The sequence below is a fragment of the Canis lupus genome, chromosome 1, assembly GCF_048164855.1.
Source record: "Canis lupus baileyi chromosome 1, mCanLup2.hap1, whole genome shotgun sequence".
Lineage (NCBI taxonomy): Eukaryota > Metazoa > Chordata > Mammalia > Carnivora > Canidae > Canis > Canis lupus.
In genome coordinates this window covers 57,062,054-57,134,142 of record NC_132838.1, presented here as the reverse complement: position 1 = coordinate 57,134,142, position 72,089 = coordinate 57,062,054, and the positions used below count along the sequence as shown (strand labels likewise).

Genomic DNA, 72,089 nt, shown 5'->3' with positions numbered 1-72,089 from the left:
CTGCCCTGACACTGTGGGCTACTTGACTCTGGGCAATCTGCTTTCACAGCCTCTGTTTACTCATTTATTTTTTTAATATATATATATATATGTTTATTTTTTATTGGTGTTCAATTTGCCAACATATAGAATAACACCCAGTGCTCATCCTGTCAAATGCCCACCTCAGTGCCCATTACCCAGTCACCCCCACCCCCCTTCCACCTCCCCTTCCACCACCCCTAGTTCGTTTCCCAGAGTTAGGAGTCTTTCATGTTCTGTCTCCCTTTCTGATATTTCCCACTCATTTTTCTAAAGGGAAATAAACATAGTGTCTCCCTCATAGGAATGGCATGCATATTTATAGAAATAATGTATCACAAACATCTGGGTATGGTGCTTTCGAGTCAGAAGTCTTAATAGACTTAGCTTTCTTGCAGGTTATTGCAGTGTCAGGAATAGCTGGCTACATCACTCTTAAGTTGTAGTTTTATGCAGTACAAGCCAGGATACAGGGACTCAGGAGCATTGGGGTGAGAAGTGGATATTGCCACTTTAAATACAATGATTAAAACTTGGGAATGAAGGTGTCTCTGATGTTTGGTTGTGTTTGGAAAGCCCAAGGAGTGGTCTATGCAGATGCTGGCTAGTCCAGGGAGAGAGGGCAGCTATGTGAGAAGGTGTGGAGGCAAGAGCATACTGGTGTTAAATAGGAAAGAGGACTACTTGGCCAGAGCCAAGATGACAAGGGGCACAATAGCAAACACAGGGCCCCAGCAAACTAAGTAACAAAGATGGCATATACAAAAAGGGATATGAAGATGTGGTCAGATTCAAGGTAAATCTATGCCAAGATCTGAAGGAGAAAGGACAGACACAGTTACTGAGCCCAGTGAGACCCACGGCTTCTGGTGAGTCATGGGGCATCGGGAGGTCCTGCCAAATCCTGACCAAGAGTAAGGACAACAGCCCACCTGTGCTCGTCTCCGCATCCTTACTTCCCGCTGGTATCACCCATTTAATCAAACCAGAGGAAAGGGACCCTATAAATACAGGTCATAAAGGTCAGCCTCCTGGGCACAAAACACGTGGGCAAAGAGTGGGGAGTTGAACAAGATGGACAAGCAGGAAATATCCAGCATAAGGAACAAGAGAGGTTGTGTGTGGGGGGGGTGAGAGTACACAAAGTCTTGCAGGCACTGTAATGGATTTTCCTCCAGAGAAGGGGAAGTCAGAAGAGCCCTCATCAGGAGAGTGAGTGCATCTGACTTAACTTCCAGGGAGATCATTCTGGCGACTGTGTCAGTGAGGTCAGAGGAAGAGGCAAGGAGAAGAACATTCAGGGTTCATCACACTAATTAAATGGAAGACAGTTGCGACATCCGGAGGTGCCCAGGACAGCTTGGAGTTGGTTGTCAGCACTGAAAATTCAGAGATGTAGTCAGATTCTTGACATGCTTTAGTGACAGCACAGCTAGATTTATGGATGGACTGGATCTGTGTGATGAGGGATGGAGGAACCAGACGGTGGCTCCGGAAGTATGACCTGAGCACCTGGAAGGCAGATGTGGTCACTAACACATGTGAGATGTCCATACAAGGGGTTGGCGTGGTTTGGGGAGAAGATCACAGTTTAGGTTTGGACATATTAAGTTCGAACTATTTTTAGGTCCAAGCAGAAGTTTCAGTGAGGAATTTCCATACAATCCTGGAGTTCAAGAAAAAAAAATCCTGGGTCTTATGATATGAACTTTGGAATAGTCAGTGAGATGGAAACTAAATCCATAAGAGTTGGGAGTGCAGGTGGATTTGTATGTAACAGTGTATGCCTAGTGTAGTCGGCACCCTATAAGTGGTTGATATTGTCCTTAATTCTCTCTTTTCCTTCATTCTTCTGATTTAGGATTTGTCCCTCTATTCTTTTGCTGACTTTTACCTTGAATTTATGTAAGACCATAACTTAAACAGAACTTCTGATCTGGACAAGATGGCATAGACCTGCTTCTTCCTGCTGTCACCATGAAGTACAATGGGAAACTCTGAAGTTATGCAGCAAGGGACCAGAGCAAGATGGGTGATTTGTTACCCTAGCACTGGAGGAACAGCTGAGCAGAGGGCATCTTATTTACCCCCACTAATCTGAAGAATTTCCAGACTCCAAGCCCAACACCAGAAAAAACAAAGTAGGCTGGTTCTTCCCCTGGTTCTGACTGCACCCCTCCCCATGACATCTCCAGTGAGCACGGCTCTGTCACTGGCAAAGGGGATAGACTCAGAACCCTGTAAAAAGCCAGAGGCAGGGATCCCTGGGTGGTGCAGCGGTTTGGCGCCTGCCTTTGGCCCAGGGCACGATCCTGGAGACCCGGGATCGAATCCCACGTCAGGCTCCCGGTGCATGGAGCCTGCTTCTCCCTCTGCCTGTGTCTCTGCCTCTCTCTCTCTGTGACTATCATAAATAAATAAAAATTTAAAAAAAAAAAAAAAGCCAGAGGCACCCTGCCTCCTCACTGCCTGATATTCCCCCTCTCCTACCATGGATACAAGGCAGTCTTGTGACGTGGGCAAGAGAAGCCCCATACCAATTGCTCAGTCCAGGATCCCCTAGGTCTACAGGGTCTGAGGGCTCTCCCCCTCACCAAAGGACAGAGGGGATTCAAGGGATGCCAGGACAGGGATCCTGCCACAACAAGCACCCAGCTGGAAAAGTACCTTTGCCCTAAATGGGCCTAAGAATTCTCACCCTCTCTGACATGGAAATGACAAACATTATCATTCCAGGAACCAGGACAACTCAGCTTGAATAGAAGGCAATCAATGGATGCTGAGACCAAGCTGAGTCAGATTTTGGAATCATCTGACAAAGATTTTAAAGCATTTGCCATTTAAAAAAATTCTTTAGCAAACTATAAAAATTCTCTTAAAACAAATGAAAAAATGATAAAATGTTAGCAGTGGGAGATTTTAGGCCTTTAGTCTTGATGTCTGTTATAAGCTACATCTATAAACTTCATGGGTGTCAAGGTCTATAATTCTCTGAACTCTGGCACAGAACCCTCCACTCTTTATATTTTTAATAGAAAATCTTGCATAGAACTTTAAGACTAAGAAGGGTAAGACTGTGCTCACTTTGTTTGAGAGGATGAGCAGACCTCCTTCTGTCTGTCTTGAGCTCTACCTGGGCACCTGCATAGCTGCTTCTCTGGTACACACAATCCTGTATATAGCGAGAAATGATCTCAACTTATTTTTACTTACATAATGCTGAATTTGTAAAAATTCCAAAAAGATATTTTAGAGTGAAGGTACTCAGAAGCAGGAGGGTTGATCCTATGATTTAACTTTGAGTTAGTGACTGGCTTATTATAACATGAACTCATAGATTTTTTTTAAAGATCTTATTATTTATTCATAGAGATGCAGAGAGAGAGAGAGAGAGAGAGAGAGAGAGAGAGAGGCAGAGACACAGGCAGAGGGAGAAGCAGGCTCCATGCAGAGAGCCTGACGTGGGACTCAATCCAGGGTCTCCAGGATCACGCCCTGGGCTGCAGGCAGCGCTAAACCACTGCACCACCGGGGCTGCCCCATGAACTCATATATAATAGACATTCTGTATGAATGAATAATTGAAGCTGGATATTTAAAAAAAGACAAGACAAAGTCATCTCAGCAAAGACATAGAGGTTATATAACAGATCCAAGTGGAAAGTATAGAGCTGACAAAACATAACAGAAATTTTCAAAAAAATCACTGGATGGGTAATAATTGACTGGAAATGACAGAGGATAGATTCAGAGATCTCAGGACAGAGAAATAGAATTCACCCAAACTGAACAGAGAAAAAATATTGAACAAAAAGTGAATAAATGAGTAGTCTAGAGACCTGTGGGACACTAACAGAAGATCCAACACTCACAGCATTAGAGTCCCAGCGGAGGAAGTGAGCAGAACTGAAGGAGTACCCAAGGAAATAATGAGATCCTGAATTTGGGAAAAAAAAACACCAACTTGCAGATTCAAGAGACTGAGCAAACTCCAAACAAAATAAACCCAGAGAAATCCACACCAAAACAAATAATTAAAATTCTGAAAACTAAAGACAAAATATCTTGAAAGCAGCCAGAGAAAAACAACACATTTCTTATAGGAAAACACCAGTTCAAATGACTGGATTTCTCCTCTGAAATGATGAAGGGCAGAGGGAAGTGGTATAATATTCTTTTTCTTTCTTTCTTTCTTTCTTTCTTTCTTTCTTTCTTTCTTTCTTTCTTTCTTTCTTTCTTTCTTCATAACACTTTAAAGTGATAAAGGAAAAGAACTGTTAACTGTAAATTCTATATCTGAAAAAAATAACTTTGAGAAGTTACATAGAAATAAATACATATTCAGATGAAGGAAAAGTGAAAAGAATTTGTCACCAGAAGTTTATGCTTAAATTCTTGCTACATTAAAGTTATCAATTATAAAGAAAATAATAAAAGAAAACAGTATGGAAGAAGGAACAACAGAAATATGTATATTAAACTCATTTTTTCATGATTTCTTTAAGTTATATTTGTTAAGTATAACACAAATTATAACTCTGTCTGGTAAACAAGACAGTGATATTTAAAAGCAGGGAAGGGAAAGTCACACAATTAAAAGTGAAGTTTCCATATTTACTCAAAGTGGTAAAGTGTTGATACCAGTAGAGTGTGATAAGCCATCTATCTGTACACATTGTAACATCCAGAGCAGCCACTATGAAAATTGTACAAAGAGATTTACTCAAAAATACTATGAATAAATTAAGATGGAATGGAAAATAATGTCCAGGAAACACAGGAGGAAAAAAAAATATTAACAGGAATAAGAAACAAGGAAACCAATAGAAGCCAAATTATAATGTGACAGCTATAAGTTGAAATAATTACATTAAATATAAATGCCCTAAATACACCAATAAAGACAAAGATTGATGGAGTGGATAAATAAGTCACCCAACTATATGCACTTTATAAGAAATTCACTTCAATTTCAGCATAGCTAGCTTGATGTAGAAAGATGGAAAAAGATATCCATACAACCATCAATTTAAAAGAGCTGAAATGGCTATACTAATCATCTGAAAAGGGAGGCTTTAGAGTAAAGAAAATTACTAGAAATAGAGAGAAACATTATAAGATCAAGAAATCCACCCTCCAAGAAACCATAATGATCCGAAATACATATACATCAAATAACAGAACCTCAAAATACACAAGTCAGTAATTATAAGATAAATAATTACAGCTTGGTGATTCAATGTACATCATGGTGACTATAGTTAATAATTATACACTTGAAATTTGCTAAAAGAAGAGATTTTAAACTTTCTTGCTGCAAAAAGTAAAAGGTAACTATATGAGGTAGGTGGTGGATATGTTAATTAACCTGATTGTGCAAATCATTTGACAAAGTAGGTGTATATCAAATCATCACATTGTACATTTTAAAATATATAATTCTGTCCCTTATACTTCATTAAGGCTGGAAAAACAAAGAAAATAATTGATAGAGCTGAAAGGAGAAATGGGCAGGTCCACAGTTATGGTTGGGGATTCTAACATCTCCTCTAAGCAACTAAGAGAACTAATAGAAAAACAGCTAGGATATATAGATTTGAAGAACATAATGGAATCAACAGTATCTAACTAACATGTATAGAACACCCCATCTGACAACAATATATTTTTTACAAATACCGTGAAATATTCATCAGGATAGACTATATCTTGGGCCATAAAAGAAGCCTTAAGAAATCAAAAATAGTTAATAGTTGAAGTCAAACATAGTATGTTCTCTAGTGTAAAGGAAGCAAACTAGGAAAAATAACTAAAAGTTGACAGGAAAATCTCTGAATACAAGAAAATTAAAATAACAGCCATCTAAATATCTCATAGGTCTAAAAGGAAGTCTCAAAAGAAAATTTAAGAATAAATAGATCTGAGTGGAAATGAAAGTACAACATGTAAGACTATGTGGAATACAGCTAGAGTGATGCTGAGAGGAAAATTTTTAATAAATTGTTTATATTAGAAAATAGATCTCAAATCAATAATATAATTTTTCACCTAAAAAACTGGAGGGGGGAGGGGAAAAATACATCAAAATCAAGTGAGTGAAAAGAAATAATAAAGAACAGAAATCAATGAAGTTGAAAATAGAAAATAAAAAAAAATTCATAAAACTAAAAGCTAATTCTTTGGGAAAAAAATCAATGAAATTTATTGTGTAGCATGACTTATGAAAAGAGAGAAGACACCAATTAGCAAAATGAGGAATGAAATAAAGTCCATCATTACAGACCCTACAGCCATTAAAAGGAAAATAAGGAAATTTAACAACCAATTTATGCTCATAAATTTCACAACCTGGAAAACATGAACTAATTCCTTGAAAACCACACAATACATAATCCCAACAAAGATGAAATACAGCATTCAAATAGTATTATAACCATTAAGGGCTTTGAATTTGTAACTAAAAAGCTCTCCAAAAATAAAGGTCTCCAGGCTGATTTCACTGGAGTTCTACCAAACATTAGAGAAGAATTAACATCAATTTTACACAATTTCTTTCAGAAAATAAAAAAGGGAGGGATACTTCCCAACATATTTAAAAGTCTAGAATTATCCTGACACCAAAATCAGAAGAAGACAGCACACACAAAAAAGAAAATAATAGCTTAAGCCTTTACAAGAGGAATAATGAAGCTTAGGAGCATAACATTTTAATATCTCTTACCTGTCCTAATTTATATGCAGTTGTTTTGTGTATTTCAGTTTTTTATTTTATTTTACTGTCTCTAGCCCCAAAGAAACTTCATGGTTTTATTATTATTGTGTTCGCTGACATTTACCCACATAAATTATCATTCTTTTTTCCCCTTTATTCCTTTTTTTTCATTCAGTGATTACTTTTCCTTCTTGAAGTATGCCATTTATCACTATCTTTAATAATACTCTACTTGGAGGAGACTTTTTCTTCATCTAAAGTGTTTTTATTGTCCTTACTCTTGAATTTGATTTTGGTGGGCACACCATTCTCAATTGACAATTCTTTTCTTTTAGCACCTTGAAAATTGTATTCTTCTGTCTTCTAATCTTCGTTGTTTCTATTTAGAAATCTTCTGATAATCAAGTTACTACTTCATTTAGGATTCTCTCTTCTCTCTCTAGCTGCATTTAAAATCTTCTCTGTGTTTGGTGCTCTGAAGCTTTTTTGGAATACAGCTAGGTGATTTTGTTGTTGTCATGCTTGGTATAGATTCAGCTATTAACTCTTCCAAAATACTGTTTCTATTCCAATTTTTCTATTCTTTAATCTTGGATTCATTTGATTTATACATATATTATAACACTTCAGTCTACTTTTCATACCTTTTAACCCCTTTTTCAACTTATCATACCACTCCAGCTCCAGCTACCTCTTGTGTGATTTCTTCAGAGCAGTCCTCCATTTTACTAATCTCTCATCATTCATTTTAACTAATCACCAAGTTTTTAATTGTAGTGATTATATCTTTCACTTACATATGAAAGTTTTATATTTTTAATTATGTCTGGTGATTTTTTTATGCTTTTTATTCTTGTTCTCAGTGTTGTTCTGGTTTCTGTGACTCTCTTTCATGGTGGTAACTTTTTTTTTCAGTAGTTTTATTAAGGTTCAACTCAATAATACACAGGGACACTAAATGGGCTAAGTGAAATGCTCTCCTTTAAAGAATGTTTGCATTTACTCCTATTAGGAGCCAGGGAACACTGTTGGTTTGGGAAACACTTGGAGGTTCAAATTTTAATGTAGAATTTATTCTCTAGAGTCAACCCCTGAGAGCACCATGGGCAAGCCCCAGCTTTATGTATGTGGCTGCTGGTCACCGATCCTTCAGGACCAACTTTACATACTTAAACTTTTCTTAGTACTGATGTTTGGTTTCTAAAAGCTAAATACCATGACTATGAAAGCATGCTTTAAAAAAATGGAAGAGCACTGGGTGTTATTCTGTATGTTGGCAAATTGAACACCAATAAAAAATAAATTTATTATTAAAAAAATAAATAAAAATAAAACTAAAAAAATGGAAGCCATTCTTCTTTGTAAAAGTCAGGAGACTAGAAGGTTAGTGAAATGAGCTATGTTCTACCTTCTGCATTCTGAGGGTACCATGGTGCAGTTTCAGGGGCTTGAGGGAAGAACCGGGTATCTGTTCTACATGTAGTCAGTTGTAAATTTGCATGTGATCAATATTGTCTTACCTCCTTTGTTAGTTAGAGAAATAGTTAATAAGTGGCCTTTGTTAAAACATAACACATTTTCAGGGAATAAAAAATCATTTTTAGAATCCCTGACAAGTTCTGAAGAGCATTACAAAAAGCACATGAAGCGTGCTGTTTCAAGTCTTCATGCTAATGATGTTTGCACGCCTTGGTTCTAAGTAATGACACATGTCGTCTGTGTCCACTTGCAGTTTAAAAAGACTTACTGTAAGCTAAGAAGACTATTAAAAGATGTAGAAAACCAGATGGTTTTATTTATATAACTTTACATGAAAATAAACTAAGAATAGATTTTTTTTTTGTCATTTGGATATTCACTTGTGCCTCTTCCCAATTTTTCCTAATAGTAATTTTATGATCATGAGTCAGTGTTAATGGCAGGTTTTGTGTCTGGGTCTCGTCAAAGCAAAAGAACCTCCCATACCTAACAGCAAGGAATCTGGTTCACCAGTTTCCCTTCCATATAACTTTGAATCTTGGTACTTATTTCCTATCCCCCTCCTCTTTGGCAGGAGCCAATGTGGATATTGATTACAGTTTGGGCTGTATTCCCACTGACCCAGGAACTCTGGAACAAGCCTCTGGTGCTCACATATGCAGTGTAATGGTGGTCCTAATTGAGCATCATCTGGAATTCAGACACAACCAACCATATCTAGAAAATCAATGGGATGAGTCTGTTAAAATCGCTTTTGGAAGAGAGTTTGAGTACCTCTTGGAAGAAAATTGAACCAAAAGAGGTGAAACCAAGCATGATAACCAAGTCCTGGTGAGCAGGTCTAGGTAGCTGGGGCAGGTTATCTCCAGGTATGAAAGCTCTGCCATGATGTGTTTCCCTTGTTTAGCCTACTTGCACTCACGCCTGCCTTTGTGGGAGCAGAAGTGCTGCATGAGATAGTTGGTACAGAGACTGCATGCAAATGTTAGAGCCCTACATTGAACATAACCCTAAATCTAAACTACTGGTCTTCCACCTGGAAATCCAATCACTGCAACAGTTATTGCTCCAAAGCAAAAGGGGCACTTGCATCCTCTCTAGCAAGAAAGCATGCTGTGCAGAGAAGACCCCAGACACCTTCCTGTAGCATAAAGAAAGACATTTCTGTCCCCCACCCCTTAGCATGGTGGTAGAAGTGTGATCTGATGGCTTAGATGGGGGTCAGCAAACTTTCTGTAAAGGGGCAGGAATATGTATTATAGGCTTTGCAAGCCATATGGTTTTGGTTGCATCTACTCAATTCTGCTGCAGTAGCTGGAAAGCAGCCATAGACAACACATAAGGAAGGGGTGGCACACCACAATAAAACTTATTAACAAGAATCCTTGGCCAAAGTGGGCCTCAATGCCCAAGGACTGCAGTGTGCCAACCACTAGTCTCGAGGATGGATTCTGGAGCTACCCATCCCAGCACCATCAGTGAGGGGTGACCATGGGCAGGACTCTGTCTGTAAGCTGTGCTCCACCACTGACCGTGTCTCTATGTCCTCATGAGGTCTGAATGGGGGGCAGAGTGGGGTAGTGACTAGGGGTAGTTACTCCCTAGGTCTAAGATCATAAACAGGCACTGTAATTTCTTAGTATCCTGTTTCCTCAACTGTATAACTGAGAAAATGTAGATAACAGCACTCACTATCTCAGAGTTTGTTGTGAAGAAAAACAAATTGAAGTATTTAATTCCATACCTGGTACAGAGATCCTGTGGTTGCTGTCATGAAAGATGGTGAATAGAAGAGAGGGAACATGGCAGGGAAGGTCATGTGTGTTCAGGTCTCTTCTGATGTGGAGAGGACATATGTGAGTGCTAGTTTAGGGAAACAATCAGAATAGGGTGGGGAAGTAGATGATTTATGACCCACCAGGGGCTTTGAGAGCCATTCTAGCCCAGTTAAAAGGCAGTGTGTCCTGCTCAACAGGAGGACACTTAGCTTGGCACTCACAAGTCTCTCTGATGCCATGTGGCTGTGACACTATAGTCAAGAGATATAACCTCTCCTGCCAATAACCGTGTGTCCCCACAAGATGAGCTGGCCCCATGGCGTCTCTGGTAGATTCTTGCTGAGCCAAGGTGTTGGGTGGAGACCACAGGCAGAAAGGCAGAAGGATATATGACCAGTAGGAGCTGAAGGAGGATGGAATCAGCAAACACCACTATCTGCCTCCTGCTAAAAGAAGGCACCCACCGCTTTCATACCAAATGCGAGCAGAGCACTAGGCAACAGAGATGAAGAAGCTACTGCCTGAGAAGCAGAGGGCGCACCTGGGAGGCCTCCACCTCCTCTATCACAGGTGGTGCATATCTAGGAGTATCTGTGGGAGCCACTCATGGTGACAGGAGAAGGAGGGACAGCTAGTGTCTACATGGTTCCCCTGGAGAGACTATTTAAACTACTGGGTTATATTTTAGGCTAGATAGAAAGACAAGATTGTTAAAGATTCCTTTTCTAATCCCAACTGAAGGCTTATGAGGAAGATGGAACCAGTCTTGAGCCTAGTAAAATGGCTACATATTCTCAGCTTGTTCTGAGTAAATTTTGTGTTTCTTCCTCACTACCTCCACTAACATTTCCAGTAACATAAGTTTAGGGTACAAATGGCAAGGCTTTGGGACTCTCCTGAGAATGACTAATATAGAATGGGGAAGACGGTGTTTCCATTAGGACTTAGCAACAAAGCCGCCATAGCCTCTAGATTTCCAGGGCTTCTGGGCTCCAGCATGTTGGGGTGGCAGGGGGAGGGGAGCCTGTACTCTAGACACAGCCTTGGCCCAGAACATGGTCAGAAGTTATGGTGGCATTGTATGATTTTATGATGGTTGGTCCAAACTGTTTCCAAGCTCCTATGAAACAGACATATTTGCAAAATTCCTTAACTCCAGTAAAATTGGTGTTTTGATTGTTAACAAGATCCTGTCCATTCACAGGTTAACAAGGCATCATGTGTTATTCTGATGCTAATGTTTTATAATTATACACATGGTGTATGACACTGTCCCTCCTCTTCCCTCTTCAGCAGTTCTGAAGCAACCGTGTGTGATATAGAGTGTTCATAGATCACTGATGAAAACTCTAGTGTGTACTATCCATTGCTGGACAGAGCAACTATGGTGTTCTCTAGGAAACATCACAGCATTCATGCTGCCACCCGAGTGGGATCTGCTCAGAGCCTCAACTGTAAACATAAAGTGAATCTTCTCCTCAGAAGGGCTTTAAATTGCCATCTCCATAGTCACAAATAGAGGAGAAATCTGCAAAGAGAATTCAAAGCCCAAAAAGACCAGTTACCAAGCCAAAGGTACAGAAAACTGAAACAAGACAGAACCACCATCTTGAAGACCAAACTATGGAGAAGAAAAGACTGCCACTCAAGTCATCTAATTGACAAGCTAGTAAATAAACACCATACTTGAAATAAATACATGAACAGTAGCCAAGAACTTTCTGTAATGTCTACTAAGAGAACCCAGACTGAAATGATCAAAACCATGAGTGCATCAAAGATGCCATTACAGTTACTGAAGAACCCAAGTTCACAGACACATTAATGCATCACTCAAATATGCACAGTGTAGATGGATGTACAATATGTTTAGGGTGCTGGATATAGTTCTCATTATATTTTCTAGAATAAGTCAAATCCTGAGTTACCGAAACCTACTATAGAAACTAGATTAGTGGATTATACTCGATTACTACAAATATATTTTTACTGGGAAAATATTTAAATGCAAAAATACAAAAGTAAGTAGTACTACCTCCATTGCTTATTTTAATGGGATCAACCTATGTCAGAGAATGCATCCAAGATCCCCAATGTGAGTAACAGAAGAATAGACAACACATTTATGCATAGCAGGCCGTCTCTTGATGGTGTAAAAGTTTAGTTTCAAGGGAAATTTCCCATGACTCTCCTTACACTCCAGGAGAGCAGAGTCATGTTTCCCTTCCTGCGCTGCTCCTGCAGGAGAGGACGTAGCAGGAACTCAGTAAATGTTTGCTGCTCAAACACCGGGTAAGAGGAGCTACCTCATAAAAATGTGTCACAAATTAGGCTTTGTAATTTGAAGCCTGTACAAGTTGACTTTTAATGGAGATTTTGGGGCCTCTCTTGAAAGAAACTGGTGAAAGCTTGAATCCACAAAGATTTGGACCAAGTCAGATAACACAATGAGCCCTGAGCTTGTGTGCACGTGATGGGCAGTGCTCTTCTGGGATGAAGGGCAGAGACAAATGAGACAATAATAGAAGCATCCTGAGGGTCCCTCAGCAGACTTTGCTCTACCGGCACTGAGGATTTAGTTCTCAAGTCATCCCCACACACCCACAGCCACTTATCCAGGTCACCACGGGACATGGTCCTTGCTCCAAACAAGGAGGATTCTTCAGCCCTGCACCCTTGTCCTTGGTCCGCGAGCCCCAGACCATAGAGTAAACAGCTGCCTGCTGATGGTTGTGTCTCCACCTCTTCTGCTGGAACTGTCAATTTTATGAGAATTTAGAGTAAAAGGAAACTGCAAGCTTAAAAAGAGGTAAGAAACCCTTCTTAGGGTTTACTGATCTTGCTCTGGGCCTTATCAAAGGTGGGCTCAGTGCCAGATCTCGTAATCTCCTGGAAAACCATCCAGACTCTTTACAAACTGCCAACAAAAAAGTGGAACAACGCAGACTTTATTTCAGTCATTTTGAATTTACTCAAGTGAATCCAGCATCCTGCTTTTTGGTAAGGAATACATGGTGAACTCTTCACTCTCCAGAGCTCACCACAGTAAAATGTCACTTGCATCTCTTGGCCCCTTGGTATCTGGGCATAAATTTGTAACGATCTTCGAATTTCTCCTTGGTCCTTCTGATGGTACTGACGAGTGTGTGTGATGAACATTGATGATGTGAGTGTGATTAATATATCAGTAGGGAGGGGGGCTTCCAAATGCCCCAGGACACGTGTGCTACACAGCATGGCATGGAACCATGGATGTGCACATCCAGTCACTCACCAGAATTGGCATCAATCTGGCTTTGGTTCTCACCAGCCTGGTGACCTTTCCCCCAACCAACCAGATATTACTGAGTCATAGGATTACAAGATAAGCAAAAATTTCCAAGCAATTATATCAGAATTTCATAGTTGAATGGATTATGAAATAATCCATCTCAGAACACAGAAATTTTCTTTTTTTAAGACAGAAGTTTGAAATTCCATTTTATTTAGTGGTTGTAAAGGATCTCAGCTGTTGGCTTTCCTTTAGGAAATATTTCTTGGTAGAAAGAATACTTGCTCACGAATCAGATGAACCCGATTAAGTGTATTGGGGACTTAGTTTAATACTTGTGAGATACTAGAAAAATATATACATATATTGATCTCTGACCTCCAGTTCCTATCCCAGAGCTCCTAAAATTCTCACACATCCTTAATGGGTAAGAAACTGGGAAGGTCTCTTGTCCTAATGAGAGGATTCTTGGGGGTGGGTTAGGGGCTCCTGAATGAGGTGTGGTCATCAGAAAAGGCAGCCATGGTTAGAAGCATGGGGTTTTCAGCCCCACCCCCATCCTCCAGAGAGGGGAGAGGGCTGGAAATGGAGTTAATGATTGCCTGCATAAAGAAATCTCCATAAAACCCTAAAAGTAAGGGATTCAGGGAGCTTCCAGGTTGGTGAACACACCTGCAGCCCCCACCACGAGGGTGACCCTCCCCAACCTCGCCATACTCGCCTCTCCAGCTGGCTGCTGTCTGTCCTTTATCACATCCTTTTATTAAGCAGGTAAACTGGGGGCACCTGGTGGCTCGGTCAGTTAAATGTCTGATTCTTGGTTTCCGCTCAGGTCGTGATCTCAGGGTCATGGGATCAAACTCTGTGTTGGGCTCCGTGTTCAGCGGAGAATCTGCTTGAGATGCTCTCTTCCTCTGCCCTTCCCGCTCATGTTCTGTCTCTCATTCTCAAATAAATCAATCTTTAAAGAAAAATTGACTGGCAAACGGGCAAATAAGCATTTCCCTGAGGTCTGCAAGTGGCTCTAGCAAATCAAAGGAATCCAAAGCGGAGGTGGAAACACGTCCAGTCTGTAGCCAGGTTGCCCAGAACCTACTGTGTGTGGTTGGTGTGTGAAGGGGGTGTCATCGCATGGGATCCGGCCCCTCACCTGCGTGTCTCCAGCAGACAATGTCCGAACTGAGATTGTAGGACACCCCATGGGCATGCTGGAGAACCGCCTAGTGTGCAGGGACCCCCACGCCCATGGCGACCAGGGTGTCGGAAGCGAGGCATTCGTGTGAAGGTAAAGGACTCTTGAAGGAGCGAGAATGGATGTTGTTTTCCTAACACAGGTGGGATGATTAAGACTTTTTCACTAGGGTACCTGACTCCATGCGTGCAAGGAAGTAAGAACGGTTAACTCAGATGCTTCTTGTGTTCTAAACAGATACTCCATTTAACGAGCACATAGAATCCAGAAAACCCTTACATCAGAGCTCAGAATGGCATCAGAATTACCTGGGCTGCTTGAGAGAATGCAGATTCCCAGGCTTTCTTACAAGTCTTAAGGGTTTTTTTTTTAAGATTTTATTTATTTATTCATGAGAGACAGAGAGGGAAAGAGAGAGAGAGAGAAAGAGAGAGAGAGAGAGAGAGAACCAGAGACACAGGCAGAGGGAGAAGCAGGCTCCCCACAAGGAGCCCTATGAGGGACATGATCCTAGGACCCCAGGATCATGACCTGAGCTGAAGGCAGACGCTCAGCCACTGAGCCATTCAGGTGTCCTAAGTCTTAGGTTTTAAAGGGGAAACTAATATAAGTAACTTTTCAAGTGAATAGATTTATAGAGAAATGTTGATTCTCATTGCCATTCAATAAGTCTCAATGATATTAGGATACTGGTTTTTTCTTACATAAGTCACTGATCTATAGTAACTGACACTTTTGAGATTCGGTGGACATCTGTCTAGGTCCTTTCAAAAGATTTTAGCAAGTCTGACTAAGGTGAAGGCTGTATGTGGGGACATTCTCCTGATTGCCTCCAGCATTTAACTTGCACTGGTCTGTCCTGAGCCAGCTGCATGGCCTACAGGAGGGGGACGCGCCGGACCCCACAGGCACGGAGCAGCAGCAGCTGACAGGTAAGCCGGCTGGGCTAATGCCGGAGCCCCTGGCCCTCCAGAGAACCCGGGTGGGTTCTCCCGGCCACAGCTGAGACTCACCACTTCCAAGGATGAGCAGATGGGAAATGTAAGTGACCCCCACCTACAACATAGACATTTTGCTTCTAAATTTACACAGCAGTTCTAGGATTCTGGAGATGAGATTTCCAAGTGGAAAACACATCTTTTTCTGCACTTCTGACTCCCAGAAAAATCACTATATCTGTTATTTCTGCTACAGGACTATCCTGGTTGCAATCTTTTCACATCTTTTAAGACGTCTGGAACACTGGCATTGTTAGTCACATCAAATAAGAATATTTCAATCAGTGAATCAAACCATGGATAAAGATATACATATGTTAATGTAAACATCAAAAATACTCTGAGAAAAAATGGAAGAATATAGATCTAAAAAAATAAAGGCAGATAATTTGAAAGATTTGGGCTTCAAGTGAAGGAATCTGTGCGTGTAGATGGACTCCTGTGCGAGCCCTCGCATATTCGTGGGGCCAGGCATCACATGGACACGGCGCACACGGTCCTGGCCCAGACCACTGATCACTGAAATTAAGTCTAAGAAAAACAATTTGGCATTGGCCCTGTTTCTCTTACCTATTAGTTATTAGTTATATGCTTCACCTTGGTCTTGAAATAATTTCCTTTTCTATTGAATTTCTATCAGCATGTTCCCCATGCAGGATCTCACACTCCTCACTTAATCTGAGTTAATCTGGATCATTTCTTTCCTTCTCTATTCCACAGATTTTGCATTTACTAAATATTCATTGAACACTTGCTATGTCTGGTTATTGCTTTAGATATTAAAAACAAAAATAAATTAGACATAAACCCTGCCCTTAAGAAATTTCCAGCTAAGTAAAAGGAGACATATAAAAGAAGTGCTATATGATGGAAGAGCAAAATGAAGCAGCAGCGACTCTAGAAATTACTCCAGATGTTACTCCGGAAGGGGCGTTTCTGTAGATCTGGGTCCTGATGAGGAATGAGCAGCATGAACACATGGGGACACCCAGCTGGCAGTGCTGGGCAGGCATTGTGGGTTCAGACACAAGGACTTAGGAGCCAGATTCATGGGATAAACATCAACCTGTGTTTGGAGAGCCAGCACTGAGAGGCTCCAAGTAAGGACAGAGCAGATTTTATTTGTATTTTTTAAAACTCAATTAAACACGCAAGGGTATAGGTCTGCAGTGGTTAATTTTCCGTGCCAACTTCGTTGGGCAAAACCAGAGAATATGTGAATAATGAGGTATTCATTCATGCAGTAATATACAAAAATGAAAATAAGTAAGCAATATCTATATACCTCAATGTGAATTAATCTCAGAAGTGTTTAAAAAGCAGGTTATTAAAAAATGTAATGCAAGATTATGCTTATATAAATTTTAAAGCACGTACATCAATACCAAATACTGTGTAAGACTCCATACGTGTGTAGTAAAATATGAATAATGTCTGGGAAGGATTGTTAATTCAGGCGATGCTATTTCTGCAGCGGGAAAGGAGGCCTAGCTCTGATGTGTGGGTAATATTTTATTTCTTCGTCTGGTAACTAAGTACGTGAGCATCCATTACCTTGTTATTTATACATTCTTCACTATATTCCATCATACCTGTGGGATAAATACTGTTAGTCATAGGGTCCAGAGGCTCTGTTATGGGTGAGACATTAATAAAGGAGTAATGCATAGAAACAGGTGATAACGATCTTAAATGAAAAACAACTGGCTACTGTTTTAAATGTATGCATGAATATAACACTATTTCGAAATATGTATTGGAAAATTTTTCAAAAGAAATATCACAAGATTAAAAGACTATTGGGTACTTTTTTTTTTTTTTAATTTATTTTGAAGAAAGTCAGACTACCACATGTGGCACCTCATGTGGATGGGCCTGGAGCCTTGGGAGCTTGGAACCCTATGTTCTCCTACAAATGGACCTTGAGGGTTTGCTTGGAGGTTCTAGCAGGGGAGTGCAGCCACTCATTACCCTTGACCCAAGAACGGTCCTCTTCTATGGGGAAGGCTGTCCCCTTCCACCACGTGCACAGCTTTGGGAGGGACACACGTGAGGCAGTGAGGGAGGGCGGGGACAACCGCCTGGTCAGCCAGGTCAGCCGAATCAACCTGGCCGCCAATGGGGTGACAGATGTCGCAGCCAGGTCGCCCTCACATCCAACAGTGTTTTCATTTGTTTTAATTATTTTAAATTATTTATTTATTTATTTATTTATTTATTTATTTATTTATTTATTTATTTTAGAGAGAGGTCAGGGAAGGGGCAGTGGGAAAGAGAGAAAGAATCTCAAGCAGACTCTGTGCCCAGTGCGAGACTTATGCTGCCGGAACTCAATCTCAAGACCCTGAGATTACGACCTGAGCTGAAACCTAGAGTCAGTCGCTTAGCTGATTGCGCCGCCCAGACACTCCACTGTGTTTTTATTTATTTTTTTAAAGATTTTATTTATTCATTCATGAGTGACACAGATAGAGAGGCAGAGACACAGGCAGAGGGAGAAGCAGGCTCCATGCAGGGAGCCCGACGTGGGACTCGATCCCGGGACTCCAGGATCAGGCCCTGGGCTGAAGGCAGATGCTCAACCTCTGAGCCACCCAGGCGTCCCCCAACAGTGCTTTTAGTAGAGCACAATAATGACCCTTTGTATTTTCATTTTTATACCTTTTTAAAGCTGCATTTCTTAAACATAGTGTGCTACTGGGTTTTCACAATTTGTTTATTGGCACAAAGAGAGAAACAGCCAATAAAATAGTTAAGTAACTCTAAAAACATCAGTTATGTGTGACATGTAGGCACCCCTTTCCCAGGTGACATGGAGGAGAGCTCAGTCCTAAGGAAATTTTACCCCATCCACCTCCATCTGGTCCTGAGGAAGCCAGACCTGCTGTCCTATTGGGGCCGATGTCTGTCTCCACTAAACCTACTGTTTGGATCTGTCTGTGCTTTGTATTCTCTTGTCTCCTGTCTTCTCTGATGCCTGCCACGGGGCTTGGCACACAGTAGGTGCTCACAATTTCTAAGTGAATAATGATCCCTGATGTAGCCCCGATCTGGAGGAGAGAGAGCTGGGACTTGCCCTGTGGAGTGAAGAAGGCCAGAACGAACTCCATGGGGCACCGCTGCTCCCGACTTTGCAGACTCTGCAAGCCCAGAAACGTGCCGTCCTCTCCCAGCCGGGATGCATCACGCACTCTGCAGCCTCAAGAGAGGGCTGCTTGCTTACTTGCATCCCACGAAATACCCAGCAGTTCCAAAGTTCCTAAATAAATATTAATTATATGTGCAACTAAATATAATTTAAAAATTGCATATGGTCTTGCATCATAACCAGTGCCACAGCCTGGACCTGCTACTATTAGTAAAGGCCGACACTTACGTCTTTTTTAACGGGTGATCAGTGATATTATAGATCAAACTGCTTCTAGTCACTCCACATTTTAAAGCACTCAGGTTTACAGTTTCTCACACGTCCATGTCCAACTTGCAGTTCTCTGATCTGGAATTTGTCCTGTGGCCGTGGATAAGCAGGCATGGGGCCCTCGGTCTGGGAGCCCACAGCCCTTTGCTTGCACTTACCTTAGCTGTGACTGTCAGCTCCCGTATCACCTGAGATAAACTTCTCTATGGAGGGTGGTGAGGGAGGCACTCCCTCGTGACTGTGACATGTGCCCATCGGCGTCCCCGCACGGCCACCGCCTGAAGTGTGAGCAGCACATCCTCGGCAGCGCCACATGAGACTCCCGGGGCAGTACGTCTGACCCTCACGAGGCTTGTGAACCCACACACCCAGCTGGTGGGGCCAGGGTAACAAAATAAACAGAGCAGTTTCTATTCGCGCAAGTATCTCGGTTGGCTGGCCCCCTGACCCCACAGTAAGAAATAAGTTCTGCTGCTTTTGTCACTGCCGAGCTGTGCTGGGGTCCCACACGTGACACGTCCACTCGAGGTGAGCCCTGGGGTGGGGGGGGCGGCACCCGGGGAACAAGAAGCCACCGCAAGGGACACAGGGGTCCTGTTGTGGTGGCAAAACCACTCTAAAATGGACTGTGGTGATGGTTGCACAACTTGTGAATATAGTAGAAGCTAATTTTACATTTTAAACAAGTGAATTTTTATGGAATGTGAATTATATCTCAATAAATTGTTACAACAATTGAAAATACAGAATTGCCATGATTTTGGCTAATACTGATGTTTATTCTTATCATAGATGCTTAAAACGGAAGAGCACATTTTGTTTTTTTAAAAGATTTTATTTATTAATGAGAGATATACAGAGAGAGACAGAGGCAGAGGGAGAAGCAGGCTCCATGCAGGGAGCCCAACGTGGGACTCGATCCTGGGTCTCCAGGATCATGCCCTGGGCTGAAGGCGGTGCTAAATCGCTGAGCCACCCGGGCTGCCCAGGAAGAGCACATTTTGGAAGGTGTTTCTGCCTCAGTGAGGATGAAGACCTGTAGACCCTGTAACGTGAAATGGTTAACCAGGCAGAGACATCCAGAAAGTAACACAAACATGAAACTTCTTTCCCTAAATGTACACGTTCTCCTTTAAATAGTGAGCATCCGTACCTGTTCTCCTGTGCGTGGTTCACTGGGGAAATGTACTATGACTTACAGCACAAGAGATTCACAAGGATTCGCAAGGATTCATAGCATTTGTACATAATAAATATAATAGGATAATATACATGCGTGCATATGTGGATATATACACACAGCTGGTATATATGTGAGTAGGTACATTTTGAATTATTTAAGTAAACATAAAAATCACATCTTTGGTTTATTTGAATTCTGAACTTCTGCTAAATAGCTTTTTAAAAAATTTCAAAGCACTCTTTTGAAAATTGTTTTTTTAAAGATTTTATTTATTTATTCATGAGAGAGACGGAGAGAGAGAGAGAGAGAGAGAGAGAAATAAGCTGAGGGAGAAGCAAGCTCCATGCAGGGAGCCTGATGTGGGACTCAATCCCGGGACTCCAGAATCATGCCCTGAGCTGAAGGTAGATGCTTTAACAGCTGAGTCACCCAGGCGTCCCTGAAAATTATTTTTTATAGATTCCTTATTAATATCTATGCTAATTCACCTGGCATTCTACAGGTAAATGGCTTCTATGGCTGAAGCCTTCTGCATTATTCAGACACTAAGTCAAAGTGCTTCTCTCTACTTCCCCGTAATGGAGAACAGGAACGTGCTGGTGGCTGGAACTCAATCCAGGTAACTAAAGCAGAAACCCTTGGGATGGGAAAAGGCTGAACATTGGGTTGTCAAGTCTGTCTCCTGTCTCCAGGCTGCTGTATGGTTTTGCCTCAGGGAACCCTGGGACCTTCGGCCTCGCTATTTACGGCACTCTGTATGCCTTGGGTACTAGGTGTTCCCGTCACTGGACCATGGTGTATGGAAGCCAAGCTGACAATGTGTCAGTGCCACTGGAACACTGAGTTCTTTCTCCAGGTTTCAGGGAAATTTCACGCCTGGACTTGCAGAATCCGTACCTCGTGTGGGAAAACATGCACCACGGACAGAAGTCGTGAGAGCACCACTAGAGGTCACACGCTCACCTCGGCACTCACTGAGGACCCTCGTCTGGGAAATCGTTCAGTGAGAAATCTATTTTTCAGCCAGAAGGTATCAATGGTGTGCTGTGCTGAGATGGTGTTCCTTTCCAAGCTATCCCACTGGCCAAGCAAAAAAGGGCTTAGTAGTCAAAAGCTTGGTTTGGAACATTTTGCTGTTTCCAATCTTGGCAGTACCCACAAATCTGTCTCAATGGCCCATGGTAAGCATCTAAGATTTTGGCCAACAAAAGAAGGAAGGAAGCGTAGAATGCAAAGAGAAGATACCATAGGCCAGATGCACCTGTGGCTGGCTGGCGTGAGACCCACACGCTCAGGAGTGTCCCTCCTGCAGGGTCCCATCTCCTCTTTCCCATGGAAGTGGCCTGCAAGCTTCCCAAGGATGTCTCCCCAATGTTGAAGGCTTTCGGAAAACTTGAAAGTTTTGGAAGAGTTAAAAGAAAGGGAAACGGAGTTTGAAAATTAGGTATTTGAAAAGAGTCTTGGAAATTTCATGGGGCCCCGGGTCCAGGTGCTCCCCTGTGGGAGTGAGGGGAGGTCTAGGACTCTGAAGGTGGGCAGAAGCAGCCTTTTGCTTCCTGGCATGAAATGAAGGAATGCAAAGCAGGAATATGAGGTGTTGGGAAAACGGGGACGACAGCCAGCCACTTTCCCCAGAGAATTCCAGGTCCCAGCCCGCTGTGGCGTAACCGGCAGGCAGAGGGTGATCTCATCTCGGGAGAGGTCTGCTTGGGAGGACAGCGCTGCACCAGCTGAGTTCAGACTCCACTGCCACCAACTTCCAGCTCTGTGGCCTCAGGCAAGTCAGGAACGACTCTGTTCCCAAGCATCCTCGTTTCTCACTAAATTTCCCATGAGGGGGACACCTGGGTGGTTCAGCGGTTAAGTGTCTGCCTTCGGCTCAGGGTGTGATCTGAGTATCCGGGATCGAGTCCCACATCCGGCTCCCTGTGGGGATCCTGCTTCTCCCTCTGCCTGTGTCTCTGCCTCTCTCTCTCTCTCTCATGAATAAATAAATCTTTAAAAAATAAAAAATAAATTTGCCATGAGGATTAATGAGTTAATATTGACAAAGCACCTGGAATGGCATGCCAAATACATAAAGGGTTGTATAAATATTTGTTAGATAACCTAATGGCACCGTGCAAGACTCCTAAATGAGGCAATGCCTGGGAATGTGGATTTCAAGAATAATTGGTTTGATTTGCCAGTTTTTTAGAATGGAGATTAGACATGAAGTGGCATTTTAGATAATAAGGCAATGATATTTCTTGCATCGCTCAACACATAGGCTGAGATTTACACGCAATACCCCTGCACATAGAAAGTCTTTCAAAATTTTTGATGATGTTTAAATTATGCCCAGACTTACAATCATGAAATGTGAGTCTGTGCATGAATGTTACTGGTGTGCTAGATGTGTGTGCATGAGTCTATATAAATGTATGTGTGTGTGAGTGGTATGTGTGTGCATGCAACCTGCATGTGATTGGTATGTGTGTATACATGTATTGTGTATGCGTGTATTCCATGTGTGTGATTGGTGGGGGGGAGTATATGTGTGTGTGAGATGTGCTCCAACCCCCAAGGGACAGGGACATTATGCTCTCTGATAAAACTAAAATTTTCACTTAAACTAATCCGGTCAGAATGAATTCACGTGTCAATGTGTGGGTAATTAGTGCTAACCCAGCATGTGAGGAGTTTTGTTACTGTGCACACTTGCAGGCAATGAGAGCAATAAGCTGGCTGCACTGGCTTTGCTCCCTCCTGGCCCATGGGCCGCGGGTGAGTCCCGCCCTTCCTGGAGGGCCGCAGGAGGACCTGGGCTGGATGGGGCAGGGCCCGGGGGACCCCCTGGCCGAGGTCTGGGACGCAGGGGTCATGGCTGTGCGGTGGTCATTGCAGGCAGCAGCGGCAGTGGCAGCTCCTTCCGTCAGGCTCGCCCTCGCATGGGGACAATCATCCTGTGCAGCTGTGGTTAGGGCGCTCTGCACACAGGGTGTGAAGTCCGACGCTCCATCAGCGCAGTTAACGGGCGATTTTCCAACCACACATGGCAGGTGTCCCTCCTTTGAGCCCATCACCCAGCCTGGAAACTCGGAAAGTGGGGGATGAGGGACATGCAGGACACATGCCAGCAGGATGACACCTGCTGCTCGAATCTCAGCCTCCCCGGAGGGCAGGGCCTGGCACAGATGTGAGTGCAGGTGTGGGCGCAGGTGCAGACGCAGGTACAGGTGCCTAGGCCAAGGGCCAGCAGGTGCTGGGCTGCAAGCTGTGCCCTTGGAAGCTGGCGCACCGTGGAGACCACTTCTTAGGAACCCCGCCTCGCCCTCCGCCAGCAGCTCCTGCTCAGGGGCCACCGGGTTTCTGAGGCCCTCCTTGCACCACAGCTCTGCCCAACGGTGATAGCTCAGAGGCCACCTTCGCACCTGGCTCACTGATCCCCGGGCACCACTTGGCCCCTGGGTTTGTGGCAACCAAAGGGAAGTGCGGCATGTGTCCGGGGGATCCCCAGGAACGGGATAGGATTCCATGACAGGTGCCCCGCAGGTCCCCGGTTAGGGAGTGGGATCCCAGGACTCAAGGGTGACCGTCGAGGAGCTGCAGCCTCAGGTGCCTGGGTGGACTGCAAGCAGGGGAGCAGGGAGGAACTCTTTGGGGCAAGGACAGGGTAGAGGGGAGGACCTCCCTGCACATCCCCTAGCCTGACACACTGCCGGAGTCGCAGCACCTGCTGAACCCCGGGGAAGCTCAGAGACGAGGGATGGTGATCACATCCCCAGTGCCCCATCGCAGACTCAGTAGGGCCAAGTGGCCTTGAACACACTTCCCACCCTGTGGTTATCCACAGTGTGATACCGACCTGTGTAAATAAACACATGTTTTCCAGGCATGGGAAGTGGCAATGAGAGGTAGCAGGGCTCCCTGACAGGTGCATGTGTGTGGGGATGGCATTGGGGTGGTGCCGGGTCACCTTATGTCTGTGGCCAGGAGGGCAGGGGGCCGGGCAAGCTACTGAAGGACCCAGCAAGCAGGATGGGTCAGTAAAGCAAGAAGAAACAGATGACATTAACTCTGACACCATATCTTCCTTAACCAATACATCCCAAAGCCCATTATCCAAACATGTAATGACTATGGAAAGAATTAATGAGACATCTTACATTCTCTCACATTCTTTCTTTTTTTCATACTAAGTCTTCACCTTGGGTGTGCATTCTGCACGTTTAGCACATGTCCATTTGGACTAGCCTCACTTGGAGTGCTCCCAGCTGCTATGGGGACACTAATGACCTAGGTTTGCAGTTGCTCAGATTCCAGAGATCTCCCTCCCATTCAGAAGTCTTGAGTCCATAATAAGACAAGAGTTGGAAATCACTTGATCTGAAGTGATAACAATGATAACTTACTTAAAAACATTTTTCGATTTTCGAATGTTTCCACAAGTATGATCTCATTTAATTTCTTCATCTAGAAATGTAAAAAACTTGAAATCCGACATTTTAATTCCAAGTATTAAAATTTACTTGATAGGGACACCTGGCTGGCTTGGTGGATGGAGGTCTGCCTTTGGCTCAGGTCGTAATCCCGGGGTCCCGGGATCGAGTCCCACGTCAAGCTCCCTGACTGGAGCCTGCTTTTCCCTCTGCCTGTGTCTCTGCCTCTCTCTCTCTCTCTCTGTGTGTGTCTCTCATGAATAAATAAATAAAAGTTTTTAAAAAACTAGTATAAAATGAATGACAGAAAATAATGCACATGAAAACATAAAATCCAACCGACAGCATACTTAAAAGCTCATTTATAACCTTTACTGTAAATATTAGAAAAAAAGGAAAAATAAAGACGAAAACCTAACAGTAAAGACTAAGAAGTTAAATTTGATTCTTTCTCAAAGTTAGCACCAGCCAAAAAAGGGGAAGAAACGATATCAGGCTAGGTATACACAAGAACTTCTGCTCATCAAGACACTCATGAAAAGTGAGAAAAGGTAAGGCCCAGAGAGGAAGGATATTCATTGAATGAACAAAGAACTCTTACCCAGACTACATTAGGATCATCTATATATCAACACTAAGAAAATCATGTAAGAGAGTTAAGCTTACAAATATGGATCCCCAAGTGGCCAGATGCTCCATCTCGATAATGGCCGAGGGATGCAAATTGATCAAGGAGTAGATGCAATCCCACCACGGCTGGAATGGCTGAATCTGAATCCGTCCTCACTGAGCGTTCACGAGAGGGCACGTGGGCAGAGTTGGCCTCATATGTCGGTGGGGGAGGTAAGTCAGTGCAGCCGCCCTGGAAATAGTGTGAGATCATCTCTGAAGGTGACAGACATGCATACCTGTGCCCCCGGCGAGCCCACACCTAGGGGGGTAGATTTGTGCTCAGGAGCGCTGAGCCTGGTGCAGGGTGATTTGCAGCCGTTACTGGTATTGAATCCCCAAACTCTGAACAGCCCCCATTGCCTCCACAAGAGATGCTATGGGACAGGACAATACACAGAAACAAAGCTAAAGGGATGACAGTTCCCAGTAGTCACAGGTGCATCTCATGGACAGAATGTTGAGAGAATCCAAAGGACTGTACGCGTCATGATCATGTTTCAATGAAGTTCAACAGCACTCAATGCTATCGTGTTTAGGGACATATGCTTGTGTGGTAAACTTTTTTTCAGAAAAGCAAATAAGTGATTAGCATTACAGACAGAAAAGTAGTGAACCCTGTGAGCAGAGACAGGATCGTGGTTTGGAGCAGACAGGCAGGTCTTCTGATATCCTGGTCACCCTGTGTGTGGACCTGGCAGTGGTGACATAGACCATAAGTCATTGAATAGTTTATTTTTGCTTTGTGTCTTTTTAAAAAATATTTCACAATACTAAGAATATTTTTTTAAAAAATAAAGTGAGCCATATTAAAAACCACAGCTAAATTAACAGATGGGATGGACGCTCGCGTGACCCTGAGATGGAGGGACTCTCACAGCAGGGCGTTGGAGCTGAGCTGGCTGCCCCCTAAGCCCTCAGTCTAGATTCCTAAGTAGACGGAATTGCACACGTGTGAAGAGCTGAGGCCAGACTCATGGCTCGTGGCTAGGGGAAAGCTTTCTGCCATGTATTTTTTTTTAATATTGTGGGAAGGAGATCTGTTTTCCGCTGCCGCCCTCCTGCCTAGAGCTAAGGCCGTGAGGGCTTGGTGCCTCTGGTCTGGCCGCTGTCTCTACCCGTTGGGGTAAGGCCACAGAAACTGCAGTGGCTAGCCCAGAACTGGGCCGCCACAGGGCCACCGAGGGGACCCGGGTCCCCAGTCTTCAGTCTTGAGTAAATAAAAAATGCCTTTTGATTTAAAAAAGATCATTTTCATGAAGTATTACTTTTTAATTTAAAAAAAAATTTACTTTTTAATTAAAAAAAAAATTCCGGAAAATGTCCTCACTTGAGAGTTTACTTAGTGTGACAGCTGAACACAGTCTGTACTTATCTAACTTTCGTTCAAATAAGCCAGTCGTCAAAAGAGGTTAATAAAACTCTTTACAACCATATTAACCATGTTCAACCAAAAACCTCGATGGCTCTGCTGAAAGCACAACCACCGTATCATTAAAGTTAACCGTTCACAGAAGTGCTGGAATCGATGTAATTTAAACGCAAAGAGCGAGCGATAGGGTCTCAGGGTCACGTTCAAGATGCCTGGTGCTGAGGATGGGGTTTCAACCCCCAATCCAAGCTTCCACGCCCGTGGGTTCCAGTCACATCTGCAGTGCACTTTAACACATTTCTGTGGTTTAATTTCCTTTGGTTTGCTTTATAATCCTGTTTTGAAGAAGTGGATGAACTGATCTGAACTTGCTTTTTTTTTGAACAGTTTAAAGAAGGGTTCCAAAATTTTCCAGCTACATTTGAAAGTCAGAAAAAAATAGGCTTTATAACTTTTTTTTTAAATGTCAGCATTTTGCAGTCTCCTTTGTCTTGGTTTAAATTTAGGCTACACACACACAAATAATGCCAATAGTCCTGCTGTCTTAGGAATGGCTCACCAAAAGAAGCTTTTGGAGATACACGTTGTCAGGTTAGTATATCCCACAGCTCACAGGAGGCAGATGGAGTCCCAGGACCAAAGGGGCCGCGCTTGCTCCGGCATCCATCCTGGAACCCATTTGTGCTCGAGGGTAGCCTGTCTGTTCTTTCTGGTCCTGCTGTGGGGCAGCACACAAGGGGGAGGTAAAGAAGCAGACATACCACGTGAATCTGTTGAATTTTCCTTCTTTCTCTCCAACCCCCAACACCATGAAACTCAATGATTCATGGAGAAACCAGACAGTACGCTAACTAATGGAAAGCCTGCCTCCCGTTGCCTGAATGGGTGTCTCAGGCTTGGTAGTTTGGCCAAAGAGAACACCGAGCCAGCAGCTAGACAAACCAACCAATGAAGAAAGAAAAGCAGAAGGTCATGTGTCATTTCAGCCGTAATTCTTATAATTAGGCAAAATGTAGTCTCCAAAATGAAAAAACAATATATCTCATATATCCATAATATTGTGATAAATTATTTTTATCACAATGTTACTTAAAAATATGTCGATAATTAGGTATAAAATCTTTATTCTTTTAATTCTTATACAACTAAAAAAACTACAAATCACAATACCAATTAAAATTGACAATATTAATTTAATATGACAAATGATATTTAGATAAAACCAGCTGGTTAAACAGGGGCTGTGGCACTCAATTGTCCAGTGCAGGTTCTTTAGTTTGGCATGTGTGTACACCTCCTGTTCAGCCGCTCATCCTGATTGGGAGCATAGGTCCACCTGCATTTGTATCGTGCACATGACATCACGTAGCTGTCACGCTACAGCTCACATCCCGCGTGTCACAGAAGACTTCCATCTTTGTCTCATTTGCTGAGTTACTTCTCAAGTAGTATTGCCATCAATCTGATGACAAATACAAGAAGCGATGCAAACTGATCAATGATGCCATGGCATTAAGTGATACAAGTGGTCACATAGGTGTTTCAGAATTTTTAGACTAATTTCATTAAATAATCTTGGAAGTCAACTTAAAAATTCTTATAAAATAGGTGATCACCCCTGAGGCAATATTCTTGGCTCTTTGTTTGAGAAATGTAGACTTTGGGAATCAGCATATAGATGGAATGGCACCACCGTCAGCCTTGAGGATGAGCTGAGCTGTGCTCCATGAACCAGAACCGCAGAGGACTACTTGGGATGGAGATAGATTTGCCAGGTAAAATACAGGACACCCGGTTAAATGCTACTTGTAGGTAAACAATATGTTTTTCGTTACTCCAAGTATGCCCGAATCCTTGCATGAGACATACTTATACTAAAAAGTTATTCAATGTTTATTGATATTCGGGTTGAACTGGGTACTTGGTTTTGTAAGTTTGTGTTTGCTGACCTGCTTGTTAAATCTGGCAGACCCGGGTGCAGAGTACCTCTAGGGTCAGCGTGGGAAGCATCTGGTCGACCATCTGACCAATAATGTAACTGAAATGGAAAAATCCCATTAGCCTAGAACATTAGTGTACACATCTTCCCTTGTCTCGTGCCAAAGCTGTTTTGAAGAGTAAGTTCTTCAACACTACTTGGGTCTTGTTTAATGTTTGCCACAGCACAAGGTAAAATAAGGGGCCATGGCTGGGCATTGCTTCGTTGGTCCATAGTTTATCTTTCCCATTCCTTCTGTGGGTGTAAAATAAATGTCCCAACTCAGAAGTCCTTTGGAAGAGCTGGGAGTCAGGTGGTGGATTCTAGGAAGTCCCATGACCACACCTCTGCCACTCCATCCACGGCAGGTGGCTGATGCATACCAAAGGTGTGCCCTCCATGGAAGAAAAGCCTTTGCAAAAGCTGTGCAAAGATGAGACTCCTCGTGTGAGCAGCCCCACTTTTAGTTGTGCAAAACTGTCACCACAGGTTCAAGGAGACCTGCACCCCCCCCCCCATTCTTTCTGATTGAATAACAGAGAGCAGCCTGCGTGAAGAGCGATGGCTTGGGGCTGGCTGCACACGCACACACCTCTGAGCCAAACCTCACCATCCTTCCTGGTTTCAGGCTGAGCCTGCTCAAGATGTAAAATTTAAAATCTACTTTATTACTTTAGTTTTTTATAATTAAGTATGATTTTCTCATGCCATTGTCACATTCATTTCTTAATATACCCGACAGTAAAAGTTTCTGCGCTACATGAGTTTCTCTGTAGGAATGAGGCATCATGTTAACCTCACACCATCCCTGCGTCTGATGAACCACGGTAAGCATGGAGTTCCTTAACGTTGGGCCTGATTTTGATCTGCTTGAATGAAACACACGTGTGCATGGAAACACTACATAACTGTTTGCAAACTGTTGTCTTTATTTTTGAGGTTGAAAAATGATCCTTGGCTCTTTAGTAATTGAAAGCAAAGCCCTGCCTGATTGTGAAACGAAAGAATAGGGAAGACGTTAGGAAAATGTGCTCATCGGCTTTCTCCAGCTGCCCGCCTCAAAGGCAGGGGTTCGGCAGGAGGAAGCCCGGCAGATTAGGCCGTCCCCAGGGCTGGGTCTGCCCAGGGTGGCTGCAATCTTCCCTGAGCTGACGAAGTCGAAACCACAGGACGTGAAGAAATTCCTCCATTCTGAAAAATAATGTCAAAGATGGCTTATAAGGATAAAAAAGTTTTCAAAATGTTATTTAGACAAAACAGGCAGGTAAAATGACATTTGTTGGTCTATTCAGAACCATCTACCGAATATGTTGGGACCTGGCTTTCTGGGGACAGCGAACATTTTCTCATGGATTTGACATCTCCACTGTTGATGTTGGGCACCTACCAAAAGACATAGGAAGACAATAAAATTTCTTGGAACCATATGCTCCATGAAGATGGACAAAATAGCGTAGAAGGGATGTTGAATGACTCAGTAGGCACTATCTTTGTGTGGTCAGAGAAGACCCTCCTGAGAAGGTGACATGGGGCTGGGCAAGCCAAGCAGAGAGGAGCCCAAGGTGAAATACTGCAAGGGTCTTGGAGTGTCTGAGAAACAGCCAGGAGTCCAGGAGGAAAGAAAGAGGTAAAAGACGCGTGGACCCTGAGATGTTAGATTTGATGATGGGACCGTAGCTGGCTGTAGGACAGGCGGAGGCAGGGGAAAGGCATTCCTAAGCCAGAAAGGGAAGAAAGTGGTGCAAACACCTGTGTATTGACCAGGTGAGGTCGGCCACGCCGCTGTGGGGTAGCTAAGGGGTGAACGTGGCTCCTGTATCACCCTCGCACCTCGTTTGCAAACGTCCCTGTTCTGTGTCCTGTGAACACCAGCGCATTGGAGAGGTTCTCAGTGTCCACGGAATCCCCCTTGGTATCTCCCTGGAGACGTCCCGCCCTTGGGAGGTGGGCATCACACACAGAGGCTCAGTGCCTGTGCTCTGGAAGCAGACCCCCGGTTCCAATCGTGACTTCCAAACTTGCGGCCCTGTGATCCTGGATGAGGCACGTCCCTTCTGTAAGCCCCCATCTCCTCTCCCCTGCAGAGCAGAGGCAAGAGCCAGGCACTCCATCCTTCTGATCTGTTGTGAGGACTACGTGAGATGCGGCGCAGGAAGCACTTATTAGCAGTTGCCCCACATTGCCCAGGGGAGGTAAGGACTGTCCCCGCTGCAGGTAAGTAAAATGTCCTGTGTTCCAGGCCCATTCACCGTGATCGGCCGTTGGCTGGACTGACCACGCAGGGGTGAAGGGGGCCGAGCTCCCCGCGTCCCAGCCTCCTCCCCAGTGACGCACCTGTCAGCACAGCAGAACCAGTTCTGGCGGGAGCAGACTCCAGTTTTCTCAATCAGCAGGTGCAGTGAACTGTTCGGTGGGAACACAGGATGTGGATCCCAGTCTCCTGCCAGCACTCTCCTCCTCCTCCTCGGTGTGGGACTCTCTTCTTAGACCCCTAACTGGAGAGTCACAGTTTGGTAGCACTTACACTCTGTGCCCTCCAGTACCGAGACCAAACTGCCATGTTTCTGGTTTTTGGAGAAATAGAACACTTTCCTGAGTGTGGTCGGTCTTTTGGTTTCCTCCAGAAAAGACTGTTTGTGAAGTGACTTCATTCCCTGACTTGAGCCTGCTTTGAAAGTCCTGCCTTCCTCCACCTTCTCCTCCACACTGTGTCCTTAGACCCTCCTGGAGGCCATTCCCTTGACACCTCCCTGCAGGCTGTCCTCAGATCTACTGCTTTCAGAGTTTCCATATTATGGAAATTTCCATATTCCATAGTGTTCTTTTATATCTACTAATGATTGCATATAAATATGAATCCTGCAAATCACGTGTATTGTGTGTGGGTATAAAATGAACATATATGCACATATACATCTGTAAGTTTGTGAGGCACAATACAGCTAGTCATATTTCTTACCTACCCAGTAAATGACTTTACCCATGGTCCAGCCTCAAGACACACTTTCTGAAGGATGATTTCATGACATTTTAAGCGGTAGACTGTGCTAGATAATCTTTATTGGCAAGTGGCATGTTTTGAACCACTAGTTCCTTGAGGATCCTTTCTCAACCAGGGTTCCACAAGAGAAGCAAGCCCTACTGAAAATGATTTGTGACTATGTTCTTTATTCTCACTAGTCTGGCACTATTCTAGAGACAGAGAAGGTACTTCATTAAATATGAGTGAAGCCTCAGGGCATCAGGGCTTCTCCCTCTGGCAGGACTGGTAGAGCAGGGCTGCTGTACCTTGTACCTCCTTGGACATCGACCCAAGTTCCTTGCCAGCAGGAGGGACCTTGTTGGGATCTGCTGGTGAGGGGCACCTGCACGCGTTTCGAAGGCTGACCCGGAGACACCTGTCTTCCTCCTAAGTTCACAGCCAGCCGTGAAGCCATACATTCTGCTTCTCCAGGCCTTCTAGTGGTTTTGCAGGGTCTTAATTCTTATTTGAAGCCTATGTTTGCTGAAAATATAATCTTTAGTGAACCGTAATACCCGGCACAGAAGCCCTTCTAGGCCAGGCTGTCAGGTGACTTCATTCCCACTGTGGGTGGGAAGGATATGCTCACCCATTCATTCCACAGAGAAGATCAGCAGCTTCTTATGGAACAAGAATAAAATATTTCTTATTCCTCCAAAGAGGTTCCAGAAGTGCCTCCTTGAAAGAATTGAGGAGTTTTGTTTCACTTGTTTTCTCCACCCAACAAGTTCTGTGTCTCAGGGCAGGTGCCCTGTATTCTCTACGTCCTCTAATTCATGCTCCAGGACTGGCAGGGGTTCTGGCCCAGAGGGCAAACCAGCCCAGCTCAGTCTTGCCTGAATCCAACTGCTCTTTGCAGCTGCCCTATGAAAAGAGTTGGGACTTTGTAGCTCAAGTGAGCTTCTGTCCTACTGGTCTTCCTGGAAATCACAGGCACCAATCCCTGGGAGTCCCTGGCCTCCTCTCCCATGTGCACATGGCCTCTGGGGGCACAGCGTGCATGGCAGCAGGCATCCTCTCTGGCACAGGCATTCCCCTCCTGGGCTGGGGAGGGATAAAGGGCCTTATATTCCCATTTATCACCGTCTCTGATCTCTTGCCCTTGATCTCTGGGTGAACCTTGCAGACAGAAGTGTCAGGGTGGGCATCTGCTTTACCATGTAGAGAAGAGGCATGACTACTCTGGACCACATCCCCATGGACTATAAAAACGGTGAGTGTGAGGTCACATGCCAGCATGATGGAGGTTTGTGTGAGGCCCTGGCCACCACGGTACCCCATCTGGTGGTACAACACTCATCCATCCATCTCACTTTGCGTCCTGTCTGCCTTGGGTCCTTGGCACCTTGCGTGTCACTTCTGGCTTAGAGCACAGTAAGTGTGCATGTGACAATTGCCTGCCTGAAGGCCGGATCCCCTTCTACATGGTAAACTCTTTGTTGGCAGTTTTTCTGTCTTACCCATTTCAGCACAGAGTAGATGCCCAGTGAATGCTTTTAAAACCACTGCTCAGCAAACCATCACCCCTCTTTCTGCACAACAAAGCAAACACTTAATGAGCATATTCATGCACCTAGAGGGTCTCTTCATAACCACGAATTCTTCTGGAATAGACGTTGCTCTACATTTTACCCTTCTGAGAGGGAGATTCTGGGGAAAAAAAACCTTGAAATTTAAAAGCAAAACCACCTCAATGCCACAGACGGGGAATTTGCAGACGATAAATAATCGAGTTCAACTGGGAGAGGTATAGTCCGGGAAGCTTTCCACTCAGGAAAGGCTGTGGTCCCATGGGATGTTCTGGGATGCTTGAAGTCCCTGTTGTCCTTCAGAGAGCCTGACAGGTAGGATCTGGAGGGGCAGATGGGACCCAGCATGTCCCCAGCAGGCCACGAGCTCCACGAGGTCAGAGCACAGGGCTGCAGCTGGCCCTCTGCAAACTCCTTAAGTCCATCTGTGAATCAGTGGGTTAGAACCGCCTCTGGGTGCTACGTCACAGGACAGAAGAAGGAAGGACAGAGAAGGAGGCCCTCCATGTCCCAAGGGGGTTCTCTGCTGCCCATCCACCGGGGACTCCAGGGCAGTTGGAGTGAGGACCACTGCCTCTCCCAGTGAGGAGACCGGGAGGCATCATCCTTCCATGAAACCCCATCTGGTAGATTAGCCTGACCTGGTGATGACAGGAGCCTCGCTGTGTTCCGCGGTGTGGGGAGGCTGGCGACCAACCTCCCTGAGCGTGGGCCGGGCTGAGTGCAGCACCCATTCTGCACCGCAGACACCACAGAGTACCGTGCATGGAGCTGCGCTCAGCGGGAATGTCTGCCGCGACCAACTGTCCCTGAGAACTCTGAACGGATGCCATCGGACATGTGGAAACGGAGGCCGTCCCAGTGGGATGGATGTTGGTAAGGAAGTAAGCGAGCCTCGGGTTCTGGGTGAACTCCGTCCCAGGTAAAGGTGGGGGTCACCCAATGGCATGCCCTCTCTCTGGAGTCAGAGGAAGCAAATGATTGTCAAGCCCAGGCTTACCTTTGTTCCAGGCAAGTGCTGGAAGGAGAGGAACAGATTGGATGAGTAGAAATGGGGGAGGTAGGGGGAGGAACAGATTTTCAACCCAGCTGGTGAGCGTCTGGCGTCTTCCGCTGTGTAGCCCAGTCTAGGGATTTTAGGATCCCACTGGATTTAGGAAGAGATGAAACAGAGACATCCAGGAAGAGCAAGATCAGAGCAGAGAGGAGGCCCAAGGATGTTCAGGAAGCAGACTGCAGAGATCCACTGCCCAGGAACCCATCGGTGACAGAAAGGACAGATATGGGAGAGGCCCAGAGTGTGCGGATCACTGGAGAAACCAAGGCAAGCAAAGGGCTCACTGGACAGGGAGTTTTAGGGCCCTGAGGAAGTCTGGATGGCCTGTTGCCTGTCTCATTGTCCACAGAAAGCCTTGGCCTCACATTAAAGACTGCAGACATTAGGCCAGAAGTAAGCTCACTTTACAGAGCCTAGTGTACAAGGAGCCAAGCTCATTCTCACTTAAAGGAGACAGTGACATTGTCTATGGCTCGAGGCGTTTGCCCAGCTGAGCAGTAACAGGAGACTGTGTGAATGTGATTACCTCTGGATGGGGGAGCCGGAGGCTACACCCCTGAGGCTCTGTCCCAGCTGTGAGCCAGTTCTCACAATACCTCCCAAGGCCGGCCCTCCAGTCTACCGTATTTTTGAGCTGAAGAAACGAAAGCTCGCAGGATTTTAAGAGTTTGGCTACAGCAGCCAGTTCTGAATTAGGAGATCATACTTTAGGTAAAGATATTGTGAGGATGTGCATTTTCTGTGATGTGAACATATTAGCAAGAGGGAGGTGAGAGGGAGAAGGAGCAAGCATTGTGGAGTCTGTGTGTGTGTGTCTGTGTGCATGTCCATGCATGTCTGTGTACATATCTGTGTGTGTGTGTCCATGCGTGTCTGTGTGCATGTCTGTGTGTGTGTACGTGGGTGTCTGTGTGTCTGTGTGTGTGTCTGTAAAAGACAGGAAGAGCAAGCATGAAAGACTAAGACACAAAGAGAGCAAAGCTGAGAGCCACCCCCCCACCCGTCCTTGGAGAAGTAATCACTCCCCTGAGACTCATGTAGTCATAATATGGATTATATACGTCTTTATTTTACAACAAAACAAAGGCAGGTAGTATTTTGACTTATTTTTGTGTGTGGAATCTCAGAATTCCACTTTCAGTAGCAAGTTTAAAGAATAGTTGACTTGCAGCCTTGTGACTGACCTCCATACTTGAAAGCCATTATTCCAAATTGTTGTCTAAAATGGTCACAGTGGATAGGAAAGGCAGGAGATATGGTCACTAACTGCTGTAGGATCCTGGAGGGGACCTTGGGATGGACGTTGGACATTAGGGGAAACAAGGAAACCAGAATAGTATCAAATCAATGTTGGTTCATTAATTGTAACAGAGGTACCATTCTTAAGGAAAGATGTGAACAGGAGAAACTGATGCAGGGGCTTATGGGACTCCCTGCACTGTTTTCTCAGTTCTTCTGTAAATCTAAAATAAAACAAAGTTCTATAATTTACAGCTATGAAAACCACACAGTATGCAGGCATTTCAGACATGCTGAGTGTCCCAGTGTAGCCGTCTGGAGGTCTGAGGGGTAGGAAGGGTGCACAGTACATTCTGCTGACGGAAGTTTCACCGCCTCTGACTCAGAACTTCCCTGAGGCAATGGAAACCACACTTGGGCATTTTTCTCATATTGTACATGCATTTGATTTGTAATGACAGAGCTATGTAAATGTCATAGACTGGCCCACTTGTCCCCATAAGAAAAAGAAAATCTTTACATTAAGCTGCAGAGAAGCAAGGTCAAAATGTGGAAGCTGTGCACATGCCAGAAAGTGACACCATAGTTAATTGTCCCCATTGTGCATCTGAACCCCCAGGGCTGACGGGAGGGCACCTCTCAGTCTGATTCAGATAACCCTGGAGGTAATTATGGCTGATGAGGGGCATGTCGTGAAAAGGACAGCATACACAAAAGCAGTGTCACGGCATGTCACTAAAGATATCTATTTTTCTGGTTGTGCACTAGTACTGAAAAAGAGACCTGGAGGCCATGGAGGTTGTAGTAGGGAGGCACCATGCTGGTGGTCAGCATCATCCTTCTAGACGCTTCTTTCACAGGATGTCCCTCAGGTGCAATAGCTTGTTCTTGTTCTGCACTGTCCCCATCAAGTGCATGGGAAGAAACAGGTGTAAGTGAACAGGCCACATCCCCCCCACCACCACATCCCTCCACCTGCTGAGAGCCTCTTTGTATTCTACTCACTGGTGAGGGTTTGGAGGCAGCTGGCCACTGCCTGCACATGAATCCTGTCCATCTCCACCTGCCTGATCTGAATCCAACAAGGAGCTTTGGAGATCTGACATGAGAATGGACTTTGGAAAGGAATAAAATATTATGTAATATGTATTTAATATATAATGTGCCTATTTCTGTATTGACAGGGTCTATGTAAATCTCTTCTTACTGAGAATTTTCTCAGCAAGTTCCCTAAACATTATGGACCAGTAGGTGGGAAGAAACATGAGAAATACTTTTTTCCCCTTCTGAACATCAGAAAAAATAATTTCAAAAGCCATGTACAGTCATGTAAGCGGGGTCCTAAATCTTCCATGGAGGCAGTGCACAAGTGGTCTCTTGGTCATGGATGCTTGTCATGTGGGGCTCACTCCATCCAAGAAGCCCCAGCCTGTCCATCTGCTGGCGGTGTGAGCCCCAGCACTTCCTGCTTTCCATCTCATCACAGCCCATGGGGACAAGTTGATAAATAATTCCTATGATACAGACATTTGCCCCAGAAATATGGAGCATATGTTGCTCATTAGCTGCAGTTCGAATAAACATGTCCAACACTGTCAGGCCTTTCTCCTTCCACATAAAAACTTCCCCCAATTTCCCCCTTAGCAAAGCAACATCTGCGTGTGTGCGCGTGCCTTACAATTCATTCCTTTCTGTTGCATAAATATTTATGCATTTTTCTACTAAGTCTTTTTCAAAGAAAATCCCATTTTTCTTAAGAGGCTTTGATGCACATCTGCATTTGGGGGTCGTTATCAACCAACTGTAAAAATGCTGAAGAGGGACCCGCAGTGGAATATATCCCTGGAAGGCCTCCTGTTCAAGGCACGTGACATAAGCCTGCTCAGTTACCCTGTGTTAGTGCAGGAGATAGCCATTCCGGAAATTGAGATCACAGAGCCTGGAGCATCCTTACTCTGAGCTATATAACCTCGAAAATAATTTCCTACAGGATGGATTCAATGTTCTTATGTGTAACGCAGATGGGGATAAATTTAAAAACTCTGCCAATCTTCACTTTCTTCAATATTCTTTCTGTGTTGTCAACCACAACAGAAGTGACTACTCATCAAAACATAAAGATTGGAGCAAATGGCTCTGATGATTCCCAAGGTCCCTCCTAGCTGAGTATAACATGTCCCAATAAGACTATGTGTGCATTTTATTTTTGTTGCAATTGAAAAATGTCTTCTAAAGGAAAAGTAATTCCTGGGCATACAGATTGAAGGAAATGTGGATAAAACAAATAATTATATATGAGAGAGATATTAACAATATTTTGTATTTTGTGTTATATCAAGGGTTCCATAGTGAAGTATTGCAAAAAAAGAAGTAATCCAAAGTAGTCAAAACTTCACATAAAATTTGGTTGTTTTTCTCATAATATTGACAAGACTTCTTACTCCTGTCATTGTCACATCCTTTCATCTTCATGTACATAGAATCATTTTAGAATAAAATCTAAATCCTTGGTATAGCATCAAATCCGTGGGGGCCTATCTGCTGCTCTACATGGTAGCCCTCATCCTCACCAACTGCCCTCCATGCTAGTGGCTCCTCCAACTAAGCTCACTCCAGGGTCCCCCCAGACCCTTTCATCCTGCTCTTCCCAAGACAGCTCTTTCTTGTCTCGGTCAATGATACCTTCTGCAGAGCAGCAAACCTTTTCCCATCCCAGGGTTCATCCCTACTTCCTCCTCTCACTGACCATGAACTATAACCATCCTACTGCTTATTTGCTTGCTTATTTGTGAACAGCACTTTTTTACTAGGAAGGTAAAAAGAAAAAAATCTATGAGCATTTTGGTCTTCTTCATGGCTGACTTCCAGAACCAAGTGTATGGCTCCTCAGAGTGGGAATCCAATGACTACTTTTGGAGTAAAGAACTCCATATTGTTGCCACCTTCAAACATCAGGCACAGTTGGATGTTGAGAATCCCAAATTCGATTTTTAAAGAGATTTTATTTATATATTTGGGAGAAAGAGATGGAGAGACAGAGAACAAATGGGGAAAGAGGGGCGGAGGGAGAGGCAGAGCAGATTCCCTACAGAGTGGCAAACCCAATGTGAGGCTCGATCCCAGGACCCTGAGATCATGACCTGAACCAAAGATAGATGCTTAACCACCTGAGCCACTCAGGTGTTCCAGGAATCCTAAATTCTACAGTAGACCCTTAGGAAGAATATCAAGAGAAAAAGAAGGAAAATTGACTATCAAAAAATATGCACCCAGATATTATTACCTCCCAGCTCCCAACACAATAGCAAACTCACACTAGTTGCTGGGTCCCCCTAAACATAGCCCCGAGATACTGCAGAGATGGACATAGAGCAGGAAAGAGGCAGGTGGGAGAGCTACGAGAAGCCTGGGGCCACTGGAGAGGCTAGATCCCAGGACATAAGGAAGAGTGTCCTGCTCAGTAGGACAACAGGTGCCATAAGTGGAGTTTGCAAAAGCAGCACCAGTGTAGGCTTAATTTTTTTATATATATAGATATAAATTTATTTTTTATTGGTGTTCAATTTGCCAACATATAGAATAACACCCAGTGCTCATCCCATCAAGTGCCCCCCTCAGTGCCCATCATCCAGTCACCCCCACCCCCCGCCCACCTCCCCTTCCACCACTCCTAGTTCATTTCCTAGAGTTAGGAGTCTCTCATGTTCTTTCTCCCTCCCTGATATTTCCCACTCATTTTTTAAGTTGTTTTTTTTTTTTTAACTTTACCAAATTTATGACACAAAGCAGAAGCTACTTTTTCCAAGGAAGCCCTAATAACTAGTGAGAAAAGTGCGATCTTTAGTGGATAGTGTTAGGAAAACTGGTTCAGCTCACTAAGAGAAAAAGTTGAATTCTATCTTATTCCATGTTTGATGAATGTCACAGGGATGAAAGCCCTAACTGTGAAAGCTCAGAATTGTAAAGGAAATAAAGAAGAACTCTAAGAATATCCTTGTGGATTTGAAGTAGACTTCTTAAATAAGATGCCAAGGACAAAACAAAAGTTAGAATAATTGATAAACCAACATTAAGGATTTCTTTCCATTGAAAGAGGACATTAAGAAAATTGAGAGGTAATTGACAGTGGGAAGATTCTGTATAAAATCAAGAAGTTATCAGAATCTCTCATAACTGATGGCCACACTCCAACACCAGCAGGGCTCGTCTGTCCAAGACAGATCTGAATATGAAAATCACAGAAGTGAAACTGAGCAGCTACTGAGCATGTGGGCCTTATCCAGTCCCACTGAGAAATTGAGGTTGAGACTTCTTTTTTCCCACCAGAATGGCCAAATGAGAGACGGGGAAGGGGAAGCATTGGTGAGAATGTGAGGAAACAAGCCCTGCCCAGCGATGTTCAGAAGGTGCTGTGGCTCAAGCGGACAAGTGGTTCAGCAGCCCCCAAGGAGATCCAGCCACGCAGCTGCAGACACGAGGGGCTCACTGCCCACTTCTCTGGGCCCCTGAGAAGTTCAGAGGTAAGGGCAGGAATAATCCTAAGTGGAGTTTGCATATTGTAAAGTACCTTTTAAATACTAGAAAGGCATTAAATTCAGTTGCATGAGGTACACACTGCCCTGGGGTAGACACACACTGGATGACGCTGATTTTTTAAAAGATGCTGTTGAATGACAAAGATGGGAAAACAGCGTGATGCCTACAGGACAATGAGGATGATGGAAGCTCTCTCTGTAAGGTAGAACCACACAGAGACAGAGGGAGCAGCCATACTAAACACACCGAAGTTGTCACACGTGGAGAAATCGAATGACAGAAATGGTGCTGGGGACTCCACAGTGTTACTCTGAGATCAGTTAGGCAACGTTAAACTGAGCAGCTGTGCCGACGAAGATGATGGTGAGCCCTCCTCGGGTACTGTCCAATGAGCCTTCTGCACTTGAGTTTCAAAGTGGGAAATAAAAAACCCTATTTAAGTGTAGTCAGAATATAGTGTAATACATGGTCATGGGAAACTGAGAAAACGATTACCAAGTGGAGGAGCCAACTCATAGGGAAGGCAGGTGGAAATAGAAGGTGAGGATTTTAGAGGCGCATGAGTGTGTGGGAGTCTGTCACTGTTACTGCAATGCAGAGAATCCATGACCCTGTTATGTGCACATGGGAATCAACCTACAGGCAAACCAGAGCCTCCAAAGTCACCTGAGCACCCCCTATCGGGAGAACTATGGACACAGGCTCGTGCGCTCTCTAAGGTTGAGCAGGAGGAGCTTACCAGGGGCTGGTTAACCAGAAAGGTTCTGTCTGTGAGAGTAGGAACACGCTTTCTTGTGCTAGGGGCACACCTCTGATACATGGGCACCAGATATGGTTGGAAGGATTATCACATGCCACTCTTCCCAAAGTTAGTGTATCAAAAGGCAATCATTGCCAAAATGTGTGGGTTTGCAGAAAGCTGAGCTAGCTTCTCCGAGACACACTGCAGCAGGGATAGTGATTTTCCTGTTCTCTGGGAAGGAGAATCTCCCTGGAGTGAAGAAAAAGTTTTACACATGACCTGAACGAGAAGGAAGGGTACCCCAGACACTGACCACCAAACAAGTGGCCGAAGAAGGATCATGGTTCTTGGGGCTTTTTACCAGGCCATTTTCTTCCAAAGACAGAAAGCGAATGAGACCCTGGGCACTTAGAGCTTCTGCTGAAGCCAGTGATGGAGGGTTGGTTGGTTGGTTGGTTTCATTAATTTTGTGTGTATTGGCTTCTAGATATTTGAGGGGGATTCATTTGGAATTTTTAAGGAAGCCGGTGAGATCTCCTGCAAGAACCTTCTGAAAAGCAGGCAGTTCATACAACCACACAGCTACAAGCATCTTAACTTTTTCCTGGCCACCATCCACTCCACGGATATACCACAACTCCCTTCTCCATTCATCCATGGGTGGCATTAATTAAGATTGTTTCCATGTCTCAGCTATTATGAATGCTGAGATGAATATGGGAGTATAGACACCTCTTTGGGATTCTTATTCAGTTCTTTTAGATATATACTCAGTGGGATTGCTAGATCATGTGATAGTGCTATTTTTAATTTTTTGAGGAGCCTCCATATTGTTTTCCAAAGGGGCTATACCATTTTACATTCCCACTGGGTGGAATAAGCCAATCACAGAAGGACAAATACTATAGCACTTAGGTGATAAATCTAGAACAGTCAAACTCAGAAGCAGAGAATAGAATGGTGGTTGGCAGGGCTGAGGGGGGAGAGACAGTAGTTTTTCTGGGTGTAAAGTTTCTGTTATACAAGATGAATAAGTTCTAGAGTTCTAACAAAATGCCTATTTTTCATACCATATTGTGCACTTTGAAATATGCCAAGACTCTATGCCTCATATTAAGTGTTCTTAACACAGACATGCACACACAAGCAAACAAAAATACTGCAAGAGAACAAAAGGACCTTTATGGAGGTGATGGATATGCTCAGAAACTCGATTGTGGTGAGGGTATTGCGGGTGTGTGCATGTGTCCAAACCCATCTAAATGGATGCAATGTTTGTGCATCAGTTATGCTTCCAATAAAGCTTTAAAAAATAGCTTAAACATAGTGGAAGCTCAGAAAAATCAATTCACTCTCTTCTCTTTCTTTTCCTGGGGCCACTCCCCAAGAAAGATCTTTATTAAAACCATTGATTTTAAGGTATGAGTTTTTCCAGTGGAAACTGGAACACCACATTTTTCCAAACCAATGATGACGTATTTCAAGAAGCAATGGGAAGGCAAATTCCAACACAGTCTTGTTTAGGTCAAGGGAAAATTCTAGAATAGAACATTGCAGTCTCCAGCAGTGTCAAAATAGACACATCAAATCCAAGAGCCTTAACATTTTGTGTTTGTCGTAAACCCGGGGTCACGTTTTCATCAGCTGCTCTCTGGCTTGCTTTGGGATTTACTTAAGGTCCCAGCATATACGTTCTGGACGAGTCCTGTTTGCAGGTCCATATATGTGGAAGATGAGAAGGTGAGATTGTGGTAGATATTTTATGAAGCAGAATTTCAGATTGGTGGTTAGAATGCCAAGAAATCCTTTGAAGAAAGGAAAGGAATGCACCCAGCTGGGATAAAGAGCATGTTCCAGGCTTAAAAGGAGCTTGGAGTCATGGTGGGCAGTGAGGGACCAAGGGACTCAGTGGCCTGAACTTCAGCTCGTGCAGCTTTTCCTTCTTCCTTTGCCAGCACAGGAATGCACCACGTTAGCCTTCTGAAGATCATCCTGGGTTTCGTTCCAAGGAGCATTTCCACCTGCTGGGAATGTTTAGTTACAAACTGAGACAGAGGCATAAAGCTTGAAGAGCTGAAAAACATTATGCAAATCTAATCACTTCTGGACCGTTTTCTGAGGTGCAATTATGTGGTGCAGCCAGACGAAAACAACTCAGAAGCCAAACACTCTTTTTCTCCCGGCTCATTGTGTGCCTCCCCCAGCACCCGGACACTCTTCCCTTCTAAGTCTGTGATTCTGATGCTCCTCAAATTCCCATCACAGCATCATCCTGGGTCCAAATTTCCCAAATGTGATCTACAAACCAGGACCACCTAGTATTTTGGTTTAAAATGAAGATTTCCGGATCCTACTCAGCACCCACCGTGCTCATTTCCCCGGGCTGTCTTAGCAAACTGCATGGCCTGGGGACTGAAGAGGGGGCTTATTGTCTCCTTATCTCAATGATTAAGACTGTGCATATCTTCAGAGCCACCAATCAGTCCACTATACCTGCTGAATTACAAGATGGGATAAGGAAGAGGAAATGCCCAGAAATACACATTAAATCAGCAGAACCATTGCAGGGGGTGGGGTTTTGTGCACTCCTCATGGCTTTCGATCTCACTTGCAGGCTGCTGACTCCACATTCCTCCCCAACCCAGAGCATGCTGCACAGCCCCCAGGCCATGTATAGTTACTCACCTGTTTGAACTCTCCCATCAAAATGTCTCACCTGCACATCTCTGTGCTGTTCTTCTCCAGCCACATCCCCTCACAGGCCTTGTTTCCATGTCACCACGCTCTGTCATCCCCCTTCCTCCAACCCATCATCAGACCTTGTAGATTCAGGTGGGAATCATGGGGTTGTTGTGGAACAGCTCTCCTTCTTGCACCTATTTGTTCCTTCTATGTATTCACAGCAAGCAGTTTATCTTCTACCTGAGGTGATTTTAGGGATTTCGTTCCCATGTCATCCTGGAGCACTGTTTCTAGTGATATAGTCCATCTCTGTTGCCCCACACATTCTGTTGCCCAGAATGTCTCCCCTCACGCAACCACACAGCCCTTGATTACTCTACTGTCCAAGAGTCCTCTTTAACCCTTTGGCAATTCAGGGGGAAGGGCTATCTGTTTATCTCATAAATTATATCAGATTACCCCTGACTATAACCTTTCAATGTCCTTCCATCCCAATATCTCTAAAACCCAGAGTTCCTAGTTTGGTCTGCTCTCCACAACTCACCTCCTGCTTCTGCCCCTGACCACCTCGATATCACCCTCAATTGGAGTATTAAACTCCATCCACGTAGACTTCTTTCTCTTATTTTGAGACGCCAAAACACTCTGTCCCATCCTAGGGAATCTCATCATAGGTTTCTTTATGTCAAAATATTTATTTCTTAATTCATCAGCTCGTTTGTAATTAAGTTATTTTCATCCGTAGGTATCAGCTCCAATATTGCTTGCATGGCTGTACTTTTCATAAATACAGTCTCTAGTGACTTTCTCTCCTATGGCATTACATCACATTATTCCCTCATTTTAGAGCACAAGAGGTATTGTAATAGTTCAAAATGTGCTGCTTTACTTGATTGTTGCCTATCCAAGTAATTCATGTTTTATGAATAAATGAAAATGAATGTTCACTACTAGGAGTTAAGCTCAGTCTTCATGACCAAAACATAAGAGTCTCATGGACAGCCTCTGGGTCTGGAAAACCATGTTTCTGTTAATCAGTGAGCTATTTATATGGAGAACATGTGAGGAACTTCCTTATCTTTCTATGGCCATACATGTATTTCAGTTTTCTAAATGATTAAATATATTATTTAAAAAAAAACCCTCACAAGTGGATGTTGGAAAGCTCTCTGTGAGCACTGCTATTGATCAGACCAAAAATTAGGGACCCCTGAGTGGCTCAGTGGTTGAGCATCTTCTTTTGGCTCAGGGCATGATCCCAGAGCCCTGGGATTGAGTCCCACATCGGGATCCTTGCAGGAAGCCTGCTTCCCCTCCGTCTGCCTATGTCTCTGCCTCTCTCTGTCTCTCATGAATAAATAAAATCTTAAAAAAAAGACCAAAAATTAACATCTCAGAAGTGGGTAGAGCTGTTGATGGAAATTAGAACAGATATTTATAGAAATGGGGATCTCAAATTGAGCCCAGAAAGAAGAAACAGGGAAGCTCTTCATTCAAAATCAAAGGGCTTTTACTCATGCCAATGGTTGAACATGTTCCTACAGACCCATCTTCTCTCATGTAACAGCAATAAGCTCTCTTTGTAGAACTGCTGCTACCACACAACACATACACACAAACACAGAGCAACTAAGTAGGGGAAGTGGACAGCGATCAAAACCAGGGATATTCTAGAGGTAAGTCAATCTTTGAAGGAAAAAAAAAATGACAAGTGGTGTTGAACATCAATGTAGCTGTAAATTGGTCTCTCCACCACCCTCCCCTCCGCTAAAGAGAGAGGTGCTTGATAATTTGTCAGTTATCATGGTGTTAATTCCCACCATGTCTGATTTCAAACTGTAAATGACTTTACAATCAATTGGAAAATTTCAGAATATTTGGCAATTGGTTCTTGTGAGCCAATGGAAGATGGCTCCAGCACTCTACAGGCATAGGATGGGTTTCCCATCCTTATAGTTTATCACATGGCCAAGAGTGGGCAGGTTTTTGAGAGGAATCATCACTCGGAAAAAAAAGGTACTTTGTAGAGAATTGATTTTCTATCTTCACAGCTTCTAGTCTGAGGCCAGGCCCCAGAAAGCATGTGAGATAGCTAAAAGTCCAATAGATAGTCTGCAGTCTTTGTCACCTGAAAAGCCAGAAGTTAAAATGTAGGGCATCCATAGATATGGGGAAATTGAGTAGAAATCCTAGGAAGGAGAGCATTCGTAAAATCTGTGCTAATATGTCTGGAGCATGCATATATAAGACCGATACCGGCAGGCCAGCTAAGGACAAAATCTGAGCTGCCATCCAGAGACAGAGCTTGCACTTTGATTCCAACCAAGTTAGTATGCTGTAACAACCACAGAACACTCTTTAGGGGAATATAACAAAATCCAGAGTCTGAACAAAATAATATTCACAATGTCAAGAAGGAATCCAAATTTATACAACCTTCAAGGAAACAGGATAATATGACCCAATCTCAAGAAAAAGACAGTCAGTGGGAACTGACCCAGACTAAGACTCTAAAGCAAGTATTAATACTATGTTCAGTAACATAGTGGAAATATATCCATAAAGAATTGAAATGGGGGATGGGATGTTGCAAGAGATGTATTGGAAGGTGAGGTGGGGAGTCTTCAGAACCAACACATGTCTGGATCCCGTGAGAGGAGGAAGAAGAGGAAAAGACTGGATAGGAAGAGGGCCAGTCTGTTTCTCCCAAGAGGGGGCCTGCCTCACTGCCCTCACCCAGCTCAGCTGCTTTGAAAGGCAGACTGAGAGAAGGATGGCCACCTACAAATGCAGCGATGGCCCACAGGGGCAGCAGGTGGGGCTTCATTCCACTGTGCTTCCCAGGGGGAGATCTGAGCGTCCCGTCTTCATCACTGCTGCAGTGCCCACTTCCAGGTCATTTCTTCAAACTATCCTCTTATTCACCTATTCTTCTGCTTCTTACACATTCACCAAATAGAATCAGTGATCCTATTTTTATTTATAGAATTTTTTTTTCAAATCTGCCCATTTGTTTTCCTTAGAGTTAACTATTTTGTTATAGTTTCTTTATTACCATTTATGTCTCTAATTTCAAATAAACTTGTTTTAAGTATCTATTCAATTTTTTGTCTTTTACTTTCTGTCAATGGAATCTTTATTGAATTGACTGACTTTTTTATCACAATATATTGTTCTTTGTGCGTTTATCAATTTTTATTGTGAGCTATTTTCTTTTTTCAGATTTCTTTTTCCCTTCTTTTGTTTAAACTGTAATATACCATCAGGGTCATCCAACAGTCTCCCACAACATAACTGCATGTATTTTTCTGGTGTACTGCAGAGACATTACTATCTTAGGACCAATTTTTGTGTTAATCTCTTTCCCTGGGATACCGACAAGCAGGGGGCATAAAATCAGATTCTGTGCCCATTAAGGACCAGGCTTATCCTTTGGTTCCTCCTGTTCACAGGCCGGGGGGGTGGGGGGTGGGGCTCACGCATCTGCCTGGGCATTAGTGCTCTGTTCTGCTCAGAGACCTCAGCTCCTTGCCTGCTCTGGGCTTCATGCCCACCTCATATAGGCCTGTATGGCAAGTACCTTTCCTGTCTTGCAAGGTAAACACAAGGCTCTAGTTGTTACTTGTCCAATTTATTGCATTTACTCACTTGAGCCAGGAATTTAAAATGAAAAAGTGTAAACAATATTGAGCTCTGTTTCGTGCATTCAATGGGAGGTTTTCGGAGCCTATACCCACCGTACGACTGGAACCAGGTGAGGGAGATCACCATAAGTGCAGTTTAGAAAGCCTGCTCTCATCCAGTGAAGAGGAGAGTGTGGATGGTATGAATATGTCCAAGCTGGAAGTAGGACACCAGTTACACAGCGGGACCAGCAGTCGAAGTGGGGGGCAGAGGGGACAGGGGCAAGGACTGAGTCTAATACAGCAGTTGTGGCACACATCAAGGAACGGGAATTTAGAATTAATGAGACTTTCTCTTTGGATGTGAAAATGAAAATGAACAGGAAAAGTGCAAAGTGAAGCAAGAAGAGAAAATCTTGGCGGAATGTTTGTAGATGTTGGATCCTGGCTGCAGAAGCCCTTTCCTCATGGGGGTGTGGAAGGAGAACAGAGGGAGGTGCTGTCTTGGCAGGTGAAGGATCAGAAAGGTGATTATGTAGATGTGTCAGATGCACCCACCTTCTCATCACAGGAAGAGGCCAGGCTGATGGGGACACAGGACAAGAGGGAATGGGCTGCTCTCTTGTAGGTGTGGATACATACTCCCGAAGGATGCTGATGGCAAGTCGTTGTGTCAGGTGCCTCAGATACCTACTTGGGGGTGTGGTGAAGGCAGCTAGGGAGGAAGGGAGTGGGGGAGGCAGGCCTGGAATTCCAGAGAACATGATTCAAACTTCCTCATCAGAGAAGCAAGGGCACACTTGTATAAGTAATTGCATCAGGATATATGTTGTTGACAAGCAGAAATGTCATGGTTTTGCTCTAACAGCGCAGTGTGATTTTGGATCTGCTCGTCCCTGTTACAGAAAAGGTTTCAGAGGCCAGCAGACCAGCCGCAAGTCAGGCCCTGCAGAAATGCCAGCCTGCTTCCTTTCCTCACAGGTTCCGTATGTGGGCACACACATGCATGCACGTGTGCACACACTTGGCACAGAGATCATGGACTTCATCAGATCCCTTTTGGACGGCAAATCATTTTTCAGCGTATGTAAAGGAGATTATTGTTATTGTAGCATCCTGTTTGCCTTTTATCACTTTGTATGTTTCTTGAATATATCAGTGAAAGCACCCGGAGAAGCAAACAGACCAACTGAGACAATTGGAAGAGCAACTCTAATCCGACCTCTGCTGAGAACACTGCATGCCCCGAAATGCTGGTGTGTGGTGCCCTCGCGTGGACCAGCATGGCCATTGCACCAGGCGGATGGTGGCCCTGCCACAGCAGGAGGCCAAACCCCTGCATTTGTTGGATGCACTAAAATCCATTAGACTGACTGCCTGGTATTTAAATAATGATTTTTTTTTTCTTTAGCAAATGGCAAAGACGATTTCAATACGGTTCAAGGAGGCTGAAGGAAGAGAAAAAAATAAAACACTTTGTCTCTGCTGATAGGTCTGACCTAAGGAGGCAAAACTTTGATTCAGATTTACATTTCTAATTCCCAATTTCGTACTGATAAATTTACTGTTTCACATAAAATTACGTTCAATGGTCTAGGGGGAGAAAATAAAAACCATCACACCGTTGTCAAACTTAGAAAGATAAAAACCTATTCTTTTAAGAAACCAAGACCGAACGCCATCAGGTGGTCAAGGAGGTAAAGTGATAAGAATATTAAGCAAATACAAAGTGGGGACAAATTGAACCAAAATACTTTGTGTTCCAAAGCAATCAAATGCAACAAGAATAACACCACAAGTAGAAGGAGCTGGTAAAGGGGAAAGGCAATGTTTCTAAAACAATGGGAAAAAAATCAAATACATCTTTTGTGTGTAGAAAATAGAAAACATGGGTACCCAGATTTGTGCAGAGGAGAAGGAACTAGAACATACTGTGGCTACAACAGCACTGCACGCTGTCATCATAAGAACCTTGCATGGGAGCTCTCGTGACTCTGCTGGGATCTCAGCAAGAAAGAGTGAAGTCAGTTAGGAAGACAGCGCTCCACGTTCACATCCCCCCCTCCCCCAGGAGCCAGGCCTGTCCCCAGAGGCTCCTTCTCAGCCCACCAACAAGGTGAAAGTCATATTACCAGACGAGACAACACCCACAGGCCGCTGGACATCCTCAGGGTGACCCGTCCCCAAGAAGGTCTCCTATACACGCCAGGAAGCTGCTGTTCCCCTGTCCTCTCAAATGGGGCCAGCACATGAGCTTGAGGACCAGGAAGCCAGCATGATCTGTTGGGGGAAGTTAATATGATATCTGTGAGGAGCCCTAAGGAGATCTAGTTACCTAGAGTCCTCTCCCCTGGTTAGAACTTCCTGGAGATGGAGGGAGGTGTTGGTAACCGGGCACAAATGGAAAGTGGTGGTTATACCTTTCAAATACTTTCAGGAGCCTTCATCACAAAATGTGGGGTTTGAAGAGTGAACAGCTGGAGCTCCCAGGAGTTAATGCATTAGGATCATAATAAAAACACAAAATGGAAAAGCATTAAAAAAAGAGTAAAAATAAAAGCATAACAAAGTCACAACAGAGATATATAAAATTAGAAAAAAAGACAAGAAAACCAAATCTAAAGTATGACAATGAGATGTGAAATTATAAACTGGAAGAACTTACCCATACACACGTGATTTAAACTCATGGCTTCATTAGAAGTGAGGTGTGTATTCACACATGCACGATCCACGTACTAGTGTTGCAGGGATTGTGATTTGGGAAGTGAACCCCACCACCACCTAAGACCAACAACCTCAAGGTCCTCTTGCAAGAGCTTCGGTACTAAACTCAAGCGTCAAACAGTAAAATGTACGACTGGTGGATTCCTTACCATGTGCTAAGCCCTGTCCTGTCTCAACTCAATCTGCACGAGAACCCGGCTGTCATTCCTGTTCCACTCGCTCGTGAGGTCACCAGGGCATGAAGGTGTTTGGGAAGCTACGGCAGGTGAAGCCCAGGTTTCATGTATTCTCTGGAGCAAGTGTGCACCAATTTGGCAGGAAGATGACAATGTCATTTCTGATCTGACATTCTTGTAAAAGTGTCCTTTATCTAGCAAAGTGATCTTCGAGTCTTAGTAATGACGACGTTACTTTTCCAAGGTCCTTCTGTCCCTCCTGGGTCACCAGGCGCAGAGCAGGGGCCCAGTCTGGCCGCGTGTGGGCAGCGTGTCCCAAAGGAGGCTGCTCCCTGCTGCCCAGACCGGGGTCCAGGCCATGGGCCTCGGCCATCAGCGAGGACACCTGAGCAACACTGGTTGTTGGCTGTCACATTATACCCGATACCCCTGGCCTGTCACCATCAGTAAAATTTGGTCTTAATCTCAAGGCCAGAGCCAATCCTTTGTTTCTAGCAGGAGGAGTCATTAAATGCACTGGTTCCTCAAAGAGGCAAAACCATGTTCTTTGCTTCCTTGGGTAGAAAAGGTCTTGTCCTTGCACGAACTAGTGCAGATGCCACCTTGATGCACCCTTACTTGAGGAAGACAGACTCCCGCCAGTGCCATGAAGCAGGAGTGGAGGAAAGGGGTGGGTGTGGTCCAGGCCACGGCCCGGGATTCCACCAACAAGCCGAGAATTCCTCCTCCCCAGCGGGGTCTTTGCCCCCAGGCCCCATTTTCTCTGAACCAGAACGTTCAACCTCCTAGAGCCTCCGCAGACCTGCTCTGAGCCCACAGGGACTCGAGTGGACATCCCCCAGGCCCACGGAAATCTGCTCAGCCTGGGGGCCCTGCGCACAGGACACTGACCTGCCCCGACCATGGAGGCGGCTGGATCTTTGCCCTCAAGGTACATTCCGTAACTTTTCTTTCTTTTTCTATTTCTTTTTTTTCTTTTATCATTCCAGCCTTTTTTCTATGTTCACACGGATACAATTTACAGACACATTTTTAAACGAATAGGCTTATTTTCCAAATAAGATTTTCTCACTTGTATGTTTTGGTGAGTTTACAATAGAAAATTTTACTCTTGGTAATTTTATGTTTTTATAAACATAATTTTTAACTTTTTGTATTGTGAAATATTTCATTGAAGAATCTTTAAAATGTGTATGTAAAGAATGAATTGATAATATTATAAAGTTTAAAATGTTTTCAATAGATGTTTTACCCATATTTGGTAGGGTTTATCCTAAATTACCTTTATGTTGCCTAAATAGTACACTAAAAATTACATTTTCTTTTTTTTTTAAGATTTTATTTGTTTACCTAGAGAGAGAGATAGAGAGAGAGAGAGAAAGCACAGAGGGAGAGGGAGAAGCAGACTTTCTGTGGGCAGGAAGCCCAGGGCTCGATCCCTGGACCCTGAGATCATGATCTGAGCAAAGGCAGATGCTTAACTGACTGTCCCTAACTTTTCTTTTCTTTTTTTTTAATAATAAATTTATTTTTTATTGGTGTTCAATTTGCCAACATACAGAATAACACCCAGTGCTCATCCCGTCAAGTGCCCCCCTCAGTGCCCGTCACCCAGTCACCCCCAACCCCTCCCTCCTCCCCTTCCACCACCCCTAGTTCGTTTCCCAGAGTTAGGGGTCTTCATGTTCTGTCTCCCTTTCTGATATTTCCTACCCATTTCTTCTCCCTTCCCTTCTATTCCCTTTCACTATTCTTTATATTCCCCAAATGAATGAGACCATATAATGTTTGTCCTCCAATTGACTTATTTCACTCAGCATAATACCCTCCAGTTCCATCCACGTTGTCCCTAACTTTTCATGACAAATACCAGCGGCTACAGATGCAGGTGGCGGGAGGCCTGGGCTCAGCCGGCAGGTGGCAGTGCTGCTCACCCGGCCAGGCAGGCGCAGCTGGTGTCCAAGTCAAGTCCCCAGAATCTCAGCTCCGTGCAAATCTGTCCCGCGGACAGGACAACAGAGAACTGTCCTTTTCTGAAGGTGCCCTGTGAAACAGCTCAAGGGCAAGGGGTGGCAATGTGTCGTTAAACTACCTTGGGGCACTTTCTGCGGCCCATCCCGTTCCTCGGCACTCTATCTACTGCAGGCACTGTTGCCATAATCCCCTCCTGCTCTCCGGAGCCTCCAGCCCACGTCGATCCGTCTGCAAGACTTCCCAGCGGCTGTGCAGGCTGCAGCCTCTCCTTGCATGCCCAGGGCGCAGGAATGGGCAGTCCAGGGGCCCCGGAGGGCACCCTTCCTCACGCTGTGTCTCCCTTGTCCGGTGCATCAACTAGCTTTCCCCCAAGTACCTTGTCAGCTCACTGCGGACCACAGACTGACTTCTAGTCTCTGTCAACCAAGCACTACTTTCGTGCAACAGTGCAATGTAAGTACATGGGAGATGCTTCCTAAATATTCACAAAACGATGCATTGGGAAACATATGCACACGTCCAAGATGGAAAGAAAGAGCCTCCACTGATTAAAAATACCCGTGGACCACCCATGCCGGGGCCATGTCAGCTGCTGCCACAAGAAGACCACAGCCGTGCTCAGAAGCTTAAAATTCACGTGTGCAAAGTCCAACTCAGATTCCATTTATCACAATGTTCTCAATATATCTGAGGCCTCTCTTTAATACAGAATCTGAGCTACCAAAACATACAGATTTGTTTCAAAAATATTCAAAATACAGAAATTACTTTCATATATTCTAGTTGGACCACTTGTCCTTTTTTTGGAAATGAAAAAAAAAAAACATTAGCTTTTAAGTATAAGCCCAGAACATATATCTTAGACTTTATATTTGTAGTCAAATAAAATGTGGAACAAAATATCTAAAAATGAAAATGCCTGTGCAGGTGGGTTACAGGAAGTCACGTGGTTAGTTTTAATCAGTATTACATTTACGCAGCTAGAACCCACGTGGAGATGGAGTTTGTTTTTTCTTTTTAAAAGACCCGATAGTACTTAAAATGCATTCAAGGCTTCCTGATACTGTGAGCTTCTGATCCTTGATCCAGATGCATTGCACCCCAAGGGAGCACATGCTTCACACTTCCTGCTGGGCAGGTGGGTCCCCACAGGCCCCCGTCTACCATCTCTTCCTGTCTCTTCCTGTTTCCTTTGTGGAAACAAGGCGAGAGAGGTGGGTGCGGGGGGGTCCCCAGTCCAGGTCAGCAACCCCTCACAAACACAAACACCAGCAGAAGACCCCAAAAGAGAGGCCCGCTAGCCAGAAGCCTGAGGGGAGGTGCACGAGTAGCTGGTCAGTAGCTGAGGGACCTGTTACTTTCCTCTTGTTATTATATCATAAATCAAGGCAAACCAGTGGATTAAAACAACACAGATTTACTCTCTTTTGGTTTTGGAGGTGAAAAGTCTGCAGTTAAGATGTCAGCAGAGTTCCTTTTGGTGCCTCTGAGGGAAACCTGTTTCTTGCCTTTCCAGCTTCTAGAGACACCTGCGTACCTCGGCCACAGCCTCCCTCTGTCTTTAAGGGCCCCTCCAAGCTCCAGCTGTCTGGTTCCTAGCCCTGACCCCTTGGCCTCTCCTTACAAGACCTTTATGATGACCCTGGCCCCTGGACAACCCAGGACCATGTCCCCATCTAGTGGGGAGGCCCCCAGCATGGAATCTTAACCCAAACCCCCTGCAAAGTCCCTCTTGCCTCGGAACTGACCACGTATTCACAGTCTACGGTGGTTTCAGACGGGGCCGTCCCTGTGACTATTACCCGGCCTCCCATACAGAACAGATAAGGTTGTCCCCAGGATACTTATTGGAGGCACAATACTCAAGGGTCTATTGCAATGTCTGAAGTTTAAAAACAACTTAGTCAACCCCAAACAGGGACAGCAGCATGTAGGTTAGTAAGGTGTTGTCAGCTGTCTACACCCACAGTAAAGGAATCCAGCCTCATGGATTCACACACCACCAAACATACTTTGTAAGTCCTACGTGGTGGCGACCCCAGAGAGGCCCAAAGAGCAGCAGCACAGCATACAAAATGGATACTTTTTCAATCTTTTGAAATCCTACAATTTTTACAGAAATGAAATCCAGGCGGATTTTTACACCTCATGTAAGGTGCTGGGGAAGGCACTGTTGGGGTGACAGGCAGGTCAGTAGGCGGCTCCACATTCTGAGACCTAGGCCAAAGGGGGTGAACATCCTCCTATCTGAACCGGGACCTCATTTCCTCCATTTACTGTCATCCTTTTCCCCAAAAGATCTTAGAGCAGGGCAGCCCCGGTGGCGCAGCGGTTTGGTGCCGCCTGCAGCCCGGGGTGTGATCCTGGAGACCTGGGATCGAGTCCCACGTCGGGCTCCCCGCATGGAACTGCTTCTCCCTCTGCCTTTCTCTTTCTCTCTCTGTGTCTCTATGAATAACATCTTAAAAAAAATTATATATATAAAAAAAAAAGATCTTAGAGCAGAAGGTGAGAGCAACGGGCACCTCTTCAGACCCGGGCCCCTCAGCTGCATCTCGGTGGAAGAGGATGCAGGGTCACCTGTGTGACCTTTGAACCTGAGGCCCAAGCGTCCTCTTGTGACAAGGCCCACCTGGGAAGAAAGAAAGCAAAAGTGAACACGCAGCCCCAACAAGAGTGGTGCTCTGCTGGGGAGCAGTTCCTTTTTTGCCCCGGGGTGCAACACGGAAGACCCCCGGGTCTTGACATGGAGGTCCCCCGCCCCTAATGTGTGACACAGCAATCACCGGCCCTGGTGTGCGACACAACAGCCCCCCACCCCCCCCAGTGTACTACTTGAAAGACCCTCCTGTGCCATGTGTGACACTCCAGGTCCCCCTTGGTGTGCAACACAGCAGCCCCCACCCTGCCCCATGTGCAACATGACAGGTCCCTCCCTCTCACCCCCCAGCAGCCCAGGACCTCCTGACCCCAGAGCATAGCAGCCCGAGTGGGGCACCCGCCCCTGGGGGGGGGCCATTCCCCATTCTGGTGCCCCTCATCTGGTCGACACCATGTGTCTGGGCACCATGGGGAGGTGGGAGGGACAAGAAAAGACGTGGGAAGCACGATATGAACATAAGCCTCTGGATTTTCTTCCAGAAGATATTGAACAAAAGCCACAGACAGTCAACCAGACAAAAATCCTCAGGCACTGAGGCTTCCCAACTTCATCTTGAAGAGTTTTGCATCAAACTTGTGAGCAGAGCCCAACAGTGTTATCTGTTCCCTCCCGGGGCTGGCTCAGGGCGCAGCCAAGCCTCTCCTGTGATCATCTCATCACCGACAGGTACTGACCTCATCTGATTGTGTAAACGTTGAAGTGGGACATGAGTCACCTTTTAAATATTAACTAACCCTGCAAACCTTCCCACACTGAGAGTGCGGCTGCCGGGGTGCAGTCACACCTGCCCAGGGGCCTAGCGCGGTCCCCTCGTTAGAGAGAAACATCAGGAAAATAGGGACAGAGGAGGGACCTCCCAGCATTAGTTTTAGTACTTGTTGAGATTTTACTTTCTTGTAAACAACGGCTAGTGTGTCATGCATTTTAAATTTTCTCTTGGAACTGGAAGGAGAAAGGGAGAGAAAGGAGCCCTGGAGCCGGTGGAAATCCATCCCCCGGCAAGTATTTCCCGGCTCTTTGTCCCCCGCGAGGCTGAGCCGGGCCGCCTGGACCTTCCGTCGGTGACAACCTGCCTCCTCGGCTTTCTGTTGACCGACTGCCTGAGATAACCTTTCATTAGATACAGAAAAGCAAAAACAGCTCTTACTAATAAAGTCTGGAGGTTCCGCAGGAATCCTCGGCTGTGCCGTGTGGCCAGGCTAATGAGAGAGCGGCGCTGGCTCCGTGGGCTCTGCGGGCACCGGGGCGTCAATCTCGGCGGCCCAGGCGGGATGGAAGGGCCGGCCGCGCCACCAGGGCCACCCTCCCGACCGCAGCCCCGGCGGCCACCACCTGGGGAGGCCCCACTCGGTGGCCGCGTCCACTTACTGGAAACAGCCCGGCCGTGTCTTGGGGTCAGTTCCTGAGCAGCCCATAAATAATAGTTTCCAGAAGTGCATTTTTCCTGTGTACAGTCAGCCTTCTCCTCCGCACCCCCTCCAGTGATAAATCTAGCCGTGGGAATCAACAGCATCGTTGTTCTAGGATATTACGGTCAGGAATGAATAAATGCCGCAGGTCACACGGCCTGCAGACATGCCGTAAATACGGCATCATGAATCTCTGTTTCATAAAATAAAGGGCAGGGCTGCAGGACGGCCGGCGAGCGGGATCAGTGGGCTCTTTGTTGCTGGCGGCCCCGGGCGGGGTCGGCGCCGGCACCTGAAGACAGAGCCGCGGGGGCTTGGCCCTCGCCGCTAATGACTCATGGGCCAGCCCTGGAGCCCTGCATCCAGAAATAATGCACACGGGCTCCGGATGGCAGCGCCGCTGGAGGAAACACTCAGCCCGGACTCGCCACCTGCGTGGCAGCCACCAGGCCACTTTCGCGCCGCGGCCGCCTGCTGTATCGGGACCTCTTGGCACCCTGGAGACCCTCGTTGTCCCGGGGGCAGGGGACCCCGGGGGAGAGGGAACCCAGCGGTGCCGGTCAGGGCCTTCTTTCCTTTCTCTCCTGACTTTCCTGATCATCAGAAAAGGTGGAGCTTCCGCGCTTATTTAAAAATTTAATACAGAATTCAGAGGCAGTTCCCCTCTCAGTCTCTGCAAGGGAAGAGAATAAGCGCAAGTCCAGGGACGCCTGGGTGGCTCAGTGGTTGAGCGTCTGCCTTCGGCTTAGGGTGTGATCCCGGGGTCCTGGGATCGAGTCCCGTATCGAGCTCCCTGCATGGAGCCTGCTTCTCCCTTTGGCTGTGTCTCTGCCTCTCTCTGTGTGTCTCTCATGAATAAAATCTTAAAAAAAAAAAAGAAAAAGAAAAAGAAAAAAAAGAAAGAAAGAAGAAAGAAAGAAAGAAAGAAAGAAAGAAGAAAGAAAGAGAGAAAGAAAGAAGAAAGAAAGAAGAAAGAAAGAGAGAAAGAAAGAAAGAAAGAAAGAAAGAAAGAAAGAAAGAAAGAAAGAAAGAAAGAAGAAAGAAAGAAAGAAAGAAAGAAAGAAAGAAGAAAGAAAGAAAGAAAGAAAGAAAGAAAGAAAGAAAGAGAAAGAAAGAAAGAAAGAAAGAAAGAAAGAAAGAAAGAAAGAAAGAAAGAAAGAAAGCAAAGAAAGCCTAAGTCCAGATCTTCCAGCTTCCAGCCTGAGCCCGGGGGTTTGGTGCTCCTGGCGGGCATCTGAGTCAGGGATCCCCGTGGCAGGACTCACAGCTCCAGTGTGTGGCTGAGATTTGTCTCCAGGGCAGAGAGAGACCAACTGCAGCCCAGCAGCTGCCTCAAGACCAGATCCTGAGACCAGAGCTTCCTCCCCCGGGAGCTTCTGGCTGCTGGTCCTCCCGAGGGTGGTCCCAGGACAGAGAGGATGCTCCAGGGCAGGGTGGGGAGGAGGGGGGCTTTGGACGGGATGCACAGAACAAACGCGTGAGCACAAGCAAGACAGGGTTTCTTTCCCTTTCCCCTTCAAAATCCCTTCAGTAGACTCCCCAGGATAAAACCATCACTTTGAGTGAGTTTCATGGAGAATGAGGAGCTGTCGCCCCAGGACACTGCCCGACTTCCTTTTGAAAGAAATGGAAAAATGTGGGATGATTCCCCTGCGTCTTCTCTTTGTAATTTCTTCATAGGCCTCCATGGACCATGGAATGCATCTCACGGTCCTTAGAAACATTACTGACCCTCGAAATTCTGGTATAAAACAGACACGCAGTACATAAACCTCGGTGTCTATGGACACATCTGAGGCATTTTCAGGTTGACGGATACACTCAGGTGGATGCAGGTTTTCACACCGAGAAGATTCAGGGAGCCTCTAACAAAAGTAACACGGAAGCACAAATAGAAAATGCGTTATAAAAGTGAACATTTATTCACAATGTGGAAAGAAACCTCAACAAATTATGCATTTGAAAACTCTGACAAGTACTCCAAACATAATAAAACCCACACGAGCATAATATAATATTTTTGTCTACCCAATAGACGCCAAATTTCCCCCAATTTTCTGCATACTCTTTTACCATTTTTCCATGTACCAATGACTATTCCTAACTTAATGTTTCCTATAAAGAGAACAGAATGAAAAATCAATTTCCATAGATGCATGAAATCTATTTTTATTGTTATTAATTGCTGGCTGTAAAACATGTGACTTCACACCAAAAATACTTGCTGTCCGTAACACCATTCCAGATGTGTGCCTTGCTGACAAGGCAAGATGTGTGCCTTGATGAATTCTATCTTGCGTTATTAGCATAAATGTTTATATGTATGCATTTTATATATGTACATGTCATGTGTTTATCATTGCATTCTTAACAGAATATTCTGGACATGAGAGGACTTCTGTTTTGACCAGGTCTGGATGAAACCTGCTAATAATTTATGGGCATGAGAAATGTAAGCATTTCCCACAGAATGGCTTCAGGCCACTCCCTCAAAGCCTACCCTCCATCCCCCCCTCCAACTGCCCAGCTTGCCCAACCCTGGCCCAGAGGACACCTCTGTATTGGGACTGGCCTCTGCCCTCCACTTTGGGTCACAGGCCAGGTGGAGGGCAATGTGTAGGTGGATATTCTAGAAGCTGTCTCCAGGCTGGGAAGATGGGCAGTAGTTGAACTGTCCACAGAGGCAATGGCAAACTATGTGAATATCCCACTTTGCCCAAACTAAACACAGCACAGACGGGGGGACAGGCGGCAGAGATGACAGGAACGAGGGCAGACAGACAGCAGCCTGCACCACCTGCTTCGCCTGCACCTGCGGTAGCCAACTCTGCAGGTCCCACAAACACACATGGCTGATGGGCATTTCCACAGCATGGACCCTGGCCGTGGGAGCAGCTAGGGCCACGGCTGAGCCGTCAGCCCCACTGCTATTGGTGTCCAAATGTGTGCAAGGTGACTGCGGAGAAGCAAACATAGTGTCGTGGACCATGATCATTTCAGATCCGAGGGGACTGATGTACACGGGTCTGGTCTAAGTGTCCACTTGCTGAATGAGCAAATGGGCCAGCGACCTCAGAGCCGGGCATTGTGGGGCGTCGGCCTTGACCTCGTGCATGAAAGGTATTTCCTTGCTGGAACGTGCTGGAAACGTGCTGGAAGTCAGTAGGTATCTACTTGATGACGTGCATGTGATTATCAGAGTTTCAAGTCAAATTTTAAGGTTAGACCCTGTGCCAAACCCAGGCCCTGCGGTAAACACACCCAGGTGCTGCCTGTACACCTTGAAAATCTAACAAAGAGAGTATTACCTCCTGTGTAAGTCCCGTCTGACATTGCCTCCCCCAGAATCAGGTATTTGGCAGGGGGTGCTGGTGATGGGAACAGGTGCTGCCCTGTGCTGCACAGGACACTCTGGATCATTCAGTCCAGCAGCTCAGCTGTCGGTCTTGGTCCTGGGGCCCAATCCACGGAGCCCTGCGCCCTCGACGGCCAATGTTCTCACCATCACTGAACAGGCCTCACTCAGGGCAGACTCAACGCCAGACAGCGAGTCTGCGTGGGCAGAACCAGGAGGAGTTCGGTGGGCTATGTGATTGCTATCCATGGAGCAATAAATTTCTTATTGGATACCTGGCTTTATTCTTCTAGAATTCTTTCCAACCCCCCAGTATATCATGATTACAGACCGCCATAAGCCTCATTTTCTAGAACCTGTCCACTTTCTTCCTTTCTTGTGTTGGGAACCACATGTGCTTTGGGCCACCATCCTGTCTAGGTCGCAAGCCGCCAGCCGGAAAGGACGTGAAGGAGCCAGAGCTTCTCCCCGTTACTGGCTGCTGTTGGAACCAGGTGGTGGCTACAAAATGATGACTTGTACCACGTCACACTCCCACCCAGACCATCACACAGCTGCCACGGGCCCTGACGCCATGCTCCACCCTGCTGCCAGGTGAGCACGCCCTCCAGGACTGTTACCTGCCACAGAGCTCTCCGTCGCTGTCGCTTAGGGAGTCCCTGAAACACCCATTGAATTGCTGGCTTCTCTGGTTTCAAAGCACCGTGCACATATTCCTGTACAACACAGTCTTATTGTAATGACACATCTGCATCTGACAAAGCAAGTCCACCTCATTCACGCTGGTTCCGGGCACAGGGCCTCACTTGGTGCAGGACCACAATAAAGAAATGGGCAGAGAAATTAGGGAAGACACGAATGACTGTGTAACTGGAGAGTGTGAGTGATTGGCAGGCCCACTCACAGACCGCTCAGGATAATCAGCACTGAAGTCACAGGCGGAAGCACCCGCCCCCAGGTCAGTCCCCAGACTTCCTTCACCTGGTTGTGAGGAACCGGGCAGTGCCCCCCGGGGTGCCTATCGCTGTGGCTGGCAGTGCACGGGATGCCAGAGAAGCAGAAGACTTTGGTCTTCCTGCTCTCGAAGAGGAAGCAAGCTCATGCAAGCCGAGGTGGAAAGGCAAAAGTGAGCCCCATGAATAATCACGAGCCCCCGTCACCAAGTCCACGTGGCTTAGTCCCCAATGCAGGGGTGGCAGGGGGTGAGAGAACAGCACAATTTGTGGAAACTCCAAAAGTCAAAGATGAGCTGAGCTCCCAGGAGGCTCCTGGCCACTGACTTTGCTCCTCCAGGGTCACCCCACCCAACCTGTACCACCACACCCTCCTCTTCCCCATAAATAATAATTTTGACAGTAGCCAACAGTCTCAGTGCTAGATGTTGTACTAAGAGATCTGTGTGTACTTGCCCACCTGGCCCTCATCAAAGCCCTGCATTCCACAAAGGAAACCAAGGCACAGAATGATTAATCACTGTGCCCAAGTGACACAGAGGTCTGATCACCCGAGCTCTAGCATGGCTGTGCTGGAGGGGCCAGGCTGGAGGTGGGGTCCACAGATCCTCCACAAACTGATGCCACAGCAATTTCAGTACAAATGAGATGATTTCAACTGCCCTCCTGAGAGGGTGAGGCAGAGAAGGGAGGCTGGGTGGCACGCAGGGCACTCTGGCCTCCTGCCATCACTGAGCAGACACAGACGGCTGACCCTGGTGCCCCGCTGCTCTGCTTCAAACAGTGGCCAGACCCGGGGAGAAGTCTGTCCAGCAGGCAAGCCTATGCAGCCGCTCGAGGAGATTTATGGAAGACCGTCCTGTAAATGATGAGTAAGAGGTTCTGGCTCATTTTTAGAATTTTAGGACCAGTTTGATTTGTTGAACTGGATAGGAAACAGATGCTGGGGTAAAGCATTTGGTTAAATTTAATTTCAGTATTGGATTTAGTATGGCTTTCCTCTGCTAACGCTCCAAGAGTTTCTATCACATCTAAATATATCTAGCTCCTGGATCCGTAGGTTACCAAAAATATGTGCTTCAGAGCCATTGCTTGCCCCCAACCATTAATAACCGACGGATGCCAACACAAAGCAGCAATTTGGAATATTTCTTAAAATTTCCATTTATTATAAATTGAACTTTGTACTTAACGAGTGTTGAAATTGACGTTTATAAACTGTCACAGTAAACTTTACTCTGCTTAGATGCAGTTTGAAAGGTTCTTTTAAAAACTGCTCGTATCAGTCAGTGGTTTCCAGAATTTCTGTTGTCCTGGATTTCGCAACAGTCTCTGTCTTAAACCACCTCTGACGTGTATGTGTTGTTTTACTACAGTGAATTAAAATACGTAGTTTAAGAGAGATGTGCCTTTTCCATTTTTATATTTTTAAAACATTTTTAATAATCTATGTTGGGAAAATAGTGTAGCTGACCCCTGGACAGCATGGTTTCAAATGCAGGGATCCACTTATACTCTGTTTTTGATAAATACAGTACTATCTTGTAAATGTATTTTGTCTTCCTTACAATTTTTAATAACATTTTTCTCTTCTCTAGCTTACTTTATTGTAAGAATAATGCATGTAACACACAAAATACATGTTAATTAACCTTTCGTGTGATTGGCAAAGCCTTCCGTCAATAGTAGACTCTTAGATTTGGGGGGAATCAAAAGTAACACTCCTGTTTTTGACTGTGCTGGTTTGGCGCCCCTAACTCCAACATTGTTCAAGGGCCTGTCGTACCTGCTAAATCATCACTGAGTGATTAATAACCAAATGATTAATAAAGTGTTAATACTGTGAAATAAGAGCAAGGACTCACAGTGCATGCAAGGTATGACGGAGCAAAGCGCCTCCATGAATGGTTCAGCAGTGTCAAGTGAGTATGTGGGATCCTGACTGGGAACCGTGGAAGGGAGCCGGGGCTGGCCTATTGTTTCTCTCCCCTTCTCCTTCTCCATCTCTCTCCCTTCCTGTACCTCCCTCTCTATCAATTCTTCTCAATATTAAAAAAAAAAACAGATATTGATCATGAAGTGGTTATTCCATGTCCTGGAGATAAGTATGGGATCATTCTTACCTCGGTCAGTATTTAAACCTATACTTTCTTTCAGAGAAAGGGAAGTCCGAACAACACCTGGAGAGTCCCAACAGTTCTTCAAAGTGGAGAAGTAGCTTTCCATTGCTCTTTACCTCTTCTTCGGGAGTCTGTAGAATTGTCTACAGAACCTCAATAAGAGGTTCTGATGAGATATAATGCTCTTTTTCATGGAAATAAAACCCTTTCTGAAAGAGAAATACAATCTCAGTGTTGCATTCATTCATTCTCTTTGCCATACAACATGCTTGCATCATGGTGCGGAGGTTAGCATCTCCATAAATTGTATGTGTTGACTTCTCTTTTAATCCACAGTGGTTTTGGCTTATGGCTACTTGCCTTCTCCTGAGAAGCGCTCTGCTCACTGCAGGCAAACACAGGTCCCTGCTCCTCACTCTCTCATGGTTCCTGGACTGAGTCCAGCCCATGCCGTATTTTCACCCATTGTGGGGCCTTTAGCAATTACACTTTATAGGATCAGCATATTTCACAGAACATGGAAAGTATCTTATAATAAGAAAGCGAGCCCAGAGGGAGGCCTGGGACTATAGCTGTCGGAACACGTTCTCCTTGGCCAACTACCAGCAACTCAGCCTGCCATCTGCCTTTGAAAGTTTCTCTTTCAGATGGAGTGCATCTGGAGTGGTCAGTGTCTTACCACTTCACTGATTCAGTTGATTCTTGGAGTCTGCACTGCTGAACACGGGCTGGCAGGGACTTCCCAGGGAGACACAAAGTGCTACCAGAGCCTCCCAAGCCCAACCAAAAGCTGAACAAAGCTGAGCAGTGGAAAGCTTCCAAGATCAAAGCATAATGACTTTAAAATGTGTCATTTCTACTTAAGTGGCTATGGAAGTGATTTTGCTGCTAAACTTTCAAAAATAGGCATTTTTATCTATCAGGGGGAAATTTGGGGTGAGGCATAATCTTTAATAAGTTCCTATGCAGCTGGGTAAATTTTCTCAGAGAGACAGGATGAAGCCTTATTCAATGCAGCAGGGAAGAGTTTGTGGAAGGGACACTGGAGTGGACACACGGTGGTGGGGAAGACAGTAATACTAAGGAGAAGGCTGACATTCTACTTCCTGGATCATAATTACCTGCACAGACAGCCCCGCTTGGGTTGGCCAGTTGTCTGGTGTGCCTGACCCTGAGAGGTCCTGGAACATGGGACTCTCAGTGGACATCAGGGCCATCCCAGGAAGGCTGGTCAGTCTGTGGAGGAGGAGAGAGTCCTTTCTGCTTGCCTTTGGGTAAGTCTGAAAGGCAGAAAGACATTTATTTAAATGGTTATACTAAAGAAACTGGAATTAGGGCTTCCATTCAGTATTTCCCTTTGGGTTTCTTATGAAACATAGTTCCTTTTACTGTCCAGTTTCCAACTCACTTTACCAATGAATCCAACAGAGCCACTGAGCAAAGTCACGGTCTCTCCCTCCCCTTCCTGTATTTTGGCTTGATGCTTTTATCTCCGCCCACCTTAGTCGTTCTGACAGCAGGGCAGCTACACCAGCTCCTCTGAGCCAGTTGTACGTGGTATCTGCCTCCCAACCCCTTTCTGTGATTTATCTGTATCTATACCTTGAAAATGGGTATCTCGTAGGCAACATGCAGTTGGGTGTACTACTATTATTGTTACTCATATTATTCATTCTGACAGCTTCTGCCTTTCAATTGGTGTATTATGACCATTGATGTTTAAAATGATTATTGATATAGTTGGATTCAATATCTACCATGTTTATAACTGTTTTCTATTCATTGTACTTCCTTTTTTCCTTACTTTTTTCTGCCTTCCCTGATTTTACCTGAACAGTTTACATGATTTCATTTTCTCTCCTATTCTCTCCTACCTTAGCATAAATATACTTCTCTTTTAGAAAATCTTTATGTCCGTCCTAAAGTGTACAATATACATATACAGCTAATTTGAATCCATTTTCAAATATCCCGCACCAAATGTCACGGGCATTAACATAGAATTCCTATGCCTCTCTTCTGTCCCTAATAACACTTCTGTCATTCATTTTGCTGACATAATCACCCATCCAAGTGTCACATAGTTACTGGGAACAAACAGCTGTGTGTTAGATAAGGAAAATGAAATATTTTACTTTACCTTCACTTAATTCCATTTCCAATGCTCTTCTTTCTTTATGTAGATCTGGGTTTCTGAGCTCTATCATTTTCCTTCTAGAGAATTGTTTAAGCATTTCTTTCAGGATGGCTACACTGGCAATGAACTCCCTCAGGTTCTATTCCTCTGGAAAAGTCTTGATTTCTCTTTCATTTTTGAAGAATAATTCACTAGGTATTAAATTCTTGGTTGGTGCTTTTTTTGCCTTTTAACATCTTAAAGAAAAATATTTCTTCAACATTTTACTCCATTCTTTCCTTGCATGGATCTTATGAGGAGGCCAATGTGATTCCCATCCATCCATCCATCCTCACTCCTTTATACATAAGGTTATGTTTTATTTTGCTCTTTTAGCATTTTCTTTTTATCTTTGATTTTCTGCACTTTGAAAAGTGATGTGTCAATGTGTGGGTTTTTCGGTATTTATCCTTGGTGTTTTCTGAATTTTCCAGATCAGTGGTAAGGTGTCTGTCATGAAATTTGGAAAATTCTTAGCTATTATTACTTTAAATATTCTTCTTTATTCTCTCCTTCTGTTAATCCCATTATGGGTGCATTACACTGTTATAATCATTGTGCTTGGATAATTGTTTTTTTTTCTTCTTCTTCCTTCTTTTGTTCTGTTTTTCAGTGTAGGATCTTCTACTGACATACCTTCAAACTCCATGATTCTTTTCTTGGCCATGCTTTATCTACTAATAAGATCTTCAAAGACATCCTTCACTGCCAGTTGTATTTTTGATTTTGAGCTTTTGTTTTGATATGATCTTAGAGGTCCCACCCCCGTGTTGACATCACCTGTTCCTGCGTGCTGCTCAGTTTTTCATTAGAGCCCCTCACCTACCAATTACAGTTATTTGAATTTCACTGTTTGATCATTCCAGAATCTGCATCATAGCTAAATCTGATTCTGATGCTGGCTTTGTCTCTTCATGTTGCATTTTTTTCTTGCCATTTATCACGTCCTAATTGTTTTTGCTGAAAGCTGGACATGATGTATTAGATCATGGGAACAGAGGCAAACAGATCTTTGGCATGACTATATGTCAGTACCATGAGGAGTGGGTTGTGTTTAACGGTTGCTGCAGCTGTGGTGCCCAAGGCCCCAGGGTCCCTAGGGTCCTTTCTGTGAATCTGCTCTCGGGTCTCTAAGAATTCTCAGACACACTCTGCACACTGTAACTGCTGCCACTAACTGGACACGCCAGCATGCTACTGATTTACTCATCTATAATCTGATGACACTATCTCTTCTCTTCTGTGGATGTGTCCCCAGATTGTTACTTTCCCAAGTGTCTCTTAGCTTTGTCTGTACTCCCTTCAGTGAGACAGGAAGGAGAGAGGGGCTGGTGCTGGGTAATCTCCTTCCCCCAGGCTGGATACCTCTCTATTAAGTCTTTGTCCCTTGAGAGTTGCTTTTTTTTTTTTTTTTTTAACAGAGAAAACTCTGAATCTATGCATCACTGTCATTGGGCTATGGTGACAAACACCACGGACTGTGCAATTCAAACAACAGACCTTTATTCTGCCCCAGCTCTGGAAGCTGGAAGTCCAATAACCAAATGTGGGCAAGAGGCCCCTCTTGGGTGTGTCGATGGCATCTCACCCTGCGTCCTCACATGACCGTTACCCTGTGTGTGTCTCTGTCCTTATCTCATCTTCTAATATGGATGTTGATCAGATTGCATCAGGCCCACCCTGATGGCCTCATCCTACCTTGATTAGCTGTGTAAAGACCCTATCCCCAAATACAGTCACATTCTGAGGTCCTGGAAACTAGGACTCCACATATAAATCTGGGTATAGGGACACAATTCAGCCCATAAGAGCATATTTCAAAGTGGTTATTTTTACTTACTACTGCCAGAAACATGAAAGCTTTTTCTTGATTCTTTGCCTTGAGAAGATGCTGGGACACCTGAGGGAAAAGCCTTGGAAATTGTTGGGTCCCCTGTGACCGCAGCCCCTGGGGTCACTTGTTCTCACAGGTGTCCACACTAGGCCTCTGAGAATTTAATCGCCATGTGACCTTTCTTCCCAGGTTATGGCTCCATGACTCCTCCCATTGAAATTGAACTTGGCTGTCACCCCTGGGTCTGTCTGTCTTTCCAGACTTCGGGGTAGTGTGACCAGAAACCCAATCCTGATAGATCCATGAAAAGTCACTGATTTTCAGTTTGTTCAGCTCTTTCTATTGAAAGGATGGAGGGACAACTTCCAAGCTCTCTCTAGGTTGGAGGTGAGCTGGAGGTGATGCCCCACTGCAGCCCGAGGTAAAAGGACCACAAGGAGACATGAAAGCGCCCTCACACATCAGGGTGTTCACAGGCACATGGGGTAAATGGCCTCTTTGGTTGTCTCCCCACAGCCACCCTGTTATGATGCTTTTATTTCCCTGAGATGAAGCTAGACACTTAAGAGCATGCCTTCCACCACCTGAAGAGTGGACCAATAGTGAGGTTCCTCATCATTCTGCTAAATCCCTGCCCTCCTGCCCAGTGACACTGTGTCCCCTGGCAGGGCCCAGTCTTGAGCCCCCAGACCAGCCCAGGCTCATTCCTAGTGCCCTACCTCTACCCTGTTACCTCCCAGACCCCCTCACTGCTATCCACAGGCCCCCATTCCCTCAGATTGCTTGCAAGAAGCCACCTTGAGCTCACCTTGTGGACTTGTTCTTTCTTCTCTGAAACTGTCCTATATCAAGTATGTACAGTTGTCCTAATATTATCTTGCAGCAAATCCTGCTGTATGACATTTCAGAGATTCAGGACACCCTCAAATTCAAATCCATGCCCTCTCTTCACAGTCTCTATGACTTTGTCCTGTGCTCCCCACGCACATGTACCCCCTGCCTGTCCCTGCCCCAGAGCCCCACACAAAGACCAGGTCTTCACCTTCACAGCCCTCGGCCCAACCTGTCCCTCATCTGCCTCCCACTGTCCCTCCTGGCACTGCCTGCACTCCCCATCCTTATATACACAGCAGAGATTTCACCCATCCCTAGCAGGCCTCCATGGCTAAGTCCTATCTCCAGCACTAAGTCCCAACCTTCGAGCTCTGGGAGCGTGTGCCACCTGCATCACATCACTTTGCCATCACACGATCACATGTACTGCCGTATGAAGGATGCTCTGCCCACAGAGAGGTCAGGCTCCTACAGGGAGGTGAGGCACCTCTGCATAAAGCCATACCTGTGAGGAAAAGGAAAATAAAGATGGTGATAGGGAGCTGAGGCAGGCAGGGTGGGTCCTCGTTCAGGGCCTGCGGCCATGATGACCACACTTGTCATATCACACTGCTGATCCTCACATGAAGGACGTTTTGAAAATTAGAAGTAAATGCAAACAATGAGAACATTGCATAAGAAGGATGTTGTCTTGATGGTTTTGCCCTGTGGTGTGTGGGGGCCAGATGCTTATTATCACCTTCATTTCCTGCAGGACCAGCAGAGAACATGCTGCACGCATGATGTAGACAGGTGAGTTCAGGTACTAGGCACTTCCCTCATAGTTTCTGGGAAGATAGTGAGCCTCAGGGATTCATGACCCCCGGTTCCTGCCCTGCGGGTTTGCACCCTCTCACCATCAGGACACACTGATGGCTGCTGCTTAGGAAGTGGTCATACCACACTGGCTGCTTCTTAGGAAGACAGTAGCCCATACAGCTTCGGTACTGATCAGAGACACAGATTTGAAAGATTTAAGTAAAGGAGCATTACTTCTGATGCCATATTCACACCTATTGGCCATATTTGCATGCTTTTACAGGTACCTGTACTTAACATATGTACAAACAAGTGTGCTGGACACACACGTACTTACACTTATTTCCAATGGCCTCATCTATTGAAGACTTTCTCTCTTCATCTTAAGCGCACTTGTCATGTCATGGGTCTGCCCTCCAGGGTGTTGAGCTCGCTGAATCCAGGGAGAGTAGAGACGTCCCACCCAGGGGAGCAGAGTTCCGTAAGAACTCTTCTACTCAGGCCTTTCCTTCATGGTGCACATCTGCCCCATGTGCTGCTCAACCATTGCTGAGGAAATGCTCTGATCATTCATTTCCAAAAAACATAGAAAATACAATTAAATGAAGCAGGGAAAGGTCGGGTGCAGAGGTCAAGGGTGCGGTTTCTGAAATCCTGCAGAGCTGGATGCTGGGCTCTGGTTGGCACCTGGCCTGACCAATCATGGCCTGTGTGGTGTCCTGAGCCACCTCGCCTATCAGCAGAGCAGGGCAGCAGTCGCATGAGCCCTTAGTCAAGGGCACAAGCTGTAGGTGGTCCTGGGACCATGGGGCCTGGTGGATCACGAGGCCCTGGAAGGTCCATATCTCTGAGTCGGGTCCCAGGACTGGGCTCTAGCAGTGGATCTGCACCTCCATGGTGGCTGTGGGGTCAGACTCTCAGTAGCTGTGTCAGATGCTCATGGGGCTGCAGAGACTACTTTTCTCAGGAAGGGCTGGCCCAGGCCCCCCGTGCTCCACCATTTCCCTGTACACCTCACACCCAGAAGCATTCTCTAGCTCCCTACACACACAGAAGCCACGAGGGCATCCATCAATGACCATGGAAGCCCTGTCTGTGGACACAGTATCTACCGTTTATTCTCTGAGTGCTGCTGTGTCCCTAAGGCCAGCTCCGGGCTTGCCCTGCATGAGCCTCCCCAGCCACCAGAATCTTACTGCCCTACTGACCCTACATCCGGAGCTTACCTCAGGGAGCCAAGATGTAGGGAGGTCCCTTGCTCAAGGTACCCCAGGATGTATGCTGTCATTGCTAACTTTCGGACTTTTAGGTCCTGTGCCAGCTGCAGGCAGGAGCAGGGAGGACACGGACACATGCACGGTGCCTGGGGGACGCTCACAGCTCCATGAAGGAGCAGGAGGCTGCTTCCCCCGAGGTGACCATGTAGGGTGTGTGGCATGAGCAGACAGGGCCCACGGAGCCAGCAGGAGATCTCCCAGCCCCTGAAATAGTTAGGAAATGCCCTTCATACCTGTTTGTGAGACTGACCAGCCTACTGTGCTGCAGGGGCGGGGGTGGGGGTGGGTGGGAGGGGGAGCGGTTAGGGGAGGAAGCAGGTGCACAAGCAAGAGTCAGACGCCCTGGGAAGTGCTGATGTTCTTGCTTCCCGAGCTAACCCTGCATGTGGCCCCAGCTGTGTCACAGAGAGGATGCCCTGGGACATGGACCAGTGTCCACCCCAGTTGTCCTACTTAGCCTTGTGACCCCAGACCACTCATCTAGCTTCTAGGGTTCAGCTTCCTCCTGAAGAGTCTTTCCCTTTAAGAGTTGTCCTCAAAATTATGCAAGAAACAGCTGGAGGCACCTGCTGTGCATTCTCCCATGCATCCACCACCCAGCGCCAGTGTTCTTGGAAGCCATAACCACCCTCTTCCTCTGTAGGCTCCTACTGTGGCAGGCGAGGCTCTCGGCATCCCCACCCCCACCGTCCTACCACGGTGCCAGGCCACCAGCATTGCAGAGCTGGGTCTGCCTGCCTGCATCTCCCTGCTGCACATGTTAATGTATACGCACCTTTGAGTGCAAGGTCAACTTCATGAGTCAACTTGGCTGGGCCAGGGTGCAGGGTGCTCAAATATTCGGGCAGACACCAGTCTAGACATTTCTATGAAGCTATTTTTTAGATATGATTAATATTTTAATTGGTAGAATTTGAGGAAAACAGATGACCCACCAAAATGTGGTTGGGCCACATCCAATCAGTTGAAGTACTAAAGAGAAAAAGACAGAGGTCCCCCAAGAAGAGAGAATTCTCCTCCTGATGGCCTCAGCTCCTCCTGGGTCTGCAGCTTGCAGGTCTGCCCTGTGGGTCCCCACGATAGTGGAGCCAAATCCTTATCATCCATCTCTCTCCCTCCCTCTGTCCCTCCTATTGGTTTTGTTTCTCTGGAGAATCCCGGCCGATACACCATTTAATTTAGGTTTGACCACATTACGGTGGTCTGTTGCTGCTACCAACCCACTCCTAGGCCCTCCAATCATTCATTCACGAGGCATCCACTAGGAACCGATTACTCGGTGTCCACCGGCCAGGTGAGGACATTGCTTGCATGTCGCTAGAAGATCAGCTCAGTACACAGACTAGCAGGTGCAGGAAGGCAGTGCATGGTCTCTGTCATGGTTACGTAAGACAGGAAGCATAACGCTTCAGTGCTGTAAATGTCATTTTTCAACAGATCACACGATAATACATAAGTTTATTGGAACCTTGGTTATGAATCCAAATTGTGATCTGTCACTCGTCATGATGTCAGCCACTTTATGAACAAAACTCCCAGCTCCGTAGTCGGTGATGCCAAACCTCATTACAGGTGCCGCCTGTTGGCCTGAGGGCACTCACTGCTGCAGACATGCTGCAGGTTGTAGACATTTCTCTCCCATTCAGTTAAATGGTGCACCGTCCCTTACAGAAGGTCCAAGGGTCTGAGGCCTCACCCGTGTTTTCACACTGTCACTGCATCCTGCTGATACCACCGTTTGTGCTGTTACCACCGCTGCATCCTCCCAGATGGGAGTCCAAGGAGTGCACTGGGCCCGCTCCCGGTGATGTGCTCTTCCCTGGGCATCCGTCAAAGGGCAGAAACGCCCAAGCCTCCAGGTCTATGTCCTCAGCCTGTGGTTAGGGCACGCACTGCAGGGATGCTTTCTGAGTGAATGAATGAATGCTGTCAGATGTGTAGATTGCTTCGGAATAGCCAGTGGGATGCCATCAAATTATTTTTTAGGTAAGACTTTCTGAAATTTAAAAATCATATATATATACACATATTCATACAGACGCATATATAGATTTGCACTGTGTAAGGGGTAGTAAGCAGGAAATCAGTAATTCAGCTTTCCAGCCTGAGGACAAGAACCCCCCTCGTCCCCATCGTGCCCATAAAAGGCACAGTAGTTGCCATCCTGAGAAATGCGTGTGTGTATCTCACACACTTCACACGTAAACGCAGAGGGAAGAGAGAGGGATTTGATTCTATTCTGTACATTACCCATCACACCACGTGAAACTTCTTGAAATGAAGAAAAGCAACAAGAAATACCCCTGCCAGTCGCTCTTTAGAAAAATCCCTTTTTGTTGATTTTGAAATTTTGAAACAATACCACATAAGTGTTTCCATTCTAGAATAATGGACTTTGGAAAAATTAACATTCTTTTCCACTAAGTTGAATTTGAATGTAATGTAATTTGCGATCACCAGGGAAGAGGATGAGACAAGGATAATTAATTATATTATGAGTGTGGAGCAAAGTCCGAGTAGAAACATTTACAGCGACGTTAGTGTGTATTGAAGCAGCAGCAGAAGAAGACGGCTGACAGCTGGTTCACGTTAAAGTAATTCTGACTCGGAATACCCAGACGTAAATTCTCTGTAAAAGAATACAGATTATGCTCTGCCTCGTTCTGTAGAGCACGAGCGGATGTCACCTGACCCAAGGCCCTGTGTGCCTGGACGCCCCCCGGCCACCCGCAGACCAAGAGCATGTCATGAGGTCCCATAGGCCTAAGAAATATGTATGTGATTTTGCCATGATCAGATTCTGTGCCATTTTCTAGGGGCGTGTTTGGGGGAAGGAAAGGAAGACACTGGGGAATCCTGATGGCAAATACAG

The 72,089-nt window shown here is 45.3% G+C and overlaps 1 protein-coding gene across 2 annotated transcripts; it reads left to right on the top strand.

Moving 5' to 3' along the window:
• Positions 1 to 33,519: 33,519 nt before the first annotated feature.
• Positions 33,520 to 56,707, top strand: LOC140635912 (uncharacterized). Of its 2 annotated transcripts, XM_072831215.1 has the most exons (4): positions 33,520 to 33,919; positions 39,666 to 39,859; positions 50,615 to 50,756; positions 54,941 to 56,707. In XM_072831215.1, the coding sequence occupies exons 1-4, from the start codon at positions 33,691 to 33,693 to the stop codon at positions 54,994 to 54,996; spliced, it is 621 nt and encodes a 206-aa protein (XP_072687316.1). In that variant the 5' UTR covers positions 33,520 to 33,690; the 3' UTR covers positions 54,997 to 56,707. The 2 variants fall into 2 exon arrangements, with proteins under 2 accessions (XP_072687316.1, XP_072687320.1); XM_072831219.1 differs by lacking the exons at positions 50,615 to 50,756; positions 54,941 to 56,707 and adding an exon at positions 42,573 to 44,246.
• The last annotated feature ends 15,382 nt before the right edge of the window (positions 56,708 to 72,089 follow it).

Coding starts and splice junctions, on each gene's coding strand:
- LOC140635912 (XM_072831215.1), top strand. CDS start 33,691: ATGACAGGAGCCTCGCTGTGTTCCGCGGTGTGGGGAGGCTGGCGACCA. Junction 33,920..39,665: donor TCCCAGTGGGATGGATGTTG/GTAAGGAAGTAA, acceptor TTTTCCCACCAG/AATGGCCAAATGAGAGACGG. Junction 39,860..50,614: donor GGCCCCTGAGAAGTTCAGAG/GTAAGGGCAGGA, acceptor TCAACCTCCTAG/AGCCTCCGCAGACCTGCTCT.